Here is a 71,920-nt window from a genome sequence, read left to right as displayed (position 1 = left end):
GGTGCCTCACTCCAGGAGGAAGTGCCCTGCCTCTGCCACCAAGAAGGCCTGGCTCAAGTGGCAGAGGAGGTCACCAGCAGCAGCAACATCTCCCGCACCTGGATCCAGCGCAGGAAGTGGTTCAATGACCTAACTAGGTCAGCAAAAGTGAGTACACTTACTGATTCACCTACATTCCATCTTCCACATCACCGGTCCCACCCGCCCCCCCAACTCATTCTCAACATGCAGGCTTGGGCTGATAAGTGGCAAGTAACATTCGTGCCAGACAAGTGCCAGGCAATGACTATCTCCAACAAGACAGAGTCTAACCACCTCCCGATGACATTCAACGGCATTACCATCGCCGAATCGCCCACCATCAACATTCTGGGGGTCACCATTGACCAGAAACTTAACTGGACCAGCCATATAAATACTGTGCCTCCAAGTCAGAGGCTGGGTATTCTGCGGCAAATGACTCACCTCCTGACTCCCCAAAGCCTTTCCAGCATTAACAAGGCACAAGTCAGGAATTTGATGGAATGCTCTCCACTTGCCTGGATGAGTGCAGCTCCAACAACACTCAAGAAGCTCAACACCATCCAGGACAAAGCAGCCCGCTTGATTGGCACCCCATCCACCACCCTAAACATCGACTCTCTTCACCACCGACGCATTGTGGCTGCAGTGTGTACCATCCAGAGGATGTACTGCAGCAACTCGCCAAGGCTTCTTCAACAGCACCTCCCAAACCCGCGACCTCTACCACCTAGAAGGACAAGAGCAGCAGGCACATGGGAACAACACCACCTGCACTTTCCCCTCCAAGTCACACACCATCCCGACTTGGAAATATATCACCGTTCCTTCATTGTCGCTGGGTCAAAATCCTGGAACTCCCTTCTGAACAGTACTGTGGGAGAACCTTCAGCACACGGACTGCAGCGGTTCAAGGCGGCGGCTCACCACCACCTTCTCAAGGGCAATTAGGGATGGGCAATAAATGCTGGCCTCACCAGCGATGCACACATCCCATGAACGAATGAAAAAAACCTCATTCTGCACTGCCAAGACGACTCTATCACACACTTAAGGCTCATCCTCAACTTACCTGCACTTCCTCAGCACTACCTCACCTCCCCATTAGTACCCCATCACTACCACACACCCCAATCCTCATCCAATGTGATGACTCTGTCTCATACTCACCCAGAGATGCATCTCTTTCACGGTCAGCCTCCCCCAAACCAATGCATTCATCAGTTGGCTACTTTACCATCACACACTCAAACGTCTGTTCTTTCTCCCCTTCCAGGAGGAGAGAACGCAAAATGCACACAAGAGGGCGAGGACTGGAGGAGGCCACAGCAAATAGTGGTCCTCACAGACGTGGAGCAGGAGGCGCTGGAGCTCAGCCGAACCCTCGAGTGCCTGTCTGTCGGGGACTCCGAGACTGGCACCCGACAAATGTCTGGTGACATAACTTTAACATTGATCACACACAATATGAAATGATGTTAAGAATGCTTGCCATCTTCAGCACCTCAGTATGCTCATCGCAACATGACACATCTGTGATGATGCGTAATATTGCCTTCTGTTCTCTTCCAGGGCCTTCAGCGACCGCAGTGACGGCAGAGGGCGATTCCTCAGAGGACCTGCCGGTCTCTGAGGGTGCACCGTCACATCTGAGCAAGCCATCCACCAGCGCAGATACTCACACCTCGGTGGGTCCTGGTCCTCAGTTAGTTGGGTTGGCAGCTGGTGATTCACCACACACAAGTGAGAACAAGCAGACGCTGGTGGCAGGAGCAGCTGTGAAGAGTCCGCGTCGGTGAGAGCACTCCTCGCCAGGCTCTGCTCAGCTGGATGCAGATGCTGAACCCCGGGGCCCATCCTTTAGAAAGACAATGATCAAGGGACAGCAGTACTGGAACAGGTGCCAGGCTCACTCTCCACAATAGCTCAGAGGATGGAGGAGTCCAACTCCTGCATGAGTGGAATGGTGGCACAGGTACGGGAGGGAATCTCTGAGATACTGTCACAGGGATGTGAGCAACTCTCTGAGATGGTGTCGCAAGGACATGAGCAACTGTGTGAGATAGTGTCATAGGTAAATGCGGGAATGTCTGCGATGGAGGGAAGGCTAGCCTCCGTTGAACCTCAAGCACCGCTCACAAAGGAGTCCATTCAGGCCCTGACAATGGCCGTTCGGAATGAGGGTGAACAACATTCTGCCGCCTCAGATAGGCAGGCAGATACACTAGCACTGGCCTTACAAGGCATCACACATGTCCTCCAAACTGTTGTCCAGCAGTGTGGTAGGAGATGAGTGGGCCTGGCCCAGCGGAGGGATGATGGCGAAAGGGGACATGGAATTGGGGACGCCACTTAAAGCGCTCCCACGTCTCACCCGTTGCCCCCTCCTCTCAACCAGTACCCGCAATGTTGCCTCCTCTCCAGGTTTCCAAATCTGCCCGTGCACATGTGCAAGTAGAGCAGTCTTTGGAGGGGCCCAAAACCCAGAGGGCTTCGGCCCAAAGCATCGAAGTAGTCAAGGCATGAACATGAGCAACCTGCCATGTCCTCTCCAGCAGCCACAGGGGATGCACAATGTAGAAGTAGTCGTAATAGAAAGGCGAATGTTTTGTGAGCACGAAGGGGATGCACAAGTTTGTTTGACAGATGGTCATGTTTTTCATTTATATTTCCCTTTTGTTAAAGTCACATTAAATGTCATGATTATCAGCACTACTGCCACGTCTTGCCCATTCTTGACTGGCTTTTGTGATCGGGCCCTTTCATGAGATTCACCATGAATGGCGACACTTGCCGCCCATTGGGTCACTTTACAGTGGGTGTATGTGTAGTTGCAGGACTGTTTTGTGCAGGGAGGAGTGGTGAGGCTGATGATGTTACTCGTCCTCGGATGTAGTGGTGAATGGAGCCATGGCACTCCCCATCCTGATGGTGTGAGTTTGAGGCGGTCCGAATAGTTGTTCAATATGTGTGAACAGGAGAACTGTGAGTGGAAAGTAAGAATTTTCAGTGAAAACACAAAGATCTCTCAGCCAAAGGTTTGTGTGAAAGAACTCACCTTTTATCCCCATCTGTCAAACAAGAATTTGAATGTCCAATAGGACAACCCTCTCATCCCAGGAATTAATCCAGTAAACCTTTGCTGCACCGCCTCGAAGGCAAGTGCATCCTTCCTTCGATAAAGAGACCAAAACTGTACGCAGTACTCCAAGTGAGGTCTCACCAGAGCCCTGCACAATCGTAGTAAGACTTCCTTACTTTTGTACTCCAACACCCTTGCAATAAAGGCAAACATTCCATTTGACTTCCGAATTGCTTGCAGTACCTGCGTGCTAACTTTTTGCGTTTCTTGTACGAGGACACCCAAGTCTCTCTGAACACCAACATTTATTTGTTTCTCACCATTTAAAAATATTCAGTTTTTCTATTCTTCCTACAAAAGTGAATAACCTCAAATTTCCCCACATCATACGCCATCTTGGATCATTATTATACTCTCTGGAGTTTAGAAGAGTGAGAGATGATGTCATTGAAACATCTCAGATTATGAGGGGGCTCATGAGGTTGTTTCCCATGGCTGGAGAGTCTAGAACTAGGGGCATAGTCGCAGGATAAGGGGTCGGCCGTTTAAGACTGAGATGAGGAGGAATTTTTTCATTCAGAGGGTTGTGAATCTTTGGAATTCTCTTCCCCAGAAGGCTGTGGATGCTGAGTTGTTGAATATATTCAAGGCTGAGATAGATAGATTTTTGGACTCCAGGGGGAATCAAGGGATATGGGGATTGGGCAGGAAAGTGGATTTGAGGTCAAAGATCAGCCATGATCTGTTTGAATGGCGGAGCAGGCTCAAGGTGCAATGTGGCCTACTCCTGCTTCTGTTTCTTATGTTCTTCTGTTCTTAGACCTTGTTAACTCAGATTGCAGTGATTTAATTCTTGCCCTAAAGCCCTACGGTCAAATAGCCTGCCAGCACTCAATGTCTGGCCTCGTGTAAACAAACTTTGGGCACTTTGACTAGGTATTGGAGTGGGGCTGGCCCTTTTAGGACTGCAGTTTGGTCACAACTTAATGCCTTTTGAAGAGGAGGAGAGAAAACTGACAGAAAATTGGAGGAAGAAGGTGGGTGAGCAGTGGGGAATTGAACCTGATTAATATTTGATAACCGAGGATCCTATTAATTCTAACTCACAATTTGCCCCAACTTTATCCTGTTCCTTTTTATACAGTCATGAACACTGTCGAACTCCTAACCTGTTAAATTCACAGCTCCCTTGGACCATGTGCGAGTGCATATAAAAACCATATAACTACTAGTGATATCCAACATCAGGTATGAGATGAAACTAACTTTTTCTTGTTACTCTTTGGCCCTTAGGTCACATTTAACGTGCCTTGGTCTCCAGACTGCATTGATGGCCGATGCTATGACTTTTTGAGAATTGCAAATTCCTGTGACTTTTTATTTGTGATGTCCTATGATATGCAGAGTCAAATGTGGGACATTTGCTTTTCAAAGCCAAATGCTCCCTATTACCAGACTTTATCAGGTATGTGCAATAAGACCATCTGGTTCAGGGTCTACCTGCCCGATATCAATGTGAATCTAAGACCCTCATTATTATTTTCCCCATTTAGGTTACTCCGCTTATATCAATCTGGGTATTGATTCCAGAAAGCTCGTGCTGGGAGTTCCATGGTATGGTTATGACTATACTTGCAGGCAGTTGTTTGAGGTAAGGTGTTGTCATTATCTGGCTTTCAGATATCCTAATTATTGAGAATTAACTTTAGTAAACCGTTGTCTTGTTGCTGTGCAAACTATCCCATTGATTCCCTTTTCTGAGGAAATTAATTGTTTGCATTGCACAAGAAATGAGAGTGAAGTCAGTTCACCTGAAACTCATCCCTCTGGTACATTATCTGTCCGATCAGGGCATCGAATTATATTTTGGAACAGCCCAGTATTTTGCCTCTGTTCACTTGCTTGGAGACTATTTCAAAAACTTCTCTTTACACAAAGAAGATTTTTGATATCTGTTCTATGTTTACTTTTCACTAATTTCCACATGCATCCATTGGCTGGGCTTACCTTACCCGTGCTATTCAACATTTTATTCCACTGATGCCTCCCCTTAACTGCATTCTTCTGAGCTGCAAATCTTAAGCTTCTGCTAATCTTTTCTCAAAACTGATCCCTTTACAAATTTTTTTTTATTTGTTCATGGGATGTGGGCATCACTGGTAAGGCCAGCATTTATTGCCCATCCCCAATTGCCCTTGAGAAGGTGGTGGTGAGCCACCTTCTTGGACCGCTGCAGTCCGTAGCAAAGATTGTACAACTGAGTGGCTTGCTCGGCCAATTCAGAGGGTGGTTCAGAATCAACCATATTGCTGTGGGTCTGGATTCACATATCGGCCAGAGTGGGTGAATTAATGAACAGATGAGGTACAACAATCCAGTTGTCTTATGTCCAACATTACTGATATTAGTTTTTTTTAAATTCCAGATTTTATTTAATTGAAATTAAACTTCCTCGCTGCTGTGATAGGATTTGAACTCATGATTCTACAATATTAGTCTAGGTATTTGGTTTATTAGTCCAAGTAACATAACCACAATGCTACCATACACAGTGGGAGTCGTATGAATATATGAACAGGAGTAGGCCATTCAGCCCCTCGAGCCTGTTCCATCAATCGATCATGGCTAATCTGTATCTTAACTCCATTTACCCACCTTGGTTCTGTAACCCTGAATACCCTTACCGAACAAAAATCTATCAGTCTCAGCTTTGAAATTTTCAATTGACCGAGCCTCAACAGCTTTTTGAGATCCAGAGTTCCAGATTTCCACTACCCTTTGTGTGAAGAAGTGCTTCCTGACAACACCCCTGAATGGCCAAGCTCTAATTTTAAGGTTATGCCCCCTTGTTCTGGACTCTCCCACCAGAGGAAATAGTTTCTCTCTATCTGCCCTATCGACTGCTTTGATCATCTTGAAGACATCAATTAGATCACCCCTTACTCTTCCACATTCAGTCTTGTTGCTGTCTATTTCAAGTTGCAACATTGTCCTTATCTATAAATGTACTAATTAGTTTATATATTTCTGTGAGAGACCCTCCTCTCTATATTGTAAAGCTTATGTTTCTCTAATTGTCCCTCATAGCCTTTACACTTAGAGATCAGTCATGCTGTTACTGCATTTTTGAAATTACCAAAGTAACTCTATTCACAAGTGTTATTTTTTCATCCTTTCGTACTTTTCAGGGTGGTAGGTGTGTATTGGAAAAGATCCCTTCCCGAGGTGCCCCTTGCAGTGGTGCAGCTGGACGTCAGGTCCCATACAAAGAGATCGTACAGCACGTGGAGAAATCAATTACTGGCAGATATTGGGATGATGAGCAGAAAGCCCCATATTATATCTACATGGTAAGACTATCAATCAAAACACAATGGAGAGTTTTGCATTGTCCATTCTTTGTAGAATGCAAACATTGCAGTGTTTCATGATTCAATATTCTCTGTGTACAGGATTCAGCAAAGTTCAGAATTTTTTTTTTTTATTCGTTCACGGGATGTGGGCGTCGCTGGCGAGGCCAGCATTTATTGCCCATCCCTAATTGCCCTCGAGAAGGTGGTGGTGAGCCGCCTTCTTGAACCGCTGCAGTCCGTGTGGTGACGGTTCTCCCACAGTGCTGTTAGGAAGGGAGTTCCAGGATTTTGACCCAGCGACGATGAAGGAACGGCGATATATTTCCAAGTCGGGATGGTGTGTGACTTGGAGGGGAATGTGCAGGTGGTGTTGTTCCCATGTGCCTGCTGCCCTTGTCCTTCTAGGTGGTAGAGGTCGCGGGTTTGGGAGGTGCTGTCGAAGAAGCCTTGGCGAGTTGCTGCAGTGCATCCTGTGGATGGTACACACTGCAGCCACAGTGCACCGGTGGTGAAGGGAGTGAATGTTTAGGGTGATGGATGGGGTGCCAATCAAGGGGGCTGCTTTATCTTGGATGGTGTTGAGCTTCTTGAGTGTTGTTGGAGCTGCACTCATCCAGGCAAGTGGAGAGTATTCCATCACACTCCTGACTTGTGCCTTGTAGATGGTGGAAAGGCTTTGGGGAGTCAGGAGGTGAGTCACTCGCCGCAGAACACCCAGCCTCTGACCTGCTCTCGTAGCCACAGTATTTATATGGCTGGTCCAGTTCAGTTTCTGGTCAATGGTGACCCCCAGGATGTTGATGGTGGGGGATTCGGCGATGGTAATGCTGTTGAATGTCAAGGGGAGGTGGTGAGACTTTCTCTTGTTGGAGATGGTCATTGCCTGGCACTTATCTGGCGCGAATGTTACTTGCCACTTATGAGCCCAAGCCTGGATGTTGTCCAGGTCTTGCTGCATGCGGGCTCGGACTGCTTCATTATCTGAGGGGTTGCGAATGGAACTGAACACTGTGCAGTCATCAGCGAACATCCCCATTTCTGACCTTATGATGGAGGGAAGGTCATTGATGAAGCAGCTGAAGATGGTTGGGCCTAGGACACTGCCCTGAGGAACTCCTGCAGCAATGCCCTGGGACTGAGATGATTGGCCTCCAACAACCACTACCATCTTCCTTTGTGCTAGGTATGACTCCAGCCACTTCCTTTGTGCTAGGTATGACTCCAGTTTATACAGAAAAAAATGTGTGCAGTTGGAGAATAGCCAAGAAAATGGGAGTTGACAAAGCACCAAACCAATTCCGAGCTGTGGACTTTTCAAATAGATCACTTCACACAACCCATATTGACCCTCCTGTGAAAATTAGCGATTGTTTGGTTCGTGAAATGTGTGCCGCTGTCTCCCATTTGATGATCAATTTGACACAAAAGATTGACGGTAGCGTGCCCTGTACATAAGAAAACTGCACAGTAGCAAATACCACACACTCTCGACCTACTGCATTCTACCGAGTCACATGTCTCATTGACATTGGCCAAATCTTGCTGAGATACTTGACGCACTGCCGTCAAAGGCTGTGATGCTTGAGCTTTCAGCAGTAACATTTAAATCATGTTTTCCACCTTTCGATTGCAATATTTTGTTACTTTGAGTAATTTGAAAAGATTATTTTGAAATGATAGAATGTTCCACATTGAGTTAAATCAGACCTTGGTTTATCCTATTTATTTTTGAAAATTGTTTTCTCTGGAGGCCCATGCTAACTCTGACTTGCAAGTTATCTATCTCTTTCTATTTTCCCCCAAATCATTTTTTTCCCCAATCGAACACCATAATCTTTTGCCTTGTTGCATCTGAATTGACATCTGGGCTGTGCATTGGATTTTTCTAAGTTGCTGTGCTGAGGGAGTGCTGCACTGTCGGAGGTGCCATCTTTCAGATGACACACTAAACTGAGGTCCCGTCTGTGCTTTAAATGTGTGTCTTATGTTCATATGTTGCACAGCATCCAGATGAGTTAATTGATTTGAGTGTTAAAAAAGATAGACTGGGATTTTCTTGGAGCTGCAGGGGCACAATTTCAAAATTTGCAGTTGGCCCAAAACTTGGAAGTGTAGTGAACAGTGAGGATGTTAGTGATAGACTTCAAGAGGACATAGACAGGCTGGTGGAATGGGCGGACACGTGGCAGCTGAAATTCAACGCAGAAAAGTGTGAAGTCACACATTTCAGTCGGAAGAACAAGGTGAGGCAATATAAACTATGGGATGCAGGAAGGGAGAGATCTGGGGGTTGATGAGCACAAATCATTTAAGGTGGCACGGCAGGTTCGGCCACAACTGGAGCATTGTGCCAGTTCTGGGCACTGCACTTTCGGAAGGATGTGAAGGCCTCAGAGAGGGTGCAGAAGAGATTTATCTGAATGATTCGAGGGATGAGGGACTTCAGTTATGTGCATAGACTGGAGAAGCTGGGGTTGTTCTCCTTCGAGCAGAGAAGGTTGAGAGGAGATTTGATCGAGGAGTTCAAAATCATGAAGGGTCTGGACAGAGTAGATAGAGAGAAACTGTTCCCATTGGTGGAGGAGTCAAGAATGAGGACATAGATTTCAGGTGATTGGCAAAAGAACCAAAGGTGATGAGAGGAAAAACTTTTTTAGACAGCGAGTGGTCGTGGTCTGGAATGCACTGTCTGAAGATGTGACAGGAAACCCTCAAAAATAGGATCTCCGTCTTAGATTCAAGCCAAATTGCCCAAACTGTCGGCCTAATTTTTAATATGAAATCCAACAGTCTATGTTGGAAACAATGCTTCACACTCAAGCACACATTTATGATTATAGTGGATTAGCAATGCTGAGGCTGCAGAATCATAGAATCAGAGAATGGTTACAACACGGAAGGAGGCCATACGTGATTCAATAGTGGCTTTCAAAAGTGAATTCGATATAATATCGCCGTTCCATCATCGTCGCTGTGTCAAAATCCTGGAACTCCCTGCCTACAGCACTGTGGGAGAACCTTCACCACACGGACTGCAGCAGTTCAAGAAGGCGGCTCACCACCACCTTCTCAAGGGCAATTAGGGATGGACAATAAATGCTGGCCTTGCCAGTGATGCCTACATGCCATGAACGAATAAAAAAAAACTTTCAAAAGGGAATTCGATAAGTACTTGAAAGGAAAGAATTTCCAGAGCTAAGGGGCTAGTGTGGGGGAGTGGGACTAGATGGATTGCTCTTGCAGGGAGCTGGCACGGACTTGATGGGCCGTATGGCCTCCTTCCGTGTTGTAACCATTCTATGATTCTATGATTCTGCAGTTTCAGCGAATCTAATCCACTATAATCAGAAATGTGTGCTTGAATGTGAAGCTGTGGGATGTTAACGGATGAACGCTTAATTCAATCAGTGAACAGTCTCGCGATATTTTAATGGCGTCATTAATCTATTAAATCATTTGTACTCTATCCCACGCTGTCATTTTAAGAACAACATTTTCATTGATTTTGCAATTTTAGTAATTTAAGGAATTCAAAAAGTTGACATTTATTCAGATTCGATGTTCTGTTATCATAGTGAAGGCTCAGTGGTCAGACTCTTTCTAAAATTAGTTTCTATTTTGATTCCTAATCAGGTGTGATGTGTAAATGTACTAAGACACTTTACAGATTACTTACAGTTCATGTAATATTACAGTGCTTTTCACAATCCGTTTCAACTAAGGTTTGGAACAATCCACCTCTTTACCTTTCTTTTCCTCAGCCCACCTGAGCTTGTCTTTTAATGCAAGCATTTTAAATAGTGCTGCTGAAGATTTTCAGCACTGTGTCTCGAACTGTGCATTGACCCAAACCCCTCGCTCCTATCTGTGTAACTCTCTTTTGTTTTCTTATGGCAGGTTAATAATACTTATCATCTGGTCTGGTATGACGATCCGCAGAGCATTTCAATTAAGTCAACGATCATGAAGAAATTGAGACTCCGTGGCATAGGCATGTGGAATGGAAATATGCTGAACTACAGTGATGATCATTTCATAGTAAAGCAAACTGAAGACATGTGGAATGCTCTTTGCCCTTTGTGAGGAAAATAGCGACCTTGAACCATCTAATCTTAACATTATGTCATAATTTCATTTTGCAAATAAACTCGGCAAAAAGTGAGCTAGCTTCCAACATTAGAAATTAAAGATAACGCAGATCGAGGGAACAGATTTAACATTTTATCTAGCTAACGATTTCCAATTCAATGAGAAACAAATGTGCTAATGTGATTTGTACCACAAGATCTGGTCGCTTCAGGCATCTTAAGTTGCTCACAAAGTGCGCCAAACCTGTATTAACTATCATAATACTTAATGATAGTGCAGGCTAAAACTTCTTGCCACTAAATACTTAATATTCAGGGAACAATTCAGCTTTTCCGTTGAGTAATTATGCAGTTCTGACATGCACATGTGTGCTGTCTGTTTTATGCACATCTTAATTCCTGAATGTTCATTTTTATGATTTTTTTTGTCTTGGGTTATCATTTTGAACATAGATAACTTTAATTTTCTCTTTCCTCCATTAAGGGGGTCAGAACGGACCAGCAAATTGTGTCCTGTGTATTGCTACTGTTTTTTGAAAAAATGTTAACATTACAAGACATTGTAACTATTTGACTTTTTAATCCTCCTGAGTGCTTTACAATTGTCTCTTCCTGAAAGGATAAATTAATTTTTAAGTGAATATGTATTTCGCAAAATAAAATACTGTTTTCAAAGTAAGTGTTTTAGTTGTGTTGCTCCAGGAAAGTGGGGATTGTGTAAATATAAAACAATTGTGGTGCCGGTTTATTGTGTTGCCGCAATCCTGAAACACAAAGACAGCATCGAATGAAAATATCCTGAGGAACAGCCAGTATCTTGGTTTAAATGTTCTTGATAAATATCTCAATTATTGTATTGCTTTCTCTTTAGCATAGTTAAAAGCAAATTATGTCACTTTTTTTCTGGCAGCTCCCCAGGGAACTCTTTTGCTGTGAACTCTATCCCTGGCCATCTTTTCCCTTTTCTCCCCCCAGTCTCCTCTCTTCCCCTGGCTCTAATAGTGGGTGTATTTTAGCCCGAACTACAAGCTCAAGCTGCAAGTTTAAAGTTACCTGGGCCCACTGCCCATCCCCCGACACATTTCTGTGTGAGTGCTGCTCGTCATGACCAATTGTGCCTCGATCTGTGCCCGTTGCCTCCAAATTACCAGACATGGTGAAGGGTTCTCAAAATTCACACATTTTTCACATCATCAACAAGGATATGACTTTTGGACTTTAATGGCAGAGGACTCAACTGCTGGGTTAAATGTGGAACCCTGCAGACAGGAGGTTAGGCCCATGAGGGCCTGGGACTTGACATGCCCGGGCTTGTTGGGTGCAGTGTGGATTGTTGCCTGAAACCAGGCAACGAGAGGAGACAGAATACGCATTCTTCCCTTGAAAACAATCAACCCAGAGAAAGACTTCATCTTACAGATAGAGAGTCTGAACCTTGCTCAAAGGACGGCAAAAGGCATGGTGTGCCTCATAAGCCCGAAGGCAGCCCAGGTCAACTTCACAGGGAACCTGGGGAGAACGGTTTAGACACCACAGGTAGTGCCAAAGGGACGACCCGGTTGAGGAGCAGGAAGGCCCACGACCACCACCCGTAGCGCCAAGCTTTAGCGAAATCTGGCAGGAGTGGGGGGTGGAATTAGGGGCAGAAGCTGAGGAGGAAAACCCCCAGCAAGAGAGGCTGGGACCGGGGCCGATGTGCCCGGCCCGGCAGCAAAGGTTCGGCCCGCCCGCTGATAACGGGGATGAGGGAGCCCTCCAAAACCAGTTCTTAGTTCCCCACGGCACCCAACAGTTTAGGGCCATGGTAAGCCATTTAACTAAACTTGCGGAAATGGGGACCCCCTCGGTCCACGTCAGGGAAGTGGAACAAGCAGCAAGCATCAACGAGTGTAATGATGCTGAACAGGCCAAAATGCTGCTATTCTCCCTGGAGAGTAAGCTCTTCCAGTCCCTCTCTGACCAATGTAAGATGGGACAATGTAAGTTGTTTAAATCCGAGAGAAGGGAACAGACAGTTGGGGCAAGGTCTGAGATTAAAAATCCTCAGCCTGCAGCAGGAGCAAACTCACAGACTGCACAAGCAGGTGCAGTGACTTGTTTTAAGGGAAGGGCCATCCCACCCACCGTTTGGGACACTCCCCCGCTCATCTGGGACTCAGACGAGGTGGGACTTGAGGGCAGAGAGTTACCTGCCTCTGACACAGGTTTAGAAGAGGTACAGCCTGAGGATAGAAATCCCCAGCCAGCAGCAGTGGAGATTCCACAGACAGCACAAGAGGGGACAGTGGCTCGGGTTGAAGACCCACCAGCCAGAAAACCCCCACCAGCCAGAGTCCCTAGAAGGTCCCCACGAACGCCATGGCCAAAGAAACCGTGGTCACCGGCTCCCCAGTTTAACAGGGCAGCCCCTCAAGTCAGGGATCGATCTGAGGACAGAGGTCCCCAGCCAGCAGCCGCAGGCTGCGAGGGTCCAAAGGTAAAGGACAGGGCGGCCACACCGAAGGGAGCAGTGTGCTGTAGCACGAACAGGGATTAGCCTGGCCCCCCGGGGACGGGAGGCGGATGTACATAGCTTCTGTTATTTAATTATCAGATTGTTAAGTTTGGGTGTTTTAGTTACATTTTAAACAAGGTGGTTGGTAGTTTCAGTATTATTGTTGAAGAGTGTTTGTATTGAGTCGAGGTCGATAAAGTTTTGTGACCGTGTATTATTTTTCTGTGTATGTACCATATTTTCCAAGTGGTGCAGGGGTGTTGGACCCCCTCCGTGCTTGGTGGTGAATGTTAATTCTTACCTGTGCCTGCATCTGAACACTACACCTAAAGGGGAATGAATGTTTCGGTCTTAGGGAAACTACAGGGGAAGGTTGACTCTCGAGGATCGAGAATTTTGCTCACCCAGTATGATTCTCTAGCAAGTAAAGTATCACAGTGGGGAGTGTAAGATTCTCAAAATTCACAGATCCCCCAAAAACTCGGAGGAAAAAAGAAACCCTAAAGAAAAGGACTTTGGACTCTTTTCTAACCATTTCAGGGTGATGAAATATTGGGACGACTCACACACGCGCCACACCAGGAAGCATCAACAGGGAAAAGTACTTTTTGAGGAATCCACGTCCTTTAAGGGACTCGCTTCCTCGTAGGGGCGACTGTAAGATTTCTGGGAATTCACCTTTTCCCTGAGTATGGAAAACTTTGGCCATTGACTAAAATCCTAAGATGGAAGGATAGGTAAGACGTCACCAGAGGAATCAACAACACATACTGTGGAATGTGAGAGAATTACTACTTTAGACATGTCTCTGTTTTAATGCAAAACCTACAGCAGGTGGTCAACACTCAGCACTAATTCGAAAGGCAGTAGGCCATTGAAAGAGGCAACTGCTCCAGACATGATGGGGCCATGCCTTTGTTTTGAAGCAAAACCGATCAACACCTAGGACGTTGGATACAAATTGAAGCCTGTATACCAGGTGATCAGAAAATCGGAATTAAAACAATGACCCATCGGGAGAAGCAATTGCAACATGATGATGGACCATCAAAAGCCATCAAAGGTTGTTAAGGAATTTGTAAGAACTGTTTAAACAGACATGAAGTGCTTTCTTTTAAGTGACGAGGACCATTGTAAGAGAGGGATATAGAAGTTGAAACTCGAAACCTCTCTCGCTCTCTCTGGCTCTTGCTGGCTCTTGTGTTCTGCTTCTCTTGTTCTGCCTGTCTCTGGAAGGAGAGCAGCTTCCAGTGAAACCAACGAACCCTACGTGAGAGAAACGCTCAGCCAGACCTTCCAGTGCAAAGGATTGTTCAGTTCAGTTCAGCCAGGAGTTCGACAGCTCGGGAGGCGACAGTTCAACAAGGCGAGGGGCAACAGAGAGAAGGTCAGCAGCTCTAGAAGCAGGCCGATACACAAGAAGAAACCAGAGTAACAGCCCCAGTGACCATCAGACACCTCGCGGCAACAAGGGCCTTACGAAACAACCAACCGAATATTACCACCAATCAACCGGGTAATATTGAGCCACCGCGACCAAGACAACCAACTCGAGAGATAATCGAAGATCCGCAAAGTTTCCACTCTACGATCTATTCCTGACTTACATCTGGGTGAATTACTGCCAAGGATTCATTTGGTGAGCATTATCTCTGGTCCTTTAGAAGTCCAACTGAGCTAGTAATGTGGGATTGGGAGGGGTGAGGTATCATTCTACTGTAATTTCCCTCATGTGTACCGAAGTGTTCCCCATTTTATTAGAGTGTTAAGATTGTTGTGTTGTATTTTCTCTCTTGAATAAAGGTCAAAGTTTCTTGCACCAAAACCAGTTGTCTGCTGCACTTTGTCACAACCCCCAACTAAGTCCAAGGTCTCGAACCCAGGGAGTGGGAGCGATTCGAACCGCTCAGAAGTCAGAGGTGAAGCTGACAAACACCATCTCCTCTTTCAGGTGTCACTTGCAAGGTCAGCATTTATTGCCCATCCCTAATTGCCCTTGAGAAGATGATGGTGAGCCGCCTTCTTGAACCGCTGCAGTCCGTGTGGTGAAGATTCTCCGACAGTGTTGTTAGGTGGGGAGTTCCAGGATTTTGACCAAGCGATGATGAAGGCACGGTGATATATTTCCAAGTCGAGATGGTGCGTGACTTGGAGGGGAACGTGCAGGTGGTGTTGTTCCCATCTGCCTGCAGTCCTTGTCCTTCTAGGTGGTAGAGGTCGCGGGTTCAGGAGCTGCTGTCGAAGAAGCCTTGGCGAGTTGCTGCAGTGCATCCTGTAGATGGTACACACTGCAGCCAAGGTGCACCGGTGATGAAGGGAATGAATGTTTAGGGTGGTGGATGGGGTGCCAATCAAACGGGCTGATTTGTCCTGGATGGTGTCGAGTTTCTTGAGTGTTATTGGAGCTGCACTCATCCAGGCAAGTGGAGAGTATTCCATCACACTCCTGATTCTTGCCTTGTAGATGGTGGAAAGGCTTTGGGGAATCAGGAGGTGAGTCACTCGCCGGAGTGTCTTAATGGAGGAGAGAGAGGGAAAGAGGCAAAAAGGCTGAGGGAGGGAATTCCAGAGCTTAAGGCCGAGGCAGCTGAAGGCACGGCCTCCAGTGGTGGAGCGATTAAAACCGGGGATGCGCAAGAGTCCAGTATTGGAGGAACTCAGAGTTGTCGGAGGGTTGTACAGCTGGAGGAAGTTACAGAGATAGGGAGGGGCGAGGCCATGGAGGGATTTGAAACAAGGATGATTGTAAAGGTAGGAAACACGGCAGCCAATTTGCGCTCAGAAAGCTCCCGCAACCAGCAATAAAATAAATGACCAGATAATCTGATTTACATTTAGTTGTTGGTTCAGGGATATATTTTAAATTCGAGGTGTTGGTGGACTGGGAGCCAATGTAGGTCAACGAGCACAGGTGTGATTGGTGAATGGGACTTGGTGTGAGTTAGGATACGGGCAGCAGAGTTCTGGATGAGCTCAAGGTTTTGGAGGGTGGAAGATGAGAGGCCGGTGGGGCAGCATTGGAATAGTCAAGTCTTGAGGTATCAAAGGCATGGATGAGGATTTCAGCAGCAGATGAGCTGAGGCAGGGTCAGAGAAGGCAACGTTATGGAGGTGGATGTAGGCAGTCTTGGTGATGGAGAGGATTTGTGGTCAGAAGCTCATATCAGGGTCAAATAGGACTCCAAGTTTGCAAACGGTCTGGTTCATCCTCAAACAGTGGTCATGGAGAGGGATGAAGCACTTTGAGACATTCTGAGGTCATGAAAGGCGCTATACAAAAGCAAGTTCTTTCTTTTTCCTTTATTAGTTTCTCTGTTTGCTGTTGGCCAAGATTTGGAGGAAGGGGGAGAAGAGAACGTCCCTTTAAATGTTGCATTTCAGAGTATGAAGATTGTTTCAACATTTCACTATTGCCACATCCACCAACACAGAGAGAGAGAGAGAGAGAGAGACTCAGGAGGTGTCATCATCAGTCACATCAGGGTGGATGTAAATAAATGATCTTGCTGCATCTGGTGGATCTTCATATCGGGCAGAGCTCAGGCGGAGAGGATGCGCTGGAGTTTGGAATTGGCGCAGGCCCTGGTCGTGCTCGTGCTGTGGGTCTGCTGCGGCTCCGGGACCGGCTGCCCGTGTTCGGATCGGGCTCTGTGCGAACCCGTGACCGTGGAGCATGAGTTTGAGGTGGGTGTTCGGGGGCCGGGGGTGGGTGTTCGGGGGCCGGGGGTGGGTGTTCGGGGGCTGGGGGATGGTGTTTGGGGGCCGAGGGTGGGTGTTCGTGGGTCGTGGGTGGGTGTTCTGAACAGTCTGAGGGGTGTGGGTCGGGGTGAGGGACAGGTGGAGCTATTGGGATGGGGGTAGAGTCGGGGGGGGGGAATGTCCGATTATTGTTGAAATGCAAAGTGTCTCATATTATAATCCGTATGTTAAAGTGTTAATATTGGTATAGTTACAGTTTGTATAAAATAGGACAAACAGTAGTATTGAGCAGTGCAAAGATATTTTAACAAGTGCAGCTTCCATAAAATGTGTTTTTAAATATATTTCTCCAATGTGCAGAGTCTTAAATGATGTGTGATCTAACTCCTGCAGTGTGTCTGTCTAATACCATGGTTAAGGTCACCGGTTTGTGGTTTTCACAGAATATTGAAAATCCTGGAATCTCATGCAATAAAAATGACATTTTTCACTCATTGTAAAACTGGGACCTTGGCCACGATTAAATTGAATACAACGTAACAGATCTTTAAAAAATAAATTGGTTGCAAAATGACTCTGTAACTGCTGACTGTATTGATGAGGTCAGTATTTACTTCAGAGCAATGTTACTAAGTGGGCAGTGTGGCAGCAACAAGAGCACCACCAATATAACCTGCAGGCTCGATGTGTTCATTCTGCTTTTATCCCACTTCCCCCACCTTCCCACAAACAAAACATTCTTCTGACAGATGGGTGGGATAAAAGTTTCCTCTGCCTGTTGGTTCCAAGAATGAATAAACTTGAATTTATGGAGCACCTCATGTCCTCAGGATGTCCCAAAGAACTTCACATGAAATGAATTACTTTTTGAAGTGTTGTCGGCAAACTCAACAGCAATTTTTAAAAATTCGTTCATGGGATGTGGGCGTCGCTGGCAAGGCCAGCATTTATTGCCCATCCCTAATTGCCCTTGAGAAGGTGGTGGTGAGCCGCCTTTTTGAACCGCTGCAGTCCGTGTGGTGAAGGTTCTCCCACAGTGCTGTTAGGTATGGAGTTCCATGATTTTGACAAGCGACGATGAAGGAACGTTGATATATTTCCAAGTTGAGATGGTGTGTGACTTGGAGGGGAACGTGCATATGGTGTTGTTCCGATGTGCCTGCTGCCCTTGTCCTTCGAGTTGGTAGAGTTTGCGGGTTTGTGTGGCGCTGTCGAAGAAGCCTTGGTGAGTTGCGACAATGCATCCCATGGATGGGACACACTGCAGCCACTGTGCTCCGGTGGTGAAGGGATTGAATGTTTCAGGTGGTGGATGGGGTAGCAATCAAGCGGGCTGCTTTGTCCTGGATGGTGTGGATTTCTTGAGTCTTGTTGGAGCTGCACTCATCCAGGCAAGTGGAGAGTATTCCATCACACTCTCCTGACTCGTGCCTTGTAGATGGTGGAAAGGCTTTGGGGAGTCAGGAGGTGAGTCAGTCGCCACAGAATACCCAGCCTCTGACTTGCTCTTGTAGCCACAGAATTTATATGGCTGGTCCAGTTAAGTTTCTGGTCAATGGTGACCTCCAGGATGTTGATGATAATGTCGTTGAATATCAAGGGGAGGTGGTTAGACTCTCTCACATTGGAAATGGACATTGCCTGGCACTTGGCGTGAATGTTACTTGCCACTTATCAGCCCAAACCTGGATGTTGTCCAGGTCATGTTACATACGGGCACGGACTGCTTCATTATTTGAGGGGTTGCGAATGGAACTGAATACTGTGCAATATTCAGTGAAAATCCCCATTTCTGACCTTATGATGGAGGGAAGGTCATTGATGAAGCAGCTGAAGATGGTTGGGCCTTGGACACTGCCCTGAGGAACTCCTGCAGCAATGTCTTGGGGCTGAGATGATTGGCCTCCAACAAGCACTACCATCTTCCTTTGTGCTAGGTATGACTCCAGCCACTGGAGAGTTTTTCCCCTGATTCCCATTGACTTCAATTTTACTCGGGCTCCTTGGTGCAACACTCGGTCAAATACTGCCTTGATTTCAAGGGCTGTCACTCTCACCTCACCTCTGGAATTCAGCTCTTTTGTCCATGTTTGGACCTAGGCTGTAATGAGGTCTGGAGGCGGGAACCAAACTGAGCATCGGTGAGCAGGTTATTGGTGAGTAAGTGTCGTTTGATAGCATTGTCGATGTCACCTTCCATCACTTTGCTAATGATTGAGAGTAGACTGCTGGGGCAGTAATTGGCCGGATTGGATTTGTCCTGCTTTTTGTAGACAGGACATACCTGAGCAATTTTCCACATTGTTGGATAGATGCCAGTGTTGTTGCTGCACTGGAACAGTTTGGCTGGAGGCATTGCTGGTCCTGGAGCACGAATCAGCACTACAGTCGGGATGTTGTCGGGGCCCATAACTTGGCACTTCTTGCTGAAGATGGTTGCAAACACATCAGCCTTGTTTAGCACTTACGTGCTGGACTCTGCCATCATTGAGGATGAGCATCTATACAGAGCCTCCTCCACACCGTTAGTTGTTTAATTGTCCACCACCATTCACGACTGGGTGTGGCAAGACTGCAGAGCTTTGATCTGATCCGTTGGTTGTGGAATCATTTTGCTCTGTGTATAGCATGTTGCTTCCGCTGTTTAGCATGCATGTCGTCCTGTGTTGTAGCTTCACCTGGTTGGCACCTCATTTTTTGGTACGCCTGGTGCTGCTCCTGGCATGCTCTTCTGCACTCCTCAATCAACCAGGGTTGATCCCCTGGCATGTTGGTAATGGTAGAGAGAGGAATATGCCGGGCTATGAGGTTACAGATTGTGCTGGAAAACAATTCTGCTGATATGTGCAGAGCAAGGTCCCACAAACAGCAAGTTGCATGAATGAACAGTTAATGTGTTTCTGCTGATGTTGGTTGAGAGAAAAGTGTTGGCCAGGACACCAAGAGAACTCCCTGCTCTTCAATATTGCCAGCGGTCTATTAGATCCCCTTTAACATCTCATCCAAAAGACAACCCCTCCAACAATGCAGCACTCTCTCATTACTGCACAAAAGTGCCAGCTTGGATGATGCATGTTTGACAGTCTCAGTCCAAATCAAAGGGCCCAAATCACAAAACTGTGATGAACTAAACTGCAGCACTAAACAGGCAGTCTCATTTGAGAACACAGGATGGTTGGTGTGAGAAACGGAAAAATGTCACACTGGTGCAGTATGGGCTGTTTCTCTTTCGAGGGAACTATATTCTGATCTAGTCTTGCTGGTCTCATGGTAGAAATGCTTGATTTGACACCAGGTACCTTAAATGGAAAAGTTTTAAAACTGTAACTCTAAAGTTGCTTGTAATATGAGTTTATTTAGTTTAAGTTGTCCTTTTGAAGTGTATTGAGCACCAACACTTGGAATGGAGTATTGGGATGTGAGCTCCTTTTCCTCATGTTGTTCAGTTCCTCTCACCTGCACTATTGTGGAGATGGAAGTTCTGAGAGGTTGTTTCTCTTTAGCATATTCTTTTCTCTGGTGGCTGCATTTAGATCGACAATGGTGGTAACCTGAGAATCAGTTCACCAGCCGTTCCTTACCCCGTAACCTGGGGAAATGATAATGGGCCAAATTTTACTCTAACAGGGCATCTCACGGTGCTTGCCGTTACTTGGACCTGCCCTTGCACGTTTTTGAGTGGCAAGTTGCTGAAAGTGCGAACTGATAACGGGGCAGTGAGTGAAACAGGGCATTTGGGAGCTGAGTGAACAGGGCAAGAAACAGGGTATCTCCTTAACCAATGAGATTGAAGGATTGTGAAATTAACAGCGCAAGGATTGAGAAGGAAGTGTAAATTAGAGTGGGCGAATTCAATGTCAAATCAGGTACAGAAAGAGAAATAAAGAGAGGAAAAGAAAGATTGGATTAAAAGAGAGAGAAAAAAGTGAGTGAAAGGGGAAGTAAAAAAAAGTTTGAATTTTAAATTTCCATTTTTAAATCTCCAACAGCAATTAAATCCTGAAGGAATGAGACTCCACTCTTGTAATAGTTAATTATCAGTGCCAGAGATCTTGATTGCCGATAATGAACACATTCACCGTCGTTAAAAAGGTACTTAGACTGGAATGGAAAAGACGTAACTTTCCATGGCGAGTTCAGTTTGAATCTCCTGCGCAAATACATGAACTTTACGTCGTTCAATGAATTTTAACGGTGAGCAAGATAGCGAGATGCTGTTTTCATGAAGCTAACAGCGGAGCAGCCCAACTCGGTCAGCAACTTGTGGATGTTTGAGTTTAACTGCGTATCTGCCCCTCGCCTGAAGTTGCTGTACCATTTACACATAAATAAAACGAGCGCCATTAGCCTCACCGTTATTTTGTCAACAAAATCTGGGCCATTGATTGTGAAAATATATATTTTTAAATGGCAGTTTTCTGCCCTTCATTACTGCAATTGACTGCTTTATTTTGTACTAGGTCTTTGTCTTTGATGTTGGAGGAAAGGATTGGAAGTATTATGACTGGTCTAAGGTTACGACTATTGCAGCCTTTGGACCTTACGATCCTGACCTTTTGTGTTATGCTCATGCGAATCAAGTTCGAGTTATCCTGAGAGGTAAATAATTTTATCACAGAAAAAACAAATGTCCTTCTGTCTTCCAATGCAAGCTGTATTATTGAAAACCACATAAAAGGACATTCAGTGCACAGCCTTGAATTGCGACCTTACAGTGCTGAAATTCCTCTACAGCTCCTGCACAACTCGAGCTAATAATTCCACATTCCATCTATAATATATTAAAATCTTACATCCACACACACACCTCCTGTCTCCAAAACCTTACTTTCTATTGTCAAGTTTTTCACACTTTTGTGGCAACTTTTTCCATTTATAAATTCCTCTGTCCACATTTATAATGATGTGGAGATGCCGGTGATGGACTGGGGTTGACAATTGTAAACAATTTTACAACACCAAGTTATAGTCCAGCAATTTTATTTGAAATTACACATTTATAATGGGAACTGTCTCCGTAAACTTGATGCGCTGTAATTACATCCTCCCCACCAGTGGTGGCACTGTAGCACCTCTGTTTTGCATCTTTCAGCTCAAAATGCTATTTAAATAAAAATTACAATTGATCAAAGTATTATATTAAAAATTAGGACAAAATTCATGATTTCACAATGGGGACTGAGTTACATCTGAACACCCTGGTTGAATTATCCCCCACACTCCAATCCTGCTTCGTCTGAATACTACACAAGTCTGGACTCTCTTTGTCCATTGCCATGGGAGATTGCCTGGTGATGTATTTTTATTCTACTTTTCACCTCCCAAACTTGCTGGGTTCGTGAGCACTGAGCGGGAGTCTTCTGATCTAGGAGTAGGGGAGGGGAAGAGTTCTGAGGAGGGAGATTGTGGGATCCAGCAAGGACTCAGGAGATGGTCAGGGATTGCTGGGATCTGGCAGTATTGGGGAGATGAGGGAATGGAGGGTCTAACATGTCTTGTTGGGGAGGAGTGGGTTCTAATGGAATGGGACCCAAACTGCTATTGACATCTTTGGAAGCATCAGTCCCTCATCCCTCACATGTTCCTGCAAGTTAGGTGCCCGAACCACCGCTTCCCTCATCGTCGCCCTATTCCGATCTTCTGTACTTGCCTTGAGCATTTAAGCAGAAATGCTTGGTTAAGAAAGCCTTAAAAAGCGCAAACAAATCACTGGGGTTCATTTCTAGAGGAAAATAATTCACAGCAGAGAAGTTATGTTAATCTTGTATAGGTCCTTGGTTAGAAAACACTGAGAGTACTGTGCACAGTTCTGGTCTCCATACTACAAAAAGATACAGAAGTACTGGAGAAAGTGCAAAAAGGATTTACAAGGATGATATCAGAACTGAGAGAGTATAACTATCAGGAAAGACTGAACAGGCTGGGGCTCTTTTCTCTAGAAAAGGGAAGACTGAGTGGTGATCTGATAGAGGTCTTTAAAATTATGAATGGGTTCGATCGGGCATATGGAGAGAAGAATTGGCAAGATGTAACGAGTGCCACAGGAATCAGTGTCCTCGTACATGAATCACAAAAAGTTAGTATGCAGGTACAGCAAGTGATTAGGAAGGCAAATGGAATATTGTCATTTATTGCAAGGGGAATGGAATCTTAAAGTAGAGATGTGTTGCTACAGTTGTGCAGGGCATTGGTGAGACCACATCTGGAATACTGTGTGCAGTTTTGGTCTTCTTATTTAAGAGAGGACATAATTGCTTTGGAGGCAGTTCAGAGAAGATTCACTCAACTGATTCCTCAGAAGAGGGGGTATCTTGAGAGAAAAGGTTGAACAAGTAGGGCCTGTATACACTGGAGTTTAGAAGAACGAGAGGTTATCATATTGAAACATACAAGGTCCTGAGCGGACGAGAAGGGGTAGATGATGAGAGGATATTTCCCTTTGTGGGAGATACTAGAACTAGTGGCCACCAGTTTAAAAATAATGGGTCTCCCATTTAAGACGGAGATGAGGAGGAATTTTTTCTCTCAGAGGGTCGTGAGTCTGTGGAACTCCCTTGCCAGGGAGCGGTGGAGGCAGGGTCATTGAATATTTCTAAGGCTGAGTACGATAGATTCCTGATTAACAAGGGAGTCAAAGGTTGTAGTAGGTAGACAGGTAAGTTGGGTTGAGGTCACAATCAGATCAATCATGACCTTACCAAATAGCAGAGCAGGCTCGAGGGGCTGAATGGCCTACTCCAGCTCTCGTATGTTCATATGTTCGTATTTTTCCATTTGTGGGCGAGTCCAAAACTAGAGGTAATCCAAATCAATAAGATAGTCACAAATCAATCCAACAGGGAATTCAGGAAAAACTTATTTACTCAGTGAGTGGAAAGAATGTGGAACTTGCTACCACATGGAGTGGCTGATGCTAATGACATAGGTGCATTTAAGGGGAAGCTGCAGAAGTATATGAGGGAGAAGGATATGTCCAGGCTTTGGAGACAGGCTGAGGCCTTCAAATAAAAGCTTCACTTGTCTTTAAAGTCTTTGCTTCAAGCAAAGACACTAAAAGACACAAAAGAAAATTAGTTGGACAAATACAAACATGTTATTGTGAAATGTCATTTTTTGAATTTGTATTTTATTTTAGAAACTCTTATTTTATAAATTAAATATTGCAGTTACTGAGGAAAAACATGGTCCATGAAAAACAGTTTCAGCTGCAGGTTGAGAAATCTGTTCCACACCATCACTTGGTGGCCGTAGTGTGGAACTGCATCACCACAGGCCACATTATGGGCAAAATCCTATTATAAAGGAGACAGGACGGGCGTCACTGGATGCGAACACAATTAAAATAGAAAAACAAAAGACACTGTTGACACAGAACTTTTGAATAGAAAGATGACAGGACATACTGTTTTTAACAACCTATAAATAGATAGGTGGAACTTTTATTCCCTGGCACAGCAGCAGTCTGCCACTGATGCCAGGATTTAGAATGAAGAATGCAGTTTAATGAAAGCTCCACCCAATTGTGTCCAGAGCCCAGCACACACGCTCCATTCTTCCGACTCTGGGCGACTGAGATTTCTCCTCTTCCACCATCAATGGCAGAACCTTCAGCTGTTACTGTCTTGAACTCCAGATTCTTCTTCTTCAACCTCTTTGTCTTGCTATTTCTCTTCCTATCTTCGAAAGCCTCATCAAAACCTACCTGTTTGACTGTGCCTTTGGTCACTTCCCTCAAGTGTCAGCTTAGCTCAGTGGGATCACTGTGTCTCTCCTCCTGGGTCAGAAGATTTTGGGTTTACTCCAGGACTTGACATATAAGTGCAGTACTGAGGGAATGCTGCATTGCCAGAGGTGCTGTGTTTCAGATGAGACCTGAAACAAAGGCTCCACCTGCCTGTTCAGGTGGATGTAAAAGACCCCATTGGCACAATTCAAAGAACAGGGAGTTCTCCTGGTGTCCTGGACAACATTCATCCCTCAACCGACATCACCAAAACAGATTAACTGGCCATTTATCTAATTTCCTGTTTGTGGGGCCTTTCTGGGCACAAATTAACTATCACATCTGCTTGCAAAGCAACAGTGATTACGCTTCAAAAATAATTAATTGGCAATGAAGCATTTAAGGACATCCTGAGGATGTGTCAGGCACTATGTCAATGCAAATTCGAGCTAAATCTCCCTCTACTACTTCCGACTTGATGTTGGCAGTTCTGTCCTGCAAAGTGTCTTGGGACACAATGTTGTGCGAAACATGCTCTATAATTGGAAGTTGTTTCTTCACCCTTCACCAGGAGTTTTTATGCTATGGAACATTGTATACAGACAACGCCGAGCAAATTGGATCGATGAGCAATTGCAGTTGGCAAAAAGGCAATTTATGGATGGAATCAATTTGGATGTTACTTTGAAATAAAGGGACTATTAAGGAGTCAAATAAAGAAATCACTCGCTGCATTTTTATTGGGTAAAGTTTGAAGCAGACTTTTACTGCTGAGAAGTTTGCACATAACGGACTTTGATAACTCAGATTACAGTGATATAATTCTTGACCTGAGGCTCCCGAATGCCTTCTTGTTCAGGCAGTGACTACATGAGCCATGCAAATCCTGGTTCGTGCTGAGTTATCTGATTTCAACTGGGATGTTGGAGGGCACAATTTACGCCTAGTGCCACTGGGTCGGGGAAGGTCAAATGAACCATCTGATCATTATCTGGAAACCTCCCACTGGAAGTGTGACCGTGCAGATGGCCACCAATTGGGTTATACCCGCACCCATGTTAAAATAGCCTGCCAGCACTCAATGTCTGGCCTCACATAAAAGAACTTTGGCCAATTTGACTCGGTATTGGAGTGGGGCTGGCCCTTTTGGGACTACAATTTGGTTACAACTTAATGCCTTTTGGAGAGGAGGAGAGAAAATTGATGGAAAATTGGAGGAAGAAGGTGAGTGAGCAGTGGGGAATTGAACCTGATTAATATTTGATAACCGAGGATCCTATTAATTCTAACTCACTATTTGCCCCAACTTTATCCTGTTCCTTTTTATACAGTCATGAACACTGTCGAACTCCTAACCTGTTAAATTCACAGTTCCCATGGACCATGTGCGAGTGCATATAAAAACCATATAACTACTAGTGATATCCAACATAAGGTATGAGATGAAACTAACTTCTTCTTGTTACTCTTTGGCCCTTAGGTCACATTTAACGTGCCTTGGTCTCCAGACTGCATTGATGGCCGATGCTATGACTTTTTGAGAATTGCAAATTCCTGTGACTTTTTATTTGTGATGTCCTATGATATGCAGAGTCAAATGTGGGACAATTGCTTTGCAAAGGCAAATGCTCCCTATTACCAGACTTTATCAGGTATGTACAATAAGACCATCTGGTTCAGGGTCTACCTGCCCGATATCAATGTGAATCTAAGACCCTCATTATTATTTTCCCCATTTAGGTTACTCCGCTTATATCAATCTGGGAATTGATTCCAGAAAGCTCGTGTTGGGAGTTCCATGGTATGGTTATGACTATCCTTGCACACAGTTTTTTGAGGTAAGGTTTTGTCATTATCTGGCTTTCAGTAATCCGAATTATTTAGAATAGACTATTGTAAACCATTACAAAAGAGCCAGAGGTGATCTGGGGAAACATTTTTTTTACGCAGCGAGTTGTTATGATCTGGAATGCACTGCCTGAAAGGGTGGTGGAAGCAGATTTAATATTCACTTTCAAAAGGGAATTGGATAAATACTTGAGGGGAAAAATTTACAGGGATATGGGGAAAGAGCAGAGGAATGGGACTAATTGGATAGTTCTTGTGACGAGCCAGCACAGGCATGATGGGCCGAATGACCTCCTCTCTTGCTGTACTTACTATGATACTATGATGTTATGATTGTCTTGTTGCTGTGCAAAATATCCCATTGATTCACTGTTCTGGAGAAATTATTTGTTTGCAGTGCTTGCTCTCTGGGCTTACCTTATCTGTGCTATTTAACATTTTATTCCACTGAGGCCTCCCCTTAACTGCATTCTTCTAGGTTGTAAATCTTAAGCTTCTCGAATCTTTTCTCAAAGCTCATCCTTTTAACACAAGGGATCATAAGAACATAGGAACAGGAGGAGGCCATTCAGCCTCTCAAGCTGTTCCGCCATTCAATTAGATCATGTCTGATCTGTATCTTCATTCCATCTACACACCTTGGTTCCATAACCTTTAATACCCTTCCCGAACAAAAATCTATCAATTTCAGTTTTGAAGTTTTCAATTGACCGAGCCTCAACAGCTTTTTGGGGGAGAGAATTCCAGATTTCCACGTCCCTTTTCGTGAAGAAGTGCTTCCTGACATCACCCCTGAACAGCCATGCTCTAATTTTAAGTTTATGTCCCCTTGTTCTGGACTCTCCCACCAGAGGAAATACTTTCTCTCTATCTACCCTATCAACTGCTTTGATCATCTTAAACACGTCAATTACATCACTCCGTAATCTTCTATATTCAGTCTTGTTGCTGTCTATTTGAAATTACAACCTTGTCCTTGTCTATAAATGTACTATTTAATTTTATATATTTCAGTGAGAGACCCTCCTGTCCAAAATGTAAAACTTATTTTTCTCTAATTGTTCCTCTTTACACTTAGAGATCAGTCATGTTGTTACTGCATTTTTGAAGTTACCAAAGTAACTATATTTTCATCCTTTTGTATTTTCAGACTGGTAGGTGTGTATTGGAAAAGATTCCTTTCCGAGGTGCCCCTTGCAGTAATGCAGCTGGACGTCAGGTCCCATACAAAGAGATCGTACAGCATGTGCACAAATCAATCACTGGCAGATATTGGGATGATGAGCAGAAAGTCCCGTCTTATATCTACATGGTAAGACTGTCAATCAAAACACAATGGAGAGTTGTGCATTGTCCATTCTTTGCAGAATGCAAACCTTGCAGTATTTCATGATTCAATATTCCCTGTGTACAGGATTCAGCACAGTTCAGAATGTACAGTTTATACAGTAGAAAATGTGTGTAGTTGGAGAATAGCCAAGAAAATGGGAGTTGACAGACAAAGCACCAAACCCAGTTCCGTTTGTTCAGACATTGTGTATGACCAGTTGCAAAAAATGAGATGAGCTGTGGTCTTTTCAAATCGATCACTTTACACAACCCATATTGACCCTCCTGTGAAAATTAGCGATTGTTTCGTTTGTGAAATGTGTGCCCCTGTCTCCCATTTGATGATCAATTTAGCACAAATGATTGACGGTAGCGTACCCTGTACATAAGAAAACTGCACAGTAGCAAATACCACACACTCTCGACCTACTGTATTCTAATGTCCTTCAGGGAAGGAAACCTGCCGTCCTTACCCGGTCTGGCCTATATGTGACTCCAGACCCACAGCAATGTGGTTGATTCTTAATTGCCCTCTGAAATGGCCTAGCAAACCACTCAGTTGTAAAATCCAGATACGAAAAGTCATAATAAGAATAAAACCGGATGGACCACCCGGCATCGGACCACTAGGCACCGGACACGACAACGGCAAACCAAGCCCAGTCGACCCTGCAAAGTCCTCCTCACTCACATTTGGGGACTTGTGCCAAAATTGGGAGCGCTGTCCCACAGACTAGTCAAGCAACAGCCTGACACAGCCATACGCACTTATCTTTCAACCAACTTCCCAGACTCTTCCATCACCATCCCTGGGTATGTCCTGTCTTCATCAATGACCTTCCCTCCATCATAAGGTCAGAAATGGGGATGTTCGCTGATGATTGCACAGTGTTCAGTTCCATTCGCAACCCCTCAAATAATGAAGCAGTCTGATCCCGCACGCAGCAAGACCTGGACAACATCCAGGCTTGGGCTCATAAGTGGCAAGTAACATTCGCGCCAGATAAGTGACAGGCAATGCCCATCTCCAACAAGAGAGGGTCCAACCACCTCCCCTTGACATTCAACGGCATTACCATCACCAAATCCCCCACCATCAACATCCTGGGGGTCACCATTGACCAGAAACTTAACTGGACCAGCCATATAAATACTGTGGCTACGAGAGCAGGTCAGAGGCTGGGTATTCTGTGGCGAGTGACTCACCTCCTGACTCTCCAAAGCCTTTCCACCATCTACAAGGCACAAGTCAGGAGTGTGATGGAATACTCTCCACTTGCTTGGATGAGTGCAGCTCCAACAACACTCAGGAAGCTCGACACCATCCAAGATAAAGCAGCCGCTTGATTGGTTCCACCACCCTAAACATTCACTCCCTTCACCACCGGCGCACAGTGGCTGCAGTGCGTACTATCCACAGGATGCACTGCAGCAACTCGCCAAGGCTTCTTCGATAGCACCTCCCAAACCCGCGACCTCTACCACCTAGAAGGACAAGAGCAGCAGGCACATGGAAACAACACCACCTGTATGTTCCCTTCCAAGTCACATACCATCCCAACTTGGAAATATATCGCCATTCCTTCATCGTCGCTGGGTCAAAATCCTGGAACTCCCTTCCTAACAACACTGTGGGAGAACCGTCACCACACGGACTGCAGCAGTTCAAGAAGGCGGCTCACCACCACCTTCTCAAGGGCAATGAGGGATGGGCAATAAATGCCGGCCTCGCCAGCGACGCCCACATCCCATGAACGAATAAAAAAAAATACCTAGTCACATGTCTAATTGACGTTGGCCAAGTTTGCTGAGATACTTGATGCACTGCAGTCAAAGGCTGTGATGCTTGAGCTTTCAGCAGTAACATTGAAATCATGTTTTCCACCTTTCGATTGCAATATTTTGTTACTTTGAGCAATTTGAAAAGATTATTTTGAAATGATAGAATGTTCCACATTGAGTTAAATCAGACCTTGGATAATTCGATTTATTTTTTAAAATCATTTTCACTGGAGGCCCATGCTAACTCTGACTTGCAAGTCATCTATCTCTTTCTATTTCCCCCAAATCATTTTTTTCCCAATCAAACACCATAATCTTTTGACTTGTTGCATCCGAATTGACATCTGGGCTGTTCATGTGGATTTTTCTAAGTTGCTGTGCTGAGGGAGTGCTGCACTGTCGGAGGTGCCGTCCTTCAGATGACACGTTAAACTGAGGTCCCGCCTGTGCTTTAAATGTGTGCCTTATGTTCATATGTTGCACAGCATCCAGATGAGTTAATTGGTTTGGGTGTTAAAAAAGATAGACTTGGAGCTGCTCCTGCTCCGTTCCCGTTACTTGTGTGGACGTGCAGCGGAAAACCGCGTTTGTGCACGGAAATGGAGTTTCTGCCGACGGTCAGGGGACGGAGTGGGAGAAGCCCTGAGGAAATTGCCGGCCGTAGCCGTAAGTCCCTAATTTTTGAGTTTGTTTTGCTCATTTGTCATTGTGCATTTTCTCATCGTACATTTCAGTCCATTCTGTCTTCTGCTGATGAAGATTTTCAGCATAGTGTCTCGAACTGAGCATTGACCCAAACCCCTCGCTCCTATCTGTGTAACTCTTTATTTTTTTATGGCAGGTTAATAATACATTTCATGAGGTCTGGTATGACGATCCACAGAGCATTTCAATTAAGTCAGCGATCATGAAGAAATTGAGACTCCGTGGCATAGGCATGTGGAATGGAAATATGCTGAACTACAGTGATGATCATTTCATAGTAAAGCAAACTGAAGACATGTGGAATGCTCTTTGCCCTTTGTGAGGAAAACGGTGACGTTGAACCATCTCATCTTAACAGAATGTAATCATTTAATTTTGCAAGTAAACTCAGCAAAAAGTGAGCAAGCTTCCAACATTAGAAATAAAAGATAACGCAGATCGAGGGAACAGATTTAACATTTTGTCGAGCTAACGAATTTCTATTCAATGAAAAGAAAATGTACGAATACAATTTGTACTCCAAGATCTGGTCACTTCAGGCATCTCAACTTGTTTACAAAATGCATGAAATCTGTATTGACTTTCATAATGCTTAATGATAGTGCAGGTTAAAACATCTTGCCGCTAAATATTTACAATTCAGAAAACAAGTCAGCTTTCCCGTTGGGTAATAATCCAATTCTGATATGCACACGCGTGTTGTCTGTTTTATGCACATCTTAATTCTTGACAATGATTTTGATGATTTTATTTTGATTGGTTATCATTTTGAACCTAGATAACTTTAATTTTCAACTTTCCTCCATTAAGGGGGGGTGAACGGACCAGATAATAGTATCCTGTGTACTGCTAGTATTTTTATTTAATTGTAATATTACAAGACAATGTAACTATTTGAATTTTATTCCACCTGAGTGCTTTACAATTGTCTATTCTTGAAAGGCAATTTAAATTTTTACGGGAACACGTATTTCACAAAATAAAATGTGATGTTTACAAAGTAAGTGTTTTAGTTGTGTTGCTCCAGGAAAGTGGGGATTGTGTAAATATAAAACAATTGTGGTACCGGTTAAAAAAATTCCCCTCAAGTCTAATCTTGGCACATATATTTAGTAGTCCTTAGTTAATCACTTGCCCTCCTCGTTGCCAACATGTGAAACTCAGTGTTGGGGGGAGGGAGGTCTGTGTCCCATTTTATCTTTATTTACTTTGTAATTTTTTCTTGAGAATGATAAGGCAAGTTCTTTCCTTTCTTTCCTTTCCTCTTTTTTCTTTTTCGATCTTTTCTCTTTTTCTTTTCTGTTCTCTTTTTTCTTTTCTTTCTTCGAGTTTCCGTTATCCTGTGCTCTCGAGCATTTCCAGCTGTTTCAATAGGATTTGTACGTTTGCTATAAAACAAAAGCATTGTTGCAATTCCTACCCAAAATGGAATAAGACTCTTAGTTAATGGTGTAGAAAGACCTCTGAACCAGCAAGTTCCAAGTCCAAGTGATGAGTGGCCTTTCCACTCCTAAAGGGATATTGGTGACAGATTTACATTTCAGTAACCTCTTCACATTCCTGCAAACCCGTTAACTTGCCTATTCTGCATTACTTATCAGGTAACAAGCAATAAAGACTTTAGATCCTGAATTTCTTCTTTTACTTACTTTAGGATAAATGTTCGTATCATTTTAGAGTGGTGAATTGCACAAATAGAGTCATTTCTTTTCTACAAATGTATTTATTTGAGAAAATAGCGCAATATATATATGTGAGAATACTGAGAAAATCCGACTTCTGAGAAAGAGGAAAGGATATCACACCACGGTTTCCCGAATTTCCCTCTGTCGACGAGGGTTGGGCAGGTTGCTGAGGCCTAAGCAAGGTACATTCTTGGGGTCTGGGCAGAGGGAGAGTTGCCCACTACCGGGGCCCTGACCCTCCAAAAGAGGCTTCATCAGGTCTTCAGCTGCTGCCCAGGGATAACCACCACCCCTCTCCTGGTGACCTCTGTGGTCAGCAGTGCTAGGTGGGTTGCATTACCAGTGGCAGTGCGGCCAAGGATCTGCTGGAGGCCTTCCCTGATGTGATGGGAGGTGGAGAGGGTGGGAATATCCAGGTCGCTGGGAATGCTGCAGTCGGCATCATCGCAAGATATTCCTTGATTCATTATTGTGCAACTCACTGCAGGCATACTTTGAAAGTTGCTGCAACAAAATATAGTTCAGAATTTGTTAATATGTGACAGTGGAATACCCTAATATAGAATCATAGAAATTTACGGTACAGAAGGAGGCCATTCGGCCCATCATGTCTGTGCCGACCAATAAAGAGCCATCTCGCCTGATCCCACTTTCCAGTTCCTGGTCCATAGCCCTGTAGGTTGTGGCATTTCAAGTGCATATCCAAGTACCCTTTAAATGCAATGAGGGTTTCTGCCTCTACCACCCTTTCAGGCAGTGAGTTCCAGACCCTCACCACCCTCTGGATGAAAACATTTTTCTTCAACTCCCCTCTACCAATTACTTTAAATCTATGCCACCTGGTCATTGATCCCTCTGCTGAGGGAACGAGGTCCTTCCTATCCACTCTCGCTCGGCCCCTCATGATTTTATACACCTCATTTAAATCTTCCCTCAGCCTCCTCTGTTCCAAAGAAAACAACCCCAGCCTAACTAATTTTTCCTCTTAGCTAAAATTCTCCTGTCCTGGCAACATCCTCATAAATCTCCTCTGTACCCTCTCGAGTGCAATTACATCTTTCCTGTAATGTGATGAACAGAAATGTATGCAATACTCCAGCTGTGGCCTAACTAGTGTTTTATACAGTTCAAGCATAACCACCTTGCTCTTAAATTCTATGCCTCGGCCAATAAAGGAAAGTATCCCATTTGCCTTCTTTGCGAGAACCAGGCTGAATATAGAAAGTTCAGAGGGAAAGTGAGAAAGGAAATAAGAGGGGCAAAGAGAGAATATGAGAATAGATGGGCGGCCAACATAAATGGGAATGCAAAAGTCTTCTATAGGCATGTGAACAGTAAAGGGGTAGTAAGAGGAGGGGTGGGGCCATTAAGGACCATGAAGGAGAACCACTCATGGAGGTAGAGGGCATGGCTGAGGTACTAAATGAATACTTTGCATCTGCCTTTACCGAGGAAGAAGATGCTGCCAGGGTCTCAGTAATGGAAGACATAGTTGAGATACCAGATGGATTAAAAATTGATGAAGAAGAGGTACCAGAGAGGCTAGTGAAACTTAAAGTAAATAAGTCACCCGGTCTGGATGGGATGCACCCTACGTTGCTGAGGGAAGTAAGGGTGGAAATTGCGGAGGTACTGGCCATAATCTTCCAAACATCGTTAGATACGGTGGTGTTGCCAGAGGACTGGAGAATTGTAAATGTTCACCCTTGTTCAAAAAAGGGTGGAAGGATAAACCCAGCAACTTTTGGCCAGTCAGTTTAACCTCGGTGGGGGGAAACTTTTAGAAACGATAATCTGGGACAGAATTAGCAGTCACTTGGACAAGTGTGGATTGATGAGGGGAAGCCAGCACAGATTTGTTCAAGGCAAATCGTGTTTAACTAACTTGATCGAGTTTTTTGATGAGGTAATAGAGAGGATAGATGAGGGCAATGCAGTTGATGTGGTGTATATGGACTTTCAAAAGGCGTTTGATAAAGTGCCACATAATAGGCTCGTCATCAAAATTGAAGCCCATGGAATAAAAGGGGCAGTAGCAGCATGGATACAGAATTGGCTAAGTGACAGGAAACAGAGGATAGTGGTGAACGTTTATTTTTTCGGATGGGAGGGAGGTATACAGTGGTGTTCCCCAGGGGTTGGTATGAGGACCACTGCTTTTCTTGATTATATTAATGACTTGGACTTGGGTATAGAGGGCACAGTTAAAAAATTTGCAGATGACACAAAACTTGGAAATGTAGTGAACAGTGAGGAGGATAGTTATAGACATCAAGAGGATATAGACAGGCTGGTGGAATGGGCGGACACGTGGCAGATGAAATTTAATGCAGAAAAATGCAAGGTGATACATTTTGGTAAGAAGAACGAGGAGCGGCAATATAAACTAAAGGACACAATTGTAAAAGGGGTGCATGAACAGAGAGATCTGGGGGTGTATACACACAAATCTTTGAAGGTGGCAGGGCAGGTTGAGAAAGTGGTTAAAAACCATATGGAGTCCTGGGCTTTATAAATAGAGGCATGGAGTACAAAAGCAAGGAAGTCATGATGAACCTTTATAAAACCCTGGTTCGGCCACAGCTGGAGTATTGTGTCCAGTTCTGGGCACCGCACTTTTGGAAAGATGTGAAAGCCTTCGAGAGGGAGCAGAAGAGATTTACTGGAATGATTCCAGGGATGAGGGACTTTAGTTACGTGGATAGACTGGAGAAGCTGGGGTTGTTCTCTTTGGAACAAAGAAGGTTGAGAGGAGATTTGATGGAGGTATTCAAAATCATGAAGGGTCTCGACAGAGTAGATAGGGTTGGCAGAAGGGTCAAGAACCAGAGGACATATATTTAAGGTGATTGGAAAAGAACCAAAGGTGACATGAGGAAAAGCTTTTTCACACATCGAGTGGTTAGGATCGGGAATGCACTGCCCGAGGGGGTGGTGGAGGCAGATTCAATTATGGTCTTCGAAAGGGAATTGGAAAAGTACTTGAAAGGAAAATGTTTGCAGGGCTACGGGGATAAGGCGTGGGAGAGGGACGAACTGGATTGTTCTGATGCAGAGCCGGCACGGACTCAATGGGCTGAATGGCATCTTCCATGCTATAACCTTTCTATGATGCTGTGATTCTCTGATTCTAACCACCTTATCTACCTGACCTACCTTCAGGGATCTGTAGACATACACTCCAAGGCCCCTCTGTTCCTCTACACTTCTCAGTATCCTCCCATTTATTGTGTATTCCCTTGCCTTGTTTGCCCTCCACAAATGCATTACCTCACACTTCTCCGGATTGAATGCCATTTGACACTTTTTTGTCCGCCTGACTGGTCCATTGATATCTTCCTGCAGTCTACAGCTTTCTTCCTCACCATCAACCACACGGCCAACGTTTGTGTCATCTGCAAACTTCTCAATCATACCCCCTACATTTCAGTCAAAATCATTGATATATACCAGAAAAAGCAATGGTCCTAGTGCTGAGTCCTACGGAACCCCACTGGAAACAGCCTTCCAGTCATAAAAACACCCGTCGACCATTCCCCTTTGCTTCGATGCACTGCAGCAACTCACCAAGGCTTGTTCGACAGCACCTCCCAAACCCGCGATCTCTACTACCTAGAAGGACAAGGGCAGCAGGTACATGGGAACAACACCACCTGCACATTCCCTTCCAAGTCACACACCATCTCGGCTTGGAAATATATCGCCGTTCCATCATCGTCGCTGGGTCAAAATCCTGGAACTCCCGACCTAACACCACTGTGGGAGAAACTTCACCCCTCGGACTGCAGCGGTTAAAGAAGGTGGCTCACCACCACCTTCTCAAGGGCAATTAGGGATGGGCAATAAATGCTGGCTTTGCCAGCGATGCCCACATCCCATGAACGAATAAAAAAAAAGCCAATTCTGGATCCAACTTGCCACTGTCCCTTGGATCCCATGGGCTTTTACTTTTCTGACCAGTTTGCCATGTGAGATCTTGTCAAAAGCCTTGATAAAATCCATGTAGACGATATCAAACATGCTACCCTCACAGACGCTCCTTGTTACCTCCTCAAAAAATTCAATCAAGTTCTTCAGATACGACCTTCCCTGAACAAATCCATGCTGACTGTCCTCGATTAATCCGTGCCTTTCTAAATGAGGTTAGGCTGACTGGCCTGTAATTACTCGGTCTATCCCTTTCTCCCGTTTTAAACAATGTTACAACGTTAGCAGTCCTCCAATCCTCCAGCACCAGGCCTGTAACCAGACAGGATTGGAAAATGATGGTCAGAGTCTCCGCTATTTCCTCCCTTGCTTCACGTAACAGCCTGGGATACATTTCATGCTGGCCTTGTGATTTATCTACTTTCAAGGATGCTAAACCCCTTAATATTTCCTCTCTCACGATGCTTATCCCGTCCAATATTTCACACTCCTCCTTAACTACAATGTCTGCATCGTCCCCCTCTTTTGTGAAGACAGACGCAAAGCATTCAGTCAGAGCCATGGCAGATGTCTTTGAGCCTCTCTCCTTGCATTTCTTTCAAGTCAATGCCAAAGTAAACAACTGTCCACTTTGACTGTGGAAAGTTTTCTGAACAAACATTTTTTTAAAAGCACAGCATAATAGACAGCTATCACCTGCTGACACATCACTGCAATCTGTGAGTCTGAGTTTTTTCCTCCATACATCACTCAATGTACAGATCTGTCCAGATACTTTTGAGGTTACAATCATAACAATGGTATTGAAATGCAGAGGGGAAAATCATCACTTTAAAAAATATCTCCATTTTCTATCGTGGTTCTGTCATTAATCCCATATTTTTCGATTTACAGATTTCACCGTGCCTGACGTTACGATCTTCAATAAGAATTCTGTGGACCTCAGTCGCTCAGTAGATTCCCAGAGTGATTGTTTGTGCAGGTGTACTGAAGCAGAAAGACACACGGCTACCTTGTCTTTAAGGAGGATGCAGAGTGTACACATTAACTTGATATTCATTTGTGAATTTAGAATAATGTGAAAATTCTGAACTACAGTGTTCATAACAAGATGGACTAACTGTCCAGGAAATTCAACATTCTGAAATGTTCTTTCAAATCGGCCAACAAGTTTTTATTTCTTAGCAACAAATTGTTTGTGAATCATTTATGTCGATAGGAATAAACAATTACTGAAAGTATTCTGTCAGCAACTGAATATGACCCCGGATCTTTTTCTAGTTTCTCCCTTGTCTTCCCTCAAGCCCTTTCTGAGCCCATCTTGTCAACGAGACCTACCTCCTGCTCCATTTACCCCTAAACTGCTGACCACCCAATTTTCCTTCATGGCCCCCATGCTAGCTGACATTGGAAATGGTTCCCTCTCCTCAGGTTACTGCCCCCACCCCGCTCCCTATCAAAACCAACATCATCACTCCTCCTTCTCAAAAACTCACCCTCGACCCCTCCGTCCTTGCAAACTACCACCCCATCTCCAACCCCTGTTTGATCTCCAAACTCCTTGAGCGTGTTGTTGCCTCTCAAATCTCAATTCACCTTTCACGCAACTCCATGGTTTAATCCCTTCAATCAGGTTTCCACTCCTGCCACAGCACAGAATCTGCTCTAATCAAAGTCACAAATAACACATAAATGCCGTGGCTACAAGAGCAGGTCAGATGGTGGGTAATTCAATTGAGGGATCTGTGTATTCTACTTTTTAAACTCTAGAAATGACCAGATGGTCCAAAATAGGCTTTTTCTCTCCTGTACATTCCTGTGTTCCTACGAGTAGAATCCCACAAAGGTTGAATCCCTGTGTCCTGCCTCTGTACCATAATTGGTGAGCTTCTTACAGTCTGTTGTGTCAGTGTGAGTAGAGCACTGTTCTTTATTGGTGGTTGTCATGGAACTTTCTGGGAGTCCTGCAGGGAAAGGAGAGGGTGGATCCGATCGGGTAGTCCCTGACCAGATGGTCGATACCATTTGGTAGAACCCCTTGTCACCAGAACTGACCAACATGCACCAAGATGTAGCCTGGATGGTGGTGAGAAGGGGCCTCCGAGTGCGGTCCTTCCAACACGCACGAAATCTCAGTGCCACCGCGAGCTGCCCTCGAGGATGCAGCGGGGACAAGACCGTCGTCAACCTCCTGATGGACTGCCCCTTCGCGCAGAAGGTATGGAGAGAGATGCGTTGGTATCTGTCCCGATTCATCCCCAACAGCTGGGTAATACAGGACGCTGTGCTCTATGGCCTGTTCCGAGGGACACACACCGAGACAGATATCAACTGCTGCTGGAAAACTATCAACTCGGTGAAGGAGGCCCTTTGGTTGGCCCGAAATCTGTTGGTCTTCCAGCTGAAGGAGCTGTCCACGACCGAGTGTTTCTGACAGGCACATTCCAAGGTCCAGGAGTAGATGCTGCGGGATGCACTGAAGCAAGTGCAGCCCAAGCAAAGGCTCTATGGGGAAAGGCCACCGAGTAAGGCCATCCCACTTTGTATTGTACAAAATGTATTCGATGATATGTACTGTGTTTTGAATTGTAATAATGAGATCATAGTGTGTACGATCTGCATTGTATTGGTTCGAACTATATTGATTGAAATTGTGTCTTTTTACGTTGAACTGTGTGTATCTTTAAATATGATGAAATAAAGTGTATTTTGAAATAGAAAAAAAATTATCAAGTTTCTTAAAGTCTGTTGTGTCAGTGTGAGTGGAGCACTGTTCTTTATTGGTTTGATGGTTGATGAGGTCACTAAGGGAGTGAAGCTCTTCTCTGCTGCCGTCATTGGAGTTTTTCACAAACATTTCATTCATTATGCTCGATACAAAATTTCCCCATAAACGATGGATTCAGTATCTGTTGCCATTTTGTTACAATGTGAACCACTTTCAGTTGCATATCAACAAGGTTTTACATAGAATTACACACACAGAATGGACAGCACCAAAACAGGCCATTCGGCCCAAATGATCGATGCCTCCTCCCACCCCTCTTCATCTAACCCTATCAGTATATCCTTCTAGCGCTTTCCCCCATGCGTTTATCCAGCTTCCCATTAAATGCATCTATGCTATTTGAACATAAGAACATAAGAAATAGGAGCAGGACTAGGCCATGCAGCCCCTCGATCCTGCTCCGCCATTCAATAAGATCATGGCTGATCTTCGACCTCAACTCCACTTTCCGGCCCGATCCCCATATCCCTTGATTCCCCTCGATTCAAAAATCTATCCATCTCAGCCTTGAATGTACTCAACGACTGAGCATCCACAGTCCTCTGGGGTAGAGAATTCCAAAGATTCACAACCCTCGGAGCGAAGAAATTGCTCCTCATCTCAGTCCTTAATGGCTGACCCCTTATCCCGATATTGTGCCCTCGAGCTCTTGACTCTTCAGCCAGGGGAAGCAGCCTCTTAGCATCTACCTTGTCAAGCCCTCTCAGCATCTTATATGTTTCAATGAGATCATCTCTCATTCCTCTAAACTCCAGAGAGTATAGGCCCATTGTACTCAATCTCTCATCATAGGACAACCCTCTCATCCCAGGAATCAATGGAGTGAACTTTCGCTGCACCGTCCCCAGGGGTCAAGTATATCCTTCCTTAGGTAAGGAGTCCAAAACTGCACACAGTATTCCAGGTGTGGTCTCCATAAGCCCCTGTACAATTTGTAGGGGGTGGTGGTGTGTGTCAGCTTCGCCTCTGACTTCTGAGAAGTTCGAATCGCTCCCACTCCCTGCGTTCTCAACCTTGGACTTAGTTGTGACAAAGTGCAGCAGACAACTGGTTTTGGTGCAAGAAACATTGACCTTTATTCAAGAGAGAAAATACAACACAACAATCTTAACACTTTAATAAAATGGGGAACACTTCGGTACACACGAGGGAAATTACAGTAGAATGATACCTCACCCCTCCAAATCCCACTATATTAGCTAAGTTGGACTCTAAAGGGCCAGAGTTAATGGTTAGTGGCAATATTCGGTTGGTTGTTTCGTAAGTTCCCTTGTTGCCGCGAGGTGTCTGATGGTCACTGGGGCTGTTGCTCTGGTTTCTTCTTGTGTGTCAGCCTGCTTCTGGAGCTACTGACCTTCACTGTCGAACTGCTTTCCTGTTGCCCCCTCGCCTTGTTGTTCGCTGAAGCTGCTCTTCCTTCCAGAGACAGCCAGAACAAGACAAGCAGCACACAAGCGCCAGCAAGAACCAGAGAGAGAGAGAGAGGTTTCGATTTTCCACTTCTATATCCCTCTCTTACAACGGCCTTCGTCACTTTGAAAAAAACACTTCATGCCTGTTTAAACAGTTCTGACAAAGTCCTTAAGAATCTTTGATGGCTTTTTGATGCTCCCTCATCATGTTGCAATTGCTTCTCCCAATTGGTCATTGTTAATTCCTATTTTTCGAGCTTGTCACTCAAGGCTTCCTTTTGTATCCAACGTCCTAGGTGTTGATCGGTTTTGCTTTAAAACAAAGATGTGGCCCCACCATGTCTGGAGCAGTAGCCTCTTTCAATGGCAGTGAGTGTTGACCACCTGCTGTAGGTTTTGCATTAAAACAGAGACATGTCTGAAGCAGTCATTCTCCCACATTCCACAGTGTGTGTTGTGGATTCGTCTGGTGACCTCTCACCTATCCTTCCATCTTAGGATTTTAGTCAATGGTCAAAGTTTTCCATACTCAGGGAAAAGGTAAATTCCAAAGTCCTTTTCTTTCGGGTTTTTCTCTGAGTTTTGGGAGATCTGTGAATTTTGAGAATCTTACAATTGTAGCAAGACTTCCTTACTCTTGGACTCCAACCCCCTTGCAAGAAAGGCCAACATACCAATTGCTTTCTGTACGTGCATGTTAACTTCCTGTGTTTTGTGTACCAGGACACCTAATTCCCTCTGAACACCAACATTTTGTCCTGGATGGTGTGGAGTTCTTGAGTGTTGTTGGCGCTGCACTCATCCAGGCAAGTGGAGAGTATTCCATCAGACTCCTGACTCGTGCCTGGTCGATGGTGGAAAGGCTTTGGGGAGTCAGGAGCTGAGTCACTTGCCACAGAATACCCAGCCTCTGACTTGCTCTTGAAGCCACAGAAATTATGTTGCTGGTCCAGTTAATTTTCTGGTCAATGCTGACCCCCAGGATGCTGATGGTGGTGGATTTCGCGATGGTAATGCAGTTGAATGCCAAGGGGAGGTGGTTAGACTCTCTCTTGTTGGAGATGGTCATTGCCTGGCACTTATCTGGCACAAATATTACTTGCCACTTATGATCCCAAACCTGGATGTTGTCCAGGACTGCTTCATTATCTGAAGGGTTGCGAATGGAACTGAACACTGTGCAATCAACAGTGAACATCCCCATTGCTGACCTTATGATGGAGGGTAGGTCATTGATGAAGCAGCTGAAGATGGCTGGGCCATGGACACTGCCCTGAGGAACTCCTGCAGCAATGTCTTGGGGCTGAGATGATTGGCCTCCAACAACCACTATCACCTTCCTTTGTGCAAGGTATGACTCCAGCCACTGGATAGTTTTCCCCCTGATTCCCATTGACTTCAAATTTACTCGGGATCCTTGGTGCCACACTCGGTCAAATGCTGCCTTGATGTCAAGGGCTGTCACTCTCACCTCACCTCTGGAATTCAGCTCTTTTGTCCATGTTTGGACCAAGGCTGTGATGAGGTCTGGAGCTGAGTAGTCCTGGCGGGAACCAAACTGAGCATCGGTGAGCAAGTTTTGGTGAGTAATGTCGTTTGAGAGCATTGTCGACGACACCTTCAATCACTTTGCTAATGATTGAGAGCAGACTGATGGGGCAGTAATTGGCCGGATTGGATTTGTCCTGCTTTTTATGGACAGGACATACCTGAGCAATTTTCCACATTGTTGGTTAGTTGCCAGTGTTGTAGCTGTACTGGAACAGTTTGGCTGGAGGCGTCGTTAGTCCTGGAGCACGAGTCTTCAGCACTACAGTCAGAATGTTGTCGGGGTCCATAAACTTTGATGTATCCAATGCACTCAGCTGTTTCTTGATATCACGTTGAGTGAATCGAAATAGCTGAAGACTGGCTTCTGTGATGGTGGGGATATCAGGAGGAGGCCGAGATGGATCATCTACTCGGCACTTCTGGCTGAAGATGGTTGCAAACGCTTCATGCCTTGTCTTTTGCACTCACGTGCTGGTCTCTGCCATTATTGAGGATGGGGATGTTTACAGAGCCTCCTCCTCCCGTTAGTTGTTTAATTGTCCACCACCATTCACGACTGGATGTGGCAAGACTGCAGAGCTTTGATCTGATCCGTTGGTTGTTGTGGAATCACTTAGCTCTATGTATAGCATGTTGCTTCTGCTGTTTAGCATACATGTAGTCCTGTGTTGTAGCTTCACCCGGTTGGCACCTCATTATTAGGTACGCCTGGTGCTGCTCCTGACAAGCTCTTCTGCACTCCTCAATGAACCAGGGTTGATCCCCTGGCTTGTTGGTAATGGTAGAGAGTGGAATATGCCGGGCTCTGAGGTTACAGATTGTGCTGGAATACAATTCTGCTGATATGTGCAGAGCAAGGTCCCACAAACAGCAAGTTGCATGAATGAACAGTTAATGTGTTTCTGCTGATGTTGGTTGAGAGAAAAGTGTTGGCCAGGACACCAAGAGAACTCCCTGATCTTCAATATTGCCAGCGGTCTATTAGATCAACTGTAACATCTCATCCAAAAGTCAACCCCTCCAACAATGCAGCACTCTCTCATTACTGCACAAAAGTGTCAGCTTGGATGATGCATGTTTGATAGTCTCAGTCCAACTCAAAGGGCCCAAATCACAAAACTGTGATGAACTAAACTGCAGCACTAAATAGGCAGTCTCATTTGAGAACACAGGATGGTTGGTGTGGGAAACGGAAAAATGTCACACTGGTGCAGTATGGGCTGTTTCTCTTTATAGGGAACTATATTCTGATCTAGTCTTGCTGGTCTCATGGTAGAAATGCTTGATTTGACACCAGGTACCTTGAATGGAAATTTTTTTAAACTGTAACTCTAAAGTTGCATGTAATAAGAGTTTATTTAGTTTAAGTTGTCCTTTGAAGTGTATTGAGCACCAACACTTGGAATGGAGTATTGGGATGTGAGCTCCTTTTCCTCATGTTGTTCAGTTCCTCTCACCTGCACTATTGTGGAGATGGAAGTTCTGAGAGGTTGTTCCTCTTTAGCATATGCTGCAAGGAAATAATTGCTTGGAGGTAGTTCAGAGAAGGTTCACTCGACTGATTCCTCAGATGAGGGAGTTATCTTTTCAGGAAAGGTTGGATAAGTTGGGCCTGTATACACTGGAGTTTAGAAGAACGAGAGGTTATCTTATTGAAACATACAAGGTCCTGAGGGGACTAGAAGGGGTAGATGATGAGAGGAGGTTTCCCTTTGTGGGAGATACTGGAACTAGGGGCCACCAGTTTAAAAATAATGGGTCTCCCATTTAAGACGGAGGTGAGGAGGAATTTTTTCTCTCAGAGGGTCGTGAGTCTGTGGAACTCCCTTGCCAGAGAGCAGTGGAGGCAGGGTCATTGAATATTTCTAAGGCTGAGGAAGATAGATTCCTGATTAACAAGGGAGTCAAAGGTTATAGTCGGTAGACAGGTAAGTGGGGTTGAGGTCACAATCAGATCAATCATGACCTTACCAAATAGCAGAGCAGGCTCGAGGGGCTGAATGGCCTACTCCAGCTCTCGTATCTTCATATGTTCGTAATTTTCCGCTTGTGGCCGAGTGCCAAACTGGAGGTAATCCAAAACTATAAGACAGTCACAAATAAATCCAATCGGGAATTCAGGAAAAACTTCTTTAGTCAGTGAGTGGTAAGAATGTGGAACATTTTACCACAATGTGTACGGTAGCATAGTGGTTATGTTACTGGACTAGTAATCCGGAGGCCTGGATTAAAATCCAGAATCATTAGTTCAAATCCCGCCACGGCAGCTGGTGAATTTAAATTCAATTAATTAAATTTAATTAATTAAATAAAAATCTGGAATTAAAATACGAGTATCAGTAATAATGGCCATGAAACTACCGGATTGTCCTAAAAACCCATCTGGTTCACTAATGTCCTTTCGGGAAGGAAACCTGCCGTCCTTACCCGGTCTGGCCGACATGTGACTCCAGACCCACAGCAATGTGGTTGATTCTTAATTGCCCTCTGAAATGGCCCAGCAAGCCACTCAGTTGTAAAATCTCGCTACGAAAAGTCATGACAAGAATAAAACCAGACGGACCACTCGGCACCGGACACGACAACGGCAAAAAAACACCAAGCCCAGTCGACCCTGCAAGGTCCTCCTGACTAACATCTGGGGACTTGTGCCAAAATTGGGAGAGCTGTCCCACAGACCAGTCAAGCAACAACCTGACATAGCCAAACTTACAGAATCATACCTTTCAGCCAACGTCCCAGACTCTTCCATCACCATCCCTGGGGATGTCCTGTCCCACCAGAGGTGGCGGTACAGTGACACACAGTCAGGAGGGAGTGGCCCTGGGAGTCCTCAAGATTGACTCTGGACCTCATGAAATCTGCTGGCAGCAGAATTGTATTCCAGCACAATCTGTAACCTCATGGCCCGGCATATTCCTCACTCTACCATTACCAACAAGCCAGGGGATCAACCCTGGTTCAATGAGGAGTGTGGAAGAGCATGCCAGGAGCAGCACCAGGCGGACCAAAAAATGAGGTGCCAACCTGGTGAAGCAACCACTCAAGACTACATGCATGCTGAACAGCGGAAGCGACATGCTGCAGACAGAGCGAAGCGATTCCACAACCAACGGATCAGATCAAAGCTCTGCAGTCCTGCCACATCCAGTCGTGAATGGTGGTGGACAATTAAACAACTAACGGGAGGAGGAGGCTCTGCAAACATCCCCTTCCTCAATGATGGTCGAGTCCAGCACATGAGTGCAAAAGACAAGGCTGAAGCGTTTGCAACCATCTTCAGCCAGAAGTGCCGAGTGGATGATCCATCTCGGCCTCCTCCCGATATCCCCACCATCACAGAAGCCAGTCTTCGGCCAATTCGATTCACTCCACGTGATATCAAGAAACGGCTGAGTGCACTGGATCCAGCAAAGGCTATGGGCCCCGACAACATCCCAGCTGTCGTGCTGAAGACTTGTGCTCCAGAACGAGCTGCGCCTCTAGCCAAGCTGTTCCAGTACAGCTACAAAACTGGCATCTACCCGACAATGTGGAAAATTGCCCAGGTATGTCCTGTCCACAAAAAGCAGGACAAATCCAATCCGGCCAATTCCCGCCCCATCAGCCTACTCTCAATCATCAGCAAAGTGATGGAAGGTTTCGTCGACAGTGCTATCAAGCGGCACTTACTCACCAATAACCTGCTCACCGATGCTCAGTTTGGGTTCCGCCAGGACCACTCTGTTCCAGACCTCATTACAGCCTTGGTCCAAACATGGACAAAAGAGCTGAATTCCAGAGGTGAGGTGAGAGTGACTGCCCTTGACATCAAGGCAGCATTTGACCGAGTGTGGCACCAAGGAGCCCGAGGAAAATTGAAGTCAATGGGAATCAGGGGGAAAAATCTCCATTTGCTGGAGTCATACCGAGCACAAAGGAAGATGGTAGTGGTTGTTGCAGGCCAATCATCTCAGCCCCAGGACATTGCTGCAGGAGTTCCTCAGGGCAGTTTCCTAGGCCCAACCATCTTCAGCTGCTTCATCAATGACCTTCCCTCCATCATAAGGTCAGCAATGGGGATGTTCGCTGATGATTGCACAGTCTTCACTTCCATTCGCAACCCCTCAAATAATGAAGCAGTCCGACCCTGCATGCAGCAAGACCTGGACAACATCCAGGCTTGGGCTCATAAGTGGCAAGTAACATTCGTGCCAGATAAGTGCCAGGCAATGACCATCTCCAACAAGAGAGAGTCTAACCACCTCCCCTTGACATTCAACGGCATTACCATCGCCGAATCCCCCACCATCAACATCCTGGGGGTCACCATTGACCAGAAACTTAACTGGGCCAGCCATATAAATACTGTGGCTACGAGAGCAGGTCAGAGGCTGGGTATTCTGCGGTGAGTGACTCACCTCCTGACTCCCCAAAGCCTTTCCACCATCTACAAGGCATAAGTCAGGAGTGTGATGGAATACTCTCCACTTGCTTGGATGAGTGCAGCTCCAACAACACTCAAGAAGCTCGACACCATCCAAGATAAAACAGCCCGCTTGATTGGCACACCATCCACCACCCTAAACATTCACTCCCTTCACCACCGGCGCACAGTGGCTGCAGTGTGTACCATCCACAGGATGCACTGCAGCAACTCGGCAAGGCTTCTTCGACAGCACCCCCCAAACCCGCGACCTCTACCACCTAGAAGGACAAGAGCAGCAGGCACATGGGAACAACACCACCTGCACGTTCCCCTCCAAGTCACACACCATCCCGACTTGGAAATATATCGCCGTTCCTTCATCGTCGCTGGGTCAAAATCCTGGAACTCCCTTCTTAACAGCACTGTGGGAGAACCGTCACCACACGGACTGCAGCGGTTCAAGAAGGCGGCTCACCACCACCTTCTCAAGGGCAATTAGGAATGGGCAATAAATGCCGGCATCGCCAGCGATGCCTGCATCCCATGAACGAATAAAAAAAAAACTGTGTTTTCTAATAATGGGATCATAGTGTGTACGATCTGCACTGTATTGGTTCGAACTGCAATGCTTGAAATTGTGTCTTTTTACATTGAACTGTGTGTATCTTTAAATTTGATAAAATAAAGTCTATTTTCAAATATCAAAAAAAATTGTCAAGTTCCTGACAGTCTGTTGTGTCAGTGTGAGTTGAGCACTGTTCTTATTGGTTTGATGGTTGATGAGGTCACTGAGGGAGTGAAGGGGAGGGGGGACGAGAGGAACTTACTCACGTGGCTCAAGGTCTTGAGCGGCCAATAATTCGAGCTCTTATCTGCTGCCGTCGCTGAAGTTTTTCACAAACATTTCATTCATTATTCTCGATACAAAATATACCCGTAAACTATGGATTCAGTATCTGATGCCATTTTGCTAAAATGTGAACCACTTTCAGATGAATATCAACAAGGTATTACATAGAATTACATACATAGAATGTACAGCACCGAAACAGGCCATTCGGCCCATCTGGTCCATGCCCCTTTTTATGCTCCACAGGTGCCTTCTCCCACCCCTCCTCATCTAACCCGAACAGCATTTCCTTCTATTCCTTTCTCCCTCATGTGTTTATCCAGCTTCCCCTTAAATGCATCTGTGGTATTCACCTCAACTACTCCTTGTGATAGCAAGATCCACAGTAGTAGTCGCATAACTCAGATGTCAGGCCAGCAATCTGACTCCCAACGGTACTTAAAGCAAGTAAAGTGAGACCCCCACCGGTCCCCTCTCCCTCAGTCCAGGGGTCCGTCCTGCACCAGCTTAAGTTCGTACCGGCTGCTCTACAATTTCAGCCTAACGCAAAACAGCTTTTTAAAACTCCGGAAAACTTTTCAAACTTTCTGTGGAATTTTTTTAATGTTAGGAAGAAGCAGGAGCTCCCATTCACTCCCTCCCTATCATTACACATTAGCTGGCAGAAAGTGGAGCTCTGCACCAGCATCCATCCAGACATGCACAGGACTCCTTTACGGCTGAACTCAATATAACTTTGGGGTGCCGACTCTGTACCGCACTGGGCAGAGACTGGTAGCTGCAGCATATCTGCAGCCTTCGTAATGAGATGCAAAGTAAAAGGGATTAGCACTGGTATCAGGGAGTTCAAAGAGTGATCAACAGAGGCAATGGATTCCCAGATCCAGTAGCTGGGACAAAATCCTTGGATTCATTTGAGTAGCAACTGGATGCAATAATGGGGTCGGGATTTGAGGGTTTTCTGGATGGCCCGAGTGGCCTCTCTCATCTGCAATTTTCTTTTGTGTACATTAAATTTGATAACATTGTACGAATGCTTCATATTTGTAGCGAATTCTTCTGACCATCAGTCAACTGTGATATTCACCCACTTATTTTAAAAGGAGTTAGTGCCTGTGTTAAAATAGAGCTAAATGCCTTCAAGAAAGAACTTGCATTTCTATAGCACCTTTCATGCCCTTGGTACTTTGCAGCCAATGAATAACTTTTTGAAGTGGAGTCACTGTTGTTATGCAGGCAAAATGCAGCCACCAATTTTGCGCACAGCCGAGGTCCAACAAACAGCAAGTGAGATAAATAACCAGTTCTCAATGTGTCCTGGTCAACGTCGATCCCTCAACCAACAACTAAACATGATCCAGATTATCTGGTCATTTATTTCATTGCTGTTTGCGGGAGCTTGCTGTGCACAAATTGGCTTCTGCGTTTCCCATCTTTACAACAGCGACTGCACTACAAAAGTGATTCATTGTCTATGAATAACAACAACAACTTGCATTTATATAGTGCCTTGAATGTAGTAAAAAGTGCCAAAGTACTCACAGGAGCGATTATCAAACAAAATTTGACACTGAGCCACATAAGGAGATATTAGGACAGGTGACGAATAGCTTGGTCAAAGAGGTAGGTTTTAAGGAGCACCTTAAAGGAGGTGAGAGAGTTGGAGAGGCAGACAGGTCTAGGGAGGGAATTCCAGTGCTTAGAGCCTCGTAACTTAACCCTTGAAGTCCACGTGTCATTCTAGTAAACCTACGCTGCACTCGCTCCAAGGCCAATATGTCCTTCCAAAGGTGCGGAGCCCAGAACTGCTCACAGTACTCCAGGTGCGGTCTAACCAGAGTTTTGTATAGCTGCAGCATAATTTCTGCACCCTTGTACTCCAGTCCTCTCGATAAAAAGGCCAGCATTCCATTTGCCTTATTGATTATTTTCTGCACCTGTTCATGACACTTTAATGATCGATGTACCTGAACCCCGAAGTCCCTTTGGACATCCACTGTTTTCAACTTTTTACCATTTAGAAAGTACCCTGTTCTATACTTTTTTGATCCAAAGTGGATGACCTCACATTTGTCTACATTGAATTCCATTTGCCACAGTCTTGCCCATTCACCGAATCTATCAATATCACTTTGTAATTTTATGTTTTCATCTACACTGCTAACAATGCCACCAATCTTTGTGTCATCGGCAAACTTAGATATGAGACTTTCTATGCCTTCATCTAAGTCGTTGATAAATATTGTGAATAATTGAGGCCCCAAGACAGATCACTGCAGGACTCCACTGGTCACATCCTGCCAATGTGAGTACCTTACCATTATCCCTACTCTCTGTCGCCTTTCGCTCAGCCAACTTCTGAACCAAGTCCGTACTTTTCCCTCGATTCCATTGTCTTCTATCTTCGCTAACAGTCTCTGATGTGGGACCTTATCAAATGCTTACTGTAAGCGCATATAAATAACATCCATTGACATTCCCCTGTCCACTACTTTAGTCACCTCTTCAATAAATTCAATCAGGTTTGTCAGGCACGACCTACCTTTCACAAATCCATGCTGGCTCTCTCTGATTAACTGAAAATTCTCGAGGTGTTCAGTCACCCTATCCTTAATTATAGACTCCAGCATTTTCCCCACAACAGATGTTAGGCTAACTGGTCTATAATTCCCTGGTTTCCCTCTCTCTCCTTTCTTAAAAATGAGAACCCAAGACAAAAAAATCATAAAAATGAACATTCAGGAATTAAAATGTGCATAAAACAGACAGCACACATGTGCATGTCAGAACTGCATAATTACCCAACGGGAAAGCTGAATTGTTCCCTGAATATTAAGTATTTAGTGGCAAGAAGTTTTAGCCTGCACTATCATTAAGCATTATGATAGTCAATACAGGTTTGGCGCACTTTGTTAGCAACTTAAGATGCCTGAAGCGACCAGATCTTGTGGTACAAATCACATTAGTACATTTGTTTCTCATTGAATTGGAAATCGTTAGCTAGATAAAATTTTAAATCTGTTCCCTCGATCTGCGTTATCTTTAATTTCTAATGTTGGAAGCTAGCTCACTTTTCGCTGAGTTTATTTGCAAAATGAAATGATTACATTATGTTAAGGTTAGATGGTTCAAGGTTGCCATTTTCCTCACAAAGGGCAAAGAGCATTCCACATGTCTTCAGTTTGCTTTACTATGAAATGATCATCATTGTAGTTCAGCATATTTCCATTCCACATGCCGATGCCACGAAGTCTCAATTTCTTCATGATCGCAGACTTAATTGAAATGCTCTGCGGATCGTCATACCAGACCAGATGATAAGTATTGTTAACCTGCCATAAGAAAACAAAAGAGAGTTACACAGATAGGAGCGAGCGGTTTAGGTCAATGCACAGTTCGAGACACAGTGCTGAAAATCTTCAGCAGCTCGATTTAAAATGCTTGCATGAAAAGACAAGCTCAGGTGGGCTGAGGAAAAGAAAGGTAAAGAGGTGGATTGTTCCAAACCTTAGTTGAAACGGATTGTGAAAAGCACTGTAACATTACATGAACTGTAAGTAATCTGTAAAGTGTCTGAGTACATTTACACATCACACCTAATTAGGAATCAAAATAGAAACTAATTTTAGAAAGAGTCTGACCACTGAGCCTTCACTATGATAACAGAACATTGAATCTGAATAAATGTCAACTTTTTGAATTCTTTAAATTACTAAAATTGGAAAAATCAATGAAAATGTTGTTCTAAAAATGACAGCGTGGGATAGAGTACAAATGATTTAATAGGTTAATGTCATCATTAAAATATCGCGAGACTGTTCACTGATTGAATTAAGCGTTCATCCGTTAACATCCCACAGCTTAATTTCAAGTCAGTGATATAACGATGTTACTGCACTTCAAAGTAACTTATTGTGAGAAGCACTTTGGGATGATTCAGAGAGACAATCGATAAACCACAATATAAATGCCATTCTTTAACTTTTACTGATACCGGCTTTTTATTTCCTACCTGTAGTGTAGAGATTTTGTTTTTAAAATTCCAACGTTTTGTCATTGTGGACTAACTCTCTGTTCAAACAACGAAGCTTTGAAAATGAGCCGAAGTTCCTCCATGGGCTTGACATTTAAATACAGGTGTCCTGACAGGAAAGCATCAAAAAGAGGATCTCCGTCTTAGATTCAAGCCAAATTGCCCAAACTGTCAGCTTAATTTTTAATATGAAATCCAACAGTCTATGTCGGAAACAATGCTTCACACTCAAGCACACATTTCTGATTACAGTGGATTAGCTTTGCTGAAGATGCAGAATCATAGTATCATAGAATGGTTACAACACGGAAGGAGGCCATACGGCCCGTCACATCCATGCCAGCTCCCTGCAAGAGCAATCCAGCTAGTCCCATTCCCCCGCCCTCGCCCCTTAGCTCTGGAAAGCTTTTCCTTTCAAGTACTTATCGAATTCCCTTTTGAAAGTTTTTTTTTATTCGTTCATGGGATGTAGGCATCGCTGGCAAGGCCAGCTTTATTGTCCATCCCTAATTACCCTTGAGAAGGTGGTGGTGAGCCGCCTTCTTGAAACGCTGCAGTCCGTGTGGTGAAGGTTCTCCCACAGTGCTGTAGGTCGGGAGTTCCAGGATTTTGACCCAGCGACGATGAAGGAACGGCGATATTATATCGAATTCACTTTTGAAAGCCACTATTGAATCTGCTCCACCACATCTTCAGGCAGTGCATTCCAGACCACGACCACTCGCTTTGTAAAAAAGTTTTTTCTCATATCACCTTTGGTTCTTTTGCCAATCACCTGAAATCTATGTCCTCATTCTTGACTCCTCCACCAATGGGAACAGTTTCTCTCTATCTACTCTCTCCAGACCCTTCATGATTTTGAACACCTCTATCAAATCTCCTCTCAACCTTCTCTGCTCGAAGGAGAACAACCCCAGCTTCTCCAGTCTATGCACGTAACTGAAGTCCCTCATCCCTCGAATCATTCACATAAATCTCTTCTGCACCCCCTCTAAGGCCTTCACATCCTTCCAAAAGTGCGGTGCCCAGAACTGGCACAATGCTCCAATTGTGGCCGAACCAGCATTTTATAAGTATTCATCATAACCTCCATGCTTTTGTAATCTATGCCTCTATTTATAAAGCCCAGCATCCTGTATGCTTTCTCAACCTGCCCTGCCACCTTTAACGATTTGTGCTCATCAACCCCCAGATCTCTCCTTTCCTGCATCCCATAGTTTACATTGCCTCACCTTTCTTCCGACTGAAATGTGTGACTTCACACTTTTCTGCGTTGAATTTCAGCTGCCACGTGTCCGCCCATTCCACCAGCCTGTCTATGTCCTCTTGAAGTCTATAACTAACCTCCTCACTGTTCATTACACTTCCAAGTTTTGGGCCATCTGCAAATTTTGAAATTGTGCCCCTGCAGCTCCAAGGAAATCCCAATCTATCATTTTTAACACTCAAATCAATTAACTCATCTGGATGCTGTGCAACATATGAACATAAGACACACATTTAAAGCGCAGATGGGACCTCAGTTTAGCGTGTCATCTGAAAGATGGCACCTCCGACAGTGCAGCGCTCCCTCAGTACAGCAACTTAGAAAAATCCAATGCACAGCCCAGATGTCAATTCAGATGCAACAAGGCAAAAGATTATGGTGTTCGATTGGGGAAAAAAATGATTTGGGGGAAAATAGAAAGAGATAGATGACTTGCAAGTCAGAGTTAGCATTGGCCTCCAGAGAAAACAATTTAAAACAATAGGATAAACCAAGGTCTGATTTAACTCAATGTGGAACATTCTATCATCTCAAAATAATCTTTTCAAATTGCTCAAAGTAACAAAATATTGCAATCGAAAGGTGGAAAACATGATTTAAATGTTACTGCTGAAAGCTCAAGCATCACAGCCTTTGACTGCAGTGCGTCAAGTATCTCAGCAAGATTTGGCCAATGTCAATTAGACATGTGACTAGGTAGAATGCAGTAGGTCGAGAGTGTGTGGTATTTGCTACTGTGCAGTTTTCTTATGTACAGGGCACGCTACCGTCAATCTTTTGTGTTAAATTGATCATCAAATGGGAGACAGGGGCACACATTTCACGAACTAAACTATGATGATTTTCACAGGAGGGTCAATATGGGTTGTGTAAAGTGATCGATTTGAAAAGTCTACAGCTCGGAATTGGTTTGGTGCTTTGTATGTCAACTCCCATTTTCTTGGCTATTCTCCAACTACACACATTTTGTACTGTAGAAACTGTACATTCTGAACTTTGCTGAATCCTGTACACAGAGAATATTGAATCATGAAACACTGCAATGTTTGCATTCTACAAAGAATGGATAATGCACAACTCTCCATTGTGTTTTGATTGATAGTCTTACCATGTAGATATAATATGGGGCTTTCTGCTCATCATCCCAATATCTGCCAGTAATTGATTTGTGCACATGCTGTACGATCTCTTTGTATGGGACCTGACGTCCAGCTGCACCACTGCAAGGGGCACCTCGGGAAGCAATCTTTTCCAATACACACCTACCACCCTGAAAAGTACGAAAGGATGAAAAAATAACACTTGTGAATAGAGTTACTTTGGTCATTTCAAAAATGCAGTAACAGCATGACTGGTCTCTAAGTGTAAAGGCTATGAGGGACAATTAGAGAAACATAAGCTTTACAATATAGAGAGGAGGGTCTCTCACAGAAATATATAAATTAAATAGTACATTTATAGATAAGGACAAGGTTGTAACTTGAAATAGACAGCAACAAGACTGAATGTCGAAGATTAAGGGGTGATCTAATTGATGTGTTTGAATTGATCAAAGCAGTTGATAGGGTAGATAGAGAGAAACTATTTCCTCTGGTGGGAGAGTCCAGAACAAGGGGACATAACCTTAAAATTAGAGCTTGGCCATTCAGGGGTGTTGTCAGGAAGCACTTCTTCACACAAAGGGTGGTGGAAATCTGGAACTCTGGACCTCAAAAAGCTGTTGAGGCTCGGTCAATTGAAAATTTCAAAGCTGAGACTGATAGATTTTTGTTCGGTAAGGGTATTAAGGGTTACAGAACCAAGGTGGGTAAATGGAGTTAAGATCCAGATTAGCCATGATCGATTGGTGGAACAGGCTCGAGGGGCAGAATGGACTACTCCTGTTCCTATATTCCAATGTCTCCCACTGGGTATGGTAGCATTGTTGTTATGTTACTGGACGAATGAACCAGATACCTGGACGAATAATCTGGAATCATGAGTTCAAATTCTGCTACAGCAGCTGGGAAATTTAATTTCAACTAAATAAAATCTGAAATTTAAAAAAACTATTTTCAGTAATGGTGGCCATGAGACTATGGGATTGTTGTATTTCATCTGTTCACGAATTCATCCACTCTGGCCGATATGTGACTCCAGACCCACAGCAATATAGTTGATTTTTAATCACCCTCTGAATTGGCCAAGCAAGCCACTCAGTTGTACAATCTTTGCTACGGACTGCAGCGGTTCAAGAAGGTGGCTTACCACCACCTTCTCAAGGGCAGTGAAGGATGGGCAAAAAATGCTGGCCTTACCAGTGATGCCCACATCCCATGAACAAATAAAAAAAATTGTAAAGGAATGAGTTTTGAGAAAAGATTAGCAGAAGCTTAAGATTTGTAGCTCAGAAGAATGCAATTAAGGGGAGGCCTCAGTGGAATAAAATGTTGAATAGCACGGGTAAGGTAAGCCCAGCCAATGGATGCATGTGGAAATTAGTGAAAAGTAAACATAGAACAGATATCAAAAATCTTCTTTATGTAAAGAGAAGTTTTTGAAATAGTCTACAAGCAAGTGAACAGAGGCAAAAATACTGGACTGTTCCAAAATATAATTCGATGCCCTGTTCGGACAGATAATGTACCAGAGGGATGAGTTTCAGGTGAACTGACTTCACTCTCATTTCTTGTGCAATGCAAACAATTAATTTCCTCAGAAAAGGGAATCAATGGGATAGTTTGCACAGCAACAAGACAACGGTTTACTAAAGTTAATTCTCAATAATTAGGATATCTGAAAGCCAGATAATGACAACACCTTACCTCAAACAACTGCCTGCAAGTATAGTCATAACCATACCATGGAACTCCCAGCACGAGCTTTCTGGAATCAATACCCAGATTGATATAAGCGGAGTAACCTAAATGGGGAAAATAATAATGAGGGTCCTAGATTCACATTGATATCGGGCAGGTAGACCATGAACCAGATGGTCTTATTGTACATACCTGATAAAGTCTGGTAATAGGGAGCATTTGGCTTTGAAAAGCAAATGTCCCACATTTGACTCTGCATATCATAGGACATCACAAATAAAAAGTCACAGGAATTTGCAATTCTCAAAAAGTCATAGCATCGGCCATCAATGCAGTCTGGAGACCAAGGCACGTTAAATGTGACCTAAGGGCCAAAGAGTAACAAGAAGAAGTTAGTTTCATCTCATACCTTATGTTGGATATCACTAGTAGTTATATGGTTTTTATATGCACTCGCACCTGCTCCATGGGAGCTGTGAATTTAACAGGTTAGGAGTTCGACAGTGTTCATGAATGTATAAAAAGGAACAGGATAAAGTTGGGGCAAATAGTGAGTTAGAATTAATAGGATCCTCGGTTATCAAATATTAATCAGGTTCGATTCCCCACTGCTCACTCACCTTCTTCCTCCAATTTTCTGTCAGTTTTCTCTCCTCCTCTTCAAAAGGCATTAAGTTGTGACCAAACTGCAGTCCCAAAAGGGCCAGCCACACTCCAATACCTAGTCAAATTGGCCAAAGTTTGTTTACACGAGGCCAGACATTGAGTGCTGGCAGGCTATTTGAGTGTAGGGCTTAAGGTCAAGAATTAAATCACTGCAATCTGAGTTAACAAGGTCTAAGAACAGAAGAACATAAGAAACAGAAGCAGGAGTAGGCCACATTGCACCTTGAGCCTGCTCCGCCATTCAAACAGATTGTGGCTGATCTTTGACCTCAAATCCACTTTCCAGCCCAATCCCCATATCCCTTGATTCTGCCAAGAGTCCAAAAATCTATTTATCTCAGCCTTGAATATAATCAACAACTCAGCATCCACAGCCTTCTGGGGAAGAGAATTCCAAAGATTCACAACCCTCTGAATGAAAAAATTCCAACTCATCTCAGTCTGAAATGGCCGACCCCTTATCCTGCGACTATGCCCCTTGTTCGAGACTCTCCAACCATGGGAAACAACCTCATAAGCCCCCTCATAATCTTTTATGTTTCAATGAGATCATCTCTCACTCTTCTAAACTCCAGAGAGTATAATAGTGATCCAAGGTGGCTTACAGTGTGGGGAAATGTGAGGTTATTCACTTTGGTAGGAAGAATAGAAAAACAGAATATTTTTAAATGGTGAGAAACTATTAAATGTTGGTGTTCAGAGAGACTTGGGTGTCCTCGTACACAGTGAATTGTTATGATCTGGAATGCACTGCCTGAAAGGGCGGTGGAAGCAGATTCAATAGTAACTTTCAAAAGGGAATTGGATAAATAATTGAAGGGAAAAAATTGCAGGTCAATGGAGAAAGAGCAGGGGAGTGGGACGAATTAGATCGCTCTTTCAAAGAGCTGGCACAGGCATGATGGGCCGAATGGCCTCCTTCTGTGCTGTAACATTCTAAGAACCGATGTGAAAATTACAGTTCGAACAATGCTGGTCCGGGAAGCCGGGCCTCAAGTCACTTGTATCATTCTGGGCTACAAGTGGTGCAGCATCAAGTTTGCTGTATATCCATTTAAACTGATTCAATCTAAAATTTCTAACCTCAGCAATGGTTAAAGCAGCTTTGGAACAAGATGATGCACTGATAAACAGCAGCTAAAAATCAGGATTTCAATTCACTTATCCAGAAAAATATCAATGGTCTTTACAATTAAGTAGAAACTAAATTGCTTATCCCCATTTAATAAATAACGGCTCCTTTACCTGAGACCCAGGTATTAAAATGTAGAATTTCTTCGTGGTTTCGGCAACCAGGTCAGTTATCAACAATTTGATGGCAGAATTATTTTCAGCAGAAAACTTCAGGTCCAAATTGATTCCATCCATAAATTGTCTTTTTACAGAGTTGACTCTGTGATTGATCCATTTTCTTTGGTGATTTCTGTCCATAATGTCTTTGTATGTTGGAACTCCTGGTGAACAAACAATGTCCATTTATACAGAAATAAAAACAGAAAATGCTGAAAATACTCAGCAATCCGGGCAACATCTGTGGAGAGAGAAACAGAGTTAATGTTTCAGGTCGATGACCTTTCCTCAGAACTGGAAGAAGTTCGAGATTGAACAGTTTTTAAGCAAGTGCAGAGGCAGAGAAAGGGGGGGGTGGGGAAGGAAGGGGAGGGGACAAAAGAACAAAAGGGAAGGTCTGTGATGGGTGGAGGGCAAGAGAGATTAAATGACAAAAGGGATGATGGTGCAAGTCAAGGAGGGTGGGAATGGGAAAGGTAAAGACACGATGGGCTGAAGGGCCTCCTCCTGTCCCTTATCATTCTATCAACTTCATTGGAACAGTGTAAGAGGCCGAGGACAGAGAGGTCAGAGTGGGAGTGGGACAGAGAATTAAAGAGGAAAGCGACCGGAAGGTCAGGGTCACGTTTGCGGACTGAGCGGAAGTGTTCAGCAAAGCGGTCACCCAACATGCGTTTGGTCTCCCCAGTGTAGAGGAGACTGCATTGTGAGCAGCAAATACAGTACACTATACAATCATGGAATCATAGAATGGTTACAGCACAGAAGGAGGCCATTCAGCCCATCGAGCCTCTGCCGGCTCATTGAAAGAGCAATCCAGTTCGTCCCATTTCCCTGTTTTTTTCTCGTAGCCCTGCAAAAGTTTCCGTTCAAGTATTTATCCAATTCCTTTTTGAAAGCCATGATTGAATCTGCTTCCACCATCCTTTCAGGCAGAGCGTTCCAGATCATAACTACTCGCTGCGTAAAAAAGCTTTTCCTCATGTCGCCTTCGGTTCTTTTGCCAATCATCTTAAATCTGTGTCCTCTGGTTCTTGACCCTTTTGCCAATGGCAACATTTTCTGCTTATTTACTTCATCTAAACTCTTCAGGATTTTGAACGAAGGGGAGTGGGTTTTGGGGATGATGGAAGAGGGGACCAGGGTGTCGCAGAGGGAATGGTCCCTTCAGAATGCTGAAACAGGGGGGAGTTGAAGATGCGTTTGTTGGTGGGATCGCGCTGGAGGTGGTGGAAATGGCAGAGGATGATACATTGAATGTGGAGGCTAGTATGGGTGCAAGGTAAGGACAAGGGGGACCCTATCATGGTTCTGGGAGGGAGGGGAAAGGGTGAGGGCAGAAGTACGGGAAATGGGATGGACATGGTCGAGGGCCATTAACTACAGTGGAGGGGAATCCTCGGTTGAGGAAAAAGGAAGACTTATCGGAAGCACTGATGTGGAAGGTGGCATCGTCAGAACAGATGCAACAGAGACGGAGAAACCAGGAGAATGAATAGAGTTCTTACAGGAAGTGTGGTCAGAGGTAATCAAGGTAGCTGTGGGAGTCAGTGGGCTTATAATAGATGTTGGTTGACAGCCTATCCCCAGAAATGGAGATAGAGAAGTCGAGGAAGGGAAAGAGATGGACCATGTGAAGGCAGGAGGAGGTTGGAAATTGGAAGCAAAGTTGATCAAATATTCCAGTTCAGGGCGGGAGCAGGAAACAACACCGATACAGTCATCAATGTACCGGAAAAAGAGGTGAGGGAGGGGTCCTGAGTGGGACTGGAACAAAAGTATTCCACATATCCGACAAAAAGGCAGGCATAGCTCGCCCCCGTATGGGTTCCCATAGCAACACCTTTTATTTAGAGGAAGTGAGTGGAGTCAAAGGAGAAGTTGTTCAACGTAAGAACAAGTTCAGCCAGGCTGAGGAGGGTGGTGGTGGATGGGGACTGATTGGGTCTCCGTTCAAGGAAGCAGCGGAGGGCCCGCAGGCCGTCGTGGTGAGGGATGGAGGTGTAGAGGGACTGGACGTCCAGGGTGAAAAGGAGATGGATAGGGCCGGGAAACTGGAAACTGTTAAAGTTACGGAGGACATTGGAAGAGGAAGAAATAAATTCCGTGGGGCAAGAACAGGCTGAAACAATTGGTCTACCGGGGCAGTCCAGTTTGTGGATCTTGGGGAGTAGGTAGAAGTGGGTTGTGTAGAGTTGGGGGACTATGAGGTTGGAGGCCATGGGGGGAAGATCCCCAGAGGAGATGAGGTTAGTCATAGTCTGGGAAAGTATGACTTGATGTTCAGCGGTGGGGTCATGGTCCAGGGGGAGATAGGAGGAGGTGTTGGAGAGTTGCCATTCAGCCTCTGCGAGGTAGAGGTCTGTTCACCAAACTACAATAGAGCCGCCCTTGTCAGCAGGTTTAATGACAATGTCAAAGTTGGAACTGAGAGAACGGAGTGCTGCAAGTTCAGATGGAGGTCGATTTACAGAGCATTTACAGAGCATCATTCACAGAACATTGTGTCCAAAGACACTTTACAGGACAGAACTGCCAACATCAAGTAGGAAGTAGTAGAGGAAGATATAGCGAGAATTTGCATTCACATAGTGCCTTTCACATCCTCAGGATGTCCTTAAATGCTTCATAGCCAATAAATTATTTTGGAAGCGTAATCACTGTTGTCTTGTAAGCAGATGTGGTCGCTAATTTGTGCCCAGCAAGGTCCCACAAATAGGAAATTAGATAAATGGCCAGTTAATCTGTTTTGGTAATGTAGGTTGAGGGATGAATGTTGTCCAGGACACCAGGAGAACTCCCTGTTCTTTGAATTGTGCCAATGGGGTCTTTTACATCCACCTGAACAGGCAGGTGGAGCCTTTGTTTAAGGTCTCATCTGAAACACAGCACCTCTGGCAATGCAGCATTCCCTCAGTACTGCACTTATGTGTCACGTCCTGGAGTAAACCCAAAATCTTCTGACCCAGGAGGAGAGACACAGTGCTGCCACTGAGCCAAGCTGACACTTGAGGGAAGTGACCAAAGGCACAGTCAAACAGGTAGGTTTTGATGAGGCATTCGAAGATAGGAAGAGAAATAGCAAGACAAAGAAGTTGAAGAAGAAGAATCTGGAGTTCAAGGCAGTAACAGCTGAAGGTTCTGCCATTGATGGTGGAAGAGGAGAAATCTCAGTCGCCCAGAGTCGGAAGAATGGAGCGTGTGTGCTGGGCTGTGGACACAATTGGGTGGAGCTTTCATTAAACTGCATTCTTCATTCTAAATCCTGGCATCAGTGGCAGACTGCTGCTGTGCCAGGGAATAAAAGTTCCACCTATCTATTTATAGGTTATTAAAAACAGTGTGTCCTGTCATCTTTTTATTCAAAAGTTCTGTGTCAACAGTGTCTTTTGTTTTTCTATTTTAATTGTGTTCCCATCCAGTGACGCCCGTCCTGTCTCCTTTATAATTGGATTTTGCCCATAATGTGGCCTGTGGTGATGCAGTTCCACACTACGGCCACCAAGTGATGGTGTGGAACAGATTTCTCAACCTGCAGCTGAAACTGTTTTTCATGGACCATGTTTTTCCTCAGTAACTGCAATATTTAATTTATAAAATAAGAGTTTCTAAAATAAAATACAAATTCAAAAAATGACATTTCACAATAACATGTTTATATTTATTCACCTAATTTTCATTTGTGTCTTTTAGTGTCTTTGCTTGAAGTGAAGACATTAAAGACAAGTGAAGTTTTTATTTGAAGGCCTCAGCCTGTCTCCAAAGCCTGGACATATCCTTCTCCCTCATACACTTCTGCAGCTTCCCCTTAAATGCATCCATGTCATTTGCATCAGCCACTCCATGTGGTAGCAAGTTCCACATTCTCACCACTCACTGACGAAAGAAGTTTTTCCTGAATTCCCTATTGGATTTATTTGTGACTATCTTATAGTTTTGGATTACCTCTAGTTTTCGACTCGCCCACAAGCGGAAAATTACAAACATATGAACATACGAGAGTAGGAGTAGGCCATTCAGCCCCTCGAGCCTGCTCTGCTATTTGGTAAGGTCATGATTGATCTGATTGTGACCTCAACCCTACTTACCTGTCTCCCGACTACAACCTTTGACTCCCTTGTTAATCAGGAGTCTGTCTAACTCAGCCTTAGAAATATTCAATGACCCTGCCTCCACCGTTCTCTGGGAAGGGAGTTCCACAGACTCACGACCCTCTGAGAGAAAAAATTCCTCCTCACCTCCGTCTTAAATGGGAGACCCATTATTTTTAAACTGGTGGCCCCGAGTTCTAGTATCTCCCACAAAGGGAAACCTCCTCTCATCATCTACCCTTCTAGTCCCCTCAGGATCTCATATGTTTCAATAAGATAACCTCTCGTTCTTCTAAATTCCAGTGTATGCAGGCCCAACTTATCCAACCTTTCCTCAAAAGATAACCCCCTCATCTGAGGAATCAGTCGAGTGAACCTTCTCTGAACTGCCTCCAAAGCAATTATGTCCTTTCTTAAATAAGAAGACCACAACTGCATACAGTATTCTAGATGTGGTCTCACCAATGCCCTGTACAACTGTAGCAAAACATCTCTACTTTTATATTCCATTCCCCTTGCAATAAATGACGATATTCCATTTGCCTTCCTTATCACTTGCTGGACCTGCATACTAACTCTTTGTGATTCATGTACTAGGACACTGATTCCTGTGGCACTCGTTACATCTTGCCAATTTTTTTTTTTTTTATTCGTTCAGGGGATGTGGGCGTCGCTGGCAAGGCCGGCATTTATTGCCCATCCCTAATTGCCCTCGAGAAGGTGGTGGTGAGCCGCGTTCTTGAACCGCTGCAGTCCGTGTGGTGAAGGTTCTCCCACAGTGCTGTTAGGAAGGGAGTTCCAGGATTTTGACCCAGCGACAATGAAGGAACGGCGATATATTTGAAAGTCGGGATGGTGTGTGACTTGGAGGGGAACGTGCAGGTGGTGTTGTTCCCATGCGCCTGCTGCCCTTGTCCTTCTAGGTGGTAGAGGTCGCGGGTTTGGGAGGTGCTGTCGAAGAAGCCTTGGCGAGTTGCTGCAGTGCATCCTGTGGATGGTGCACACTGCAGCCACAGTGCGCTTGTGGTGAAGGGAGTGAATGTTTAGGGTGGTGGATGGGGTGCCAATCAAGCGGGCTGCTTTATCTTGGATGGTGTCGAGCTTCTTGAGTGTTGTTGGAGCTGCACTCATCCAGGCAAGTGGAGAGTATTCCATCACACTCCTGACTTGTGCCTTGTAGATGGTGGAAAGGCTTTGGGGAATCAGGAGGTGAGTCACTCACCGCAGAATACCCAGCCTCTGACCTGCTCTCGTAGCCACAGTATTTAGATGGCTGGTCCAGTTAAGTTTCTGGTCAATGGTGACCCCCTGGATGTTGATGGTGGGGGATTCGGCGATGGTAATGCCGTTGAATGTCAAGGGGAGGTGGTTAGACTCTCTCTTGTTGGAGATGGTCATTGCCTGGCACTTATCTGGCGCGAATGTTACTTGCCACTTATGAGCCCAAGCCTGGATGTTGTCCAGGTCTTGCTGCATGCAGGCTCGGACTGCTTCATTATCTGAGGGGTTGCGAATGGAAGTGAACACTGTGCAGTCATCAGTGAACATCCCCATTTCTGACCTTATGATGGAGGGAAGGTCATTGATGAAGCAGCTGAAGATGGTTGGGCCGAGGACACTGCCCTGAGGAACTCCACGTGCCCGATCGAAACCATTCATAACTTTAAAGACCTCTATCAGATCACCTCTCAGCCTTCTCTTTTCTAGAGAAAAGAGCCCCAGCCTGTTCAGTCTTTCCTGATAATCATGCTCTCTCAGTTCTGATATCATCCTTGTAAATCCTTTTTGCACTTTCTCCAATACTTCTGTATCTTTTTGTAGTATGGAGTCCAGAACTGTGCACAGTCCTCTCAGTGTTTTCTAACCAAGGACCTATACAAGATTAACATAACTTCTCTGCTGTGAATTATTTTCCTCTAGAAATGAACCCCAGTGATTTGTTTGCGCTTTTTAAGGCTTTCTTAACCAAGCATTTCTGCTCAAATGCTCAAGGCAAGTACAGAAGATCGGAATAGGGCGACGATGAGGGAAGCGGTGGTTCGGGCACCTAACTTGCAGGAACATGTGAGGGGTGAGGGACTGATGCTTCCAAAGATGTCAATAACAGTTTGGGTCGCATTCCATTAGACCACCCTCCTCCCCAACAAGACATGTTAGACCCTCCATTCCCCGATCTCCCCAATACTGCCAGATCCCAGCAATCCCTGACCATCTCCTGAGTCCTTGCTGGATCCCAGAATCTCCCTCCTCAGAATTCTTCCCCTCCCCTACTCCTAGATCAGAAGACTCCCGCTCAGTGCTCACGAACCCAGCAAGTTTGGGAGGTGAAAAGTAGAATAAAAATACATCACCAGTCAATCTCCCATGGCAATGGACAAAGAGAGTCCAGACTTGTGAAGTATTCAGGCGAAACAGGATTAGAGTGTGGGGGATAATTCAACCAGGGTGTTCAGATGTAACTCAGTCCCCATTGTGAAATCATAAATTTTGTCCTACTTTTTAATATAATACTTTGATCAATTGTAATTTTTATTTTAATAGCAATTTGAGCTGAAAGATGCAAAACAGAGGTGCTACAGTGCCACCACTGGTGGGGAGGATGTAATTACAGTGCATCAAGTTTACGGAGACAGTTCCCATTATAAATGTGGACAGAGGAATTTATAAATGGAAAAAGTTGCAACAAAAGTGTGAAAAACTTGACTACAGAAAGTAAGGTTTTGTAGACAGGAGGTGTGCGTGTGGATGTAAGATTTTAATATATTATAGATGGAATGTGGAATTATTAGCTCGAGTTGTGCAGGAGCTGTAGAGGAATTTCAGCACTGTAAGGTCGCAATTCAAGGCTGTGCACTGAATGTCCTTTTATGTGGTTCTCAATAATACAGCTTGCATTAGAAGATAGAAGGACATTTGTTTTTTCTGTGATAAAATTACTTACCTCTCAGGACAACTCGAACTTGATTCGCATGAGCATAACACAAAAGTTCAGGATCGTAAGGTCCAAAGGCTGCAATAGTCGTAACCTTAAACCAGTCATAATACTTCCAATCCTTTCCTCCAACATCAAAGACAAAGACCTAGTACAAAATAAAGCAGTCAATTGCAGTAATGAAGGGCAGAAAACTGCCATTTAAAAATATATATTTTCACAATCAATGGCCCAGATTTTGTTGACAAAATAACGGTGAGGCGAATGGGGCTCGTTTTATTTATGTGTAAATGGTACAGCAACTTCAGGCGAGGGGCAGATACGCAGTTAAACTCAAACATCCACAAGTTGCTGACCGAGTTGGGCTGCTCCGCTGTTAGCTTCACGAAAATAGCATCCAGCTATCTTGCTCAACCTTAAAATGCATTGAACGACGTAAAGTTCATGTATTTGCGCAGGAGATTCAAACTAAACTCGCCATGGAAAGTTACGTCATTTCCATTCCAGTCTAAGTACCTTTTTAACGACGGTGAATGTGTTCATTATCGGCAATCAAGATCTCTGGCACTGAAAATTAACTATTACAAGAGTGGAGTCTCATTCTTTCAGGATTTAATTGTTGTTGGAGCTTTTAAAAATGGCAATTTTAAAATTAAAACTTTTTTTTCTTCCCCTTTCACTCGCTTTTTTCCCCCTCTTTTAATCCAATCTTTCTTTTCCTCTCTTTATTTCTCTTTCTGTACCTGATTTGACATTGAATTCGCCCACTCTAATTTACACTTCCTTCTCAATCCTTGCGCTGTTAATTTCACTACCTTCAATCTCATTGGTTAAGGAGATACCCTGTTTCTTGCCCTGTTCACTCAGCTCCCAAATGCCCTGTTTCACTCACTGCCCCGTTATCAGTTCGCACTTTCAGCAACTTGCCACTCAAAAACGTGCAAGGGCAGGTCCAAGTAACGGCAAGCACCGTTCGATGCCCTGTTAGAGCAAAATTTGGCCCATTATCATTTCCCCAGGTTGTAGGGTATGGAATGGCTGGTGAACTGATTCTCAGGTGGCCACCATTGTCGATCTAAACGCAGCCACCAGAGAAAAGAATATGCTAAAGAGGAACAACCTCTCAGAACTTCCATCTCGACAATAGTGCAGGTGAGAGGAACTGAACAACATGAGGAAAAGGAGCTCACATCCCAATACTCCATTCCAAGTGTTGGTGCTCAATGCACTTCAAAAGGACAACTTAAACTCAATAAATTCATTTTACAAGCAACTTTAGAGTTACAGTTTAAAAAATTTTCCATTCAAGGTACCTGGTGTCAAATCAAGCATTTCTACCATGAGACCAGCAAGACTAGATCAGAATATAATTCCCTATAAAGAGAAACAGCCCACACTGCACCAGTGTGACATTTTTCCATTTCCCACACTAACCATCCTGTGTTCTCAAATGAGACTGCCTATTTAGTGCTGCAGTTTAGTTCATCACAGTTTTGTGATTTGGGCCCTTTGCTTTGGACTGAGACGATCAAACATGCATCATCTCAGCTGGCACTTTTGTGCAGTAATGAGAGAGTGCTGCATTGTTGGAGGGGTTGTCTTTTGGATGAGATGTTAAAGTGGATCTAATAGACTGCTGGCAATATTGAAGAGCAGGGAGTTCTCTTGGTGTCCTGGCCAACACTTTTCTCTCAACCAACATCAGCAGAAACACATTAACTGTTCATTCATGCAACTTGCTGTTTGTGGGACATGGCTCTGCACATATCAACAGAATTGTATTCCAGCACAATCTGTAACCTCATAGCCCGGCATATTCCACTCTCTGCAATTACCAACAAGCCAGGGGATCAACCCTGGTTCATTGAGGAGTGCAGAAGAGCTTGTCAGGAGCAGCACCAGGCGTACCTAATAATGAGGTGCCAACCGGGTGAAGCTACAACACAGGACTACATGTATGCTAAACAGCAGAAGCAACATGCTATACACAGAGCTAAGTGATTCCACAACAACCAACGGATCAGATCAAAGCTCTGCAGTCTTGCCACATCCAGTCGTGAATGGTGGTGGACAATTAAACAACTAACGGGAGGAGGAGGCTCTGTAAACATCCCCATCCTCAATAATGGCAGAGACCAGCACGTGAGTGCAAAAGACAAGACATGAAGCGTTTGCAACCATCTTCAGCCAGAAGTGCCGAGTAGATGATCCATCTCGGCCTCCTCCTGACATCCCCACCATCACAGAAGTCAGTCTTCAGCTAATTCGATTCACTCCAAGTGATATCAAGAAACAGCTGAGTGCATTGGATGCATCAAAGGTTATGGACCCCGACAACATCCTGCCAAACTGTTCCAGTACAGCTGCAACCCTGGCAACTATCCAACAATGTGGAAAATTGCTCAGGTATGTCCTGTCCATAAAAAGCAGGACAAATCCAATCCGGCCAATTACTGCCCCATCAGTCTGCTCTCAATCATTCGCAAAGTGATGGAAGGTGTCGTCGACAATGCTCTCAAACGACATTACTCATCAAAACTTGCTCACCGATGCTCAGTTTGGTTCCCGCCAGGACTACTCAGCTCCAGACCTCATTACAGCCTTGGTCCAAACATGGACAAAAGAGCTGAATTCCAGAGGTGAGGTGAGAGTGACTGCCCTTGACATCAAGGCAGCATTTGACCGAGTGTGGCACCAAGGATCCCGAGTAAATTTGAAGTCAATGGGAATCAGGGGGAAAACTATCCAGTGGCTGGAGTCACACCTAGCACAAAGGAAGGTTGCAGTGGTTGTTGGAGGCCAATCATCTCAGCCCCAAGACATTGCTGCAGGAGTTCCTCAGGGCAGTGTCCAAGGCCCAGCCATCTTCAGCTGCTTCATCAATGACCTTCCCTGCATCATAATGTCAGAAATGGGGATGTTCACTGATGATTGCACAGTGTTCAGTTCCATTCGCAACCCTTCAGATAATGAAGCAGTCCGTGCCCGCATGCAGCAAGAACTGGACAACATCCGGGTTTGGAATCATAAGTGGCAAGTAATATTTGTGCCAGGTAAGTGCCAGGCAATGACCATCTCCAACAAGAGAGTGTCTAACCACCTCCCCTTGATATTCAACTCCATTACCATCGCCGAATCCACCACCATCAACATCCTGGGGGTCACCATTGACCAGAAACTTAACTGGACCAGCGACATAATTTCTGTGGCTGCAAGAGCAAGTCAGAGGCTGGGTATTCTGTGGCAAGTGACTCACCTCCTGACTCCCCAAAGCCTTTCCACCATCTACCAGGCACGAGTCAGGAGTTTGATGGAATACTCTCCACTTGCCTGGATGAGTGCAGCTCCAACAACACTCAAGAACTCCACACCATCCAGGACAAAGCAGCCCGCTTCATTGGTACCCCATCCATCACCCTAAACATTCACTCCCTTCCCCACCGGCACACAGTTTGTCCCATCCACGGGATGCATTGTCGCAACTCTCCAAGGCTTCTTCGACAGCACTTCCCAAACCCACGACCTCTACCACCTGGAAGGACAAGGGCAGCAGTCACATGGGAACAACACCACATGCATGTTCCCCTCCATGTCACACACCATCCCAACTTGGAAATATATCGCCATTCCTTCATCGTCGCTTGGTCAAAATCATGGAACTCCTTACCTTACAGCACTGTGGGAGAACCTTCACCACACGGACGGCAGCGGTTCAAGAAGGCAGCTCACCACCACCTTCTCAAGGGCAATTAGGGATGGGCAATAAATGCTGGCCTTGCCAGCGATGCCCACATCCCATGAACAAATTTTTAAAAATTGCCGCTGAGTTTGCCGACAACACTTCAAAAAGTAATTCATTTCATGTGAAGTTCTTTGGGACATCCTGAGGACATGAGGTGCGACATAAATTCATGTTTATTCATTCTTGGAACCAACAGACAGAGGAAACTTTTATCCCACCCATCTGTCAGAAGAATGTTTTGTGAGTGGGAAGGTGGGGGAAGTGGGATAAAAGCAGAATGAACACATCGAGCCTGCAGGTTATATTGGTGGTGCTCTTGTTGCTGCCACACTGCCCACTTAGTAACATTGCTCTGAAGTAAATACTGACCTCATCAATACAGTCAGCAGTTACAGAGTCATTTTGCAACCAATGTATTTTTTAAAGATCTGTTACGTTGTATTCAGTTTAATCGTGGCCAAGGTCCCAGTTTAACAATAAGTGAAAAAGTCAAATGTCATTTTTATGACATGGGATTCCAGGATTTTTAACTGGTGTTTTGGGGATCAATATTCTGTGAAAACCACAAACCGGTGACCTCAACCATGGTATTAGACAGACACACTGCAGGAGTTAGATCACACATCATTTCAGACTCTGCACATTGGAGAAATATTTTAAGAAACACATTTTATGGATGCTGCACTTGTTAAAATATCTTTGCACTGCTCAATACTACGGTTGGTCCTATTTTATACAAACTGTAACTGTATCAATATCAACACTTTAACATACGGATTATAATATGACACACTTTGCATTTCAACAATAATCGGACATTCCTCCCCCTACTATCCCCATCCCAATAGTTCCACCTGTCCCTCACCCTGACCCACACCCTCAGACTGTTCCTGACATAAGGACCATATCAACGACCCCTCTGCAGCCCATCTCTCACCCATGCTCCAGGCTGGAGCTCTCTGTTCCACCGCCGGCCCCCAGCCCAGCCCGTGCCCCAATTCCAAGAAAGGCTGTGCCCCTCAACCCAACTCAGCCCAATCCGTGCCCCCCAACCCAACTCAGCCCAGCCCGTGACCTTTAAATTCACCTCACTCCCCAGGCACCTTTGGCTCCAATATTTCAACAAACACCCACCCACCGTGGTAAACAAGCCCATGAGCAGGGGGCCCCCACCCCCGGCCCCCGAACACCCACCCCCGGCCCCCGAACACCCACCTGGAACTCATGCTCCACGGTCACGGGTTCGCACAGAGCCCGATCCGAACATGGACAGCCAGTCCCGGAGCCGCAGAAGACCCACAGCACGAGCACGACCAGGGCCTGCGCCAATTCCAAAATCCAGCGCATCCTCTCCGCCTGAGCTCCGACCGATATGAAGATCCACCAGACCCAGCAAGATCATTCATTTATATCCACCCGGATGTGACTGATGATGACACCTCCTGAGTCTCTCTCTCTCTCTGTGTTGGTGGATGTGGCAATAGTGAAATGTTGACACAATCTTCATACTCTGAAATGCAACTTTTAAAGGGACGTGCTCTTCTCCCCCTTCCTCCAAATCTTGGCCAACCTTCAGCCCAACACCGAACAGAGTAACTAAAAAAGGAAAAAGAAAGAACTTGCATTTGTATACCGCCTTTCATGACCTCAGAATGTCTCAAAGTGCTTCATCCCTCTCCATGACCACAGTTTGAGGCTGAACCAGACCGTTTGCAAACTTGGAGTCCTATTTGACACTGATATGAGCTTCTGACCACAAATCCTCTCCATCACCAAGACTGCCTACATCTACCTCCATAACGTTGCCTTCTCCGACCCTGCCTCAGCTCATCTGCTGCTGAAATCCTCATCCATGCCTTTGATACCTCAAGACTTGACTATTCCAAAGCTCCCCCACTGGCCTCTCATCTTCCACCCTCCAAAACCTTGAGCTCATCCAGAACTCTGCTGCCCGTATCCTAACTCACACCAAGTTCCATTCACCAATCACACCTGTGCTCGCTGACCTACATTGGCTCCCAGTCCACCAACACCTCGAATTTAAAATCTATCTCTCAACCAACAACGGAATGTAAACACATTATTTGGTCATTTATTTTATTGCTGTTTGCGGGACCTTACTGTGTGCAAATTGGCTGCCGCGTTTCCTACCTTTACAATCATCCTTGTTTCAAATCCCACCATGGCCTCTCCCCTCCCTATCTCTGTAACTGCCTCCAGCTGTACAACCCTCCGATAACTCTGAGTTCCTCCAATTCTGGACTCTTGCGCATCCCCGATTTTAATCGCTCCACCACTGGCGGCCATGCCTTCAGCTGCCTCGGCCTTAAGCTGTGGAATTCCTTCCCTCAGCCTTTTTGCCTCTCTACCTCTCTCTCCTCCTTGAAGACACTCCAGCGAGTGACTCACCTTCTGACTCCCCAAAGCCTTTCCACCATCTACAAGACACGAGTCAGGAGTGTGATGGAATAATCTCCACTTGCCTGGATGAGTATAGCTCCAACAACACTCAAGAAGCTCGACACCATCCTGGACAAAGCAACCCGTTTGATTGCCACCCCATCCACCACCCTAAACATTCACTCCCTTCATCACTGTGGCTGCAGTGTGCACCATCTACAGGATGCACTGCAGCAACTCACCAAGGCTTCTTCGACAGCACCTCCCAAACCCCGAACTCTACCATCTGGAAGGAAAAGGGCATCAGGCACATGGGAACAACACCACCTGCACGTTCCCCTTCAAGTCACACAACATCCCGACTTGGAAATATATCACCGTGCCTTCATCGTCGCTGGGTCAAAATCATGGAACTCCCCACCTAACAGCACTGTGAGAGAACCTTCACCACACGGACTGCAGAGGTTCAAGAAGGCGGCTCACCACCACCTTCTCAAGGGCAATTAGGGATGGGCAATAAATGCTGACCTTGCCAGCGATGCCCACATCGAATGAACGAATAAAAAAAAACGACGTCTTTGACCGAGCTTTTAGTTACCTGTCCTAATATCTCCTTATGTGGCTCAATGTCAAATTTTGTTTGATAATCGCTCTTGTGAAGCATCCTGGGTCGTTTTACGACATTAAAGGCGCTATTTCAATGCAAGTTGTTATTGTTGTTCACAGCCAATGAAGTGCTCATGAAGCTTAATCACTGTTGGAAAGGTAGGAAAAGCGACAGCCAATTTGCACACGGTCAGCTCGCGCAAACAGCAATAAAATAAATGACCAGATAATCTGGTTTTTGTTTCGGTGTTGGTTGAGGGATAGAATTTGACCAGGACACATTTATAACTGGTTATTTATCTCATTTTCTGTTTGTTGGACCTCGGCGGTGAACAAAATAGGTGGCTGCATTTTGCCGACAAAAAGACAGTGACTCCACTTCAAAAAGTTATTCATTGGCTGCAAATTGACTTGAGATGTCCTGAGGGCATGAAAGGTGCTATATAAATGCAAGTTCTTTCTTGAAGGTATTTCGCTCTGTTTTAACTCAGGCACAAAATAAGTGGGTTAATATCACAGTTGACTGATGCTCAGAGGAATTCAAGACAAATGTGAAGCAGTCGTACAATGTTATCAAATTTAATGTACACACAAAATAATTACAGATGAGGGAGGCCACTCGGCCCATCCAGAAAACTCCCAAATCTCCACCCCATTGTTGCATCCAGTTGCTATTAAAATGATTCCTCGGATTTTCGTCCCATCGACCGGATCTGGGAATTTATTCCATCTGTTGATCACTCTTTGAACTCCCTGATATCAGTGGTAAATTTGCCTTTTACTTTACCTTTCATCACTAAGACTGCAGATATGCTGCAGCTACCAGTCTCTGCCGAGTGCGGTACAGAGTCGCCAGACCAAAGTTATACTGATATCAGCTGTAAAGGAGTACTGTGCATGTCTGGATGGATGCTGGTGCAGAGCTCCACTTTCTCCCAGTTAATTTTTAACGATAGGGAGGGAGTGAATGGGAGTGTTTGCTTCCTCCTAATATTAAAAAGATTCCACAGAAAGTTTAAAAAGATCTCGGATGTTTAAAAATGCTGTTTTGCATCAGGTGGAAATGATAGCAGCCGGTACAAACTCAAGCTGGTGCGGAACAGATTCCTGGACTGAGGGAGAGGGGAACGGAGAGGGTCTCACTTTACTGGTACGAACTTAAGCTGGTGCAGGACAGATTCCTGGATAGAGGGAGAGGGGAATGGAGGGTCATTGCTTTACTTGATTTTAGTACCGTTGGGAGTCAGATTGCTGCCCTGACATCTGTTACTTCTGTGGAATTTGCTCCTACAAGGAATAGTTGGGGCAAAGTAAGCTGTGAGGAGGGCACAAAAAGGGATAGAGAGAGGT

The 71,920-nt window shown here is 44.8% G+C and overlaps 3 protein-coding genes across 3 annotated transcripts in view; 2 read left to right on the top strand and 1 right to left on the bottom strand.

Moving 5' to 3' along the window:
- The window catches only part of LOC137325645 (di-N-acetylchitobiase-like), a 24,324-nt gene extending 13,785 nt beyond the window's left edge, over positions 1-10,539 (top strand). The window contains exons 4-7 of the mRNA XM_067990910.1: positions 4,397-4,568; positions 4,657-4,754; positions 6,292-6,453; positions 10,354-10,539. Of these exons, the coding sequence (XP_067847011.1) occupies positions 4,397-4,568; positions 4,657-4,754; positions 6,292-6,453; positions 10,354-10,539 (618 nt within the window). The remainder of the gene's footprint in view (positions 1-4,396; positions 4,569-4,656; positions 4,755-6,291; positions 6,454-10,353) is intronic.
- A 6,051-nt stretch (positions 10,540-16,590) lies between these two features.
- Positions 16,591-30,446, top strand: LOC137325644 (di-N-acetylchitobiase-like). The gene is made up of 7 exons (XM_067990909.1): positions 16,591-16,722; positions 21,198-21,336; positions 22,677-22,825; positions 25,941-26,112; positions 26,201-26,298; positions 27,459-27,620; positions 30,261-30,446. Exons 1-7 carry the CDS (start codon positions 16,591-16,593, stop codon positions 30,444-30,446), a joined length of 1,038 nt encoding a protein of 345 aa, XP_067847010.1.
- Positions 30,447-32,063: 1,617 nt separating this feature from the next.
- LOC137325643 (di-N-acetylchitobiase-like) lies at positions 32,064-68,911 on the bottom strand. The gene is made up of 8 exons (XM_067990908.1): positions 68,780-68,911; positions 63,832-63,970; positions 56,755-56,963; positions 55,036-55,207; positions 54,850-54,947; positions 53,154-53,315; positions 49,896-50,077; positions 32,064-32,313 (listed from the first exon to the last, which is right to left on the bottom strand). The coding sequence occupies exons 1-8, from the start codon at positions 68,909-68,911 to the stop codon at positions 32,064-32,066; spliced, it is 1,344 nt and encodes a 447-aa protein (XP_067847009.1).
- Between the last annotated feature and the right edge of the window lie 3,009 nt (positions 68,912-71,920).

The sequence above is a fragment of the Heptranchias perlo genome, chromosome 9, assembly GCF_035084215.1.
Source record: "Heptranchias perlo isolate sHepPer1 chromosome 9, sHepPer1.hap1, whole genome shotgun sequence".
Taxonomy (NCBI): domain Eukaryota; kingdom Metazoa; phylum Chordata; class Chondrichthyes; order Hexanchiformes; family Hexanchidae; genus Heptranchias; species Heptranchias perlo.
The sequence above is the reverse complement of the archived record's forward strand: the minus strand, read 5'-3'. Positions and strand labels throughout refer to the sequence as shown.

Bases quoted from the DNA above. Each gene is read 5' to 3' on its own strand.
- LOC137325644 (XM_067990909.1), top strand. From the start codon at position 16,591: ATGCGCTGGAGTTTGGAATTGGCGCAGGCCCTGGTCGTGCTCGTGCTG. The intron at 16,723-21,197 runs GTGGGTGTTCGG...ATTTTGTACTAG, and splicing joins CCGTGGAGCATGAGTTTGAG to GTCTTTGTCTTTGATGTTGG. The intron at 26,299-27,458 runs GTAAGGTTTTGT...TTGTATTTTCAG, and splicing joins CTTGCACACAGTTTTTTGAG to ACTGGTAGGTGTGTATTGGA.
- LOC137325643 (XM_067990908.1), bottom strand. From the start codon at position 68,911: ATGCGCTGGATTTTGGAATTGGCGCAGGCCCTGGTCGTGCTCGTGCTG. The intron at 55,208-56,754 runs GTAAAGGAGCCG...TTTGGCCCTTAG, and splicing joins TTTTAATACCTGGGTCTCAG to GTCACATTTAACGTGCCTTG. The intron at 53,316-54,849 runs GTAAGGTGTTGT...CGTACTTTTCAG, and splicing joins CTTGCAGGCAGTTGTTTGAG to GGTGGTAGGTGTGTATTGGA.